At 30.0% G+C, this 72,089-nt stretch overlaps 3 protein-coding genes, 1 long non-coding RNA gene and 5 pseudogenes across 6 annotated transcripts; 5 read left to right on the forward strand and 4 right to left on the reverse strand.

Annotated features, from left to right (window-relative positions):
- The first annotated feature begins 7,975 nt into the window (after window positions 1-7,975).
- LOC140178433 (rust resistance kinase Lr10-like) lies at window positions 7,976-8,959 on the forward strand (annotated as a pseudogene).
- A 226-nt stretch (window positions 8,960-9,185) lies between these two features.
- LOC112741160 (rust resistance kinase Lr10-like) lies at window positions 9,186-11,614 on the reverse strand. The gene has a single exon (XM_072216067.1). It carries the CDS (start codon window positions 10,134-10,136, stop codon window positions 9,255-9,257), a length of 882 nt encoding a protein of 293 aa, XP_072072168.1. The 5' UTR covers window positions 10,137-11,614; the 3' UTR covers window positions 9,186-9,254.
- Window positions 11,044-12,037, forward strand: LOC140178800 (rust resistance kinase Lr10-like; annotated as a pseudogene).
- Window positions 12,038-12,281: 244 nt separating this feature from the next.
- Window positions 12,282-15,942, reverse strand: LOC140178243 (rust resistance kinase Lr10-like; annotated as a pseudogene).
- LOC140178434 (rust resistance kinase Lr10-like) lies at window positions 14,896-15,757 on the forward strand (annotated as a pseudogene).
- Window positions 15,943-16,019: 77 nt separating the features above from the next.
- On the reverse strand, window positions 16,020-26,068 carry LOC112741165 (rust resistance kinase Lr10-like; annotated as a pseudogene).
- A 6,930-nt stretch (window positions 26,069-32,998) lies between these two features.
- On the forward strand, window positions 32,999-38,381 carry LOC114925122 (uncharacterized). The gene is made up of 4 exons (XR_003813328.2): window positions 32,999-33,123; window positions 33,213-33,308; window positions 33,401-33,513; window positions 38,063-38,381. It is a non-coding gene; the product is annotated as an uncharacterized lncRNA (long non-coding RNA).
- Window positions 38,382-42,150: 3,769 nt separating this feature from the next.
- LOC112741158 (rust resistance kinase Lr10) lies at window positions 42,151-45,564 on the forward strand. Its single transcript, XM_025790022.3, has 2 exons — window positions 42,151-44,309; window positions 44,426-45,564. Exons 1-2 carry the CDS (start codon window positions 43,595-43,597, stop codon window positions 45,505-45,507), a joined length of 1,797 nt encoding a protein of 598 aa, XP_025645807.1. The 5' UTR covers window positions 42,151-43,594; the 3' UTR covers window positions 45,508-45,564.
- A 14,034-nt stretch (window positions 45,565-59,598) lies between these two features.
- Window positions 59,599-68,501, reverse strand: LOC140178244 (N6-mAMP deaminase-like). Of its 3 annotated transcripts, none has more exons than XM_072213654.1 (6): window positions 68,305-68,501; window positions 68,139-68,209; window positions 67,422-67,598; window positions 67,213-67,269; window positions 67,021-67,080; window positions 59,599-63,377 (listed from the first exon to the last, which is right to left on the reverse strand). In XM_072213654.1, exons 1-3 carry the CDS (start codon window positions 68,379-68,381, stop codon window positions 67,480-67,482), a joined length of 267 nt encoding a protein of 88 aa, XP_072069755.1. In that variant the 5' UTR covers window positions 68,382-68,501; the 3' UTR covers window positions 59,599-63,377; window positions 67,021-67,080; window positions 67,213-67,269; window positions 67,422-67,479. The 3 variants fall into 3 exon arrangements, with proteins under 3 accessions (XP_072069755.1, XP_072069753.1, XP_072069754.1); XM_072213652.1 differs by having other exon boundaries at window positions 67,213-67,252; window positions 67,434-67,598; window positions 68,305-68,496; XM_072213653.1 differs by lacking the exon at window positions 67,213-67,269 and having other exon boundaries at window positions 68,305-68,498.
- Window positions 68,502-72,089: the final 3,588 nt, after the last annotated feature.

Here is a 72,089-nt window from a genome sequence, read left to right on the forward strand (position 1 = left end):
TCTTTAAATTGAGAAAAATATTATTGAGTCAATCACTTTTCGACTAAATAAATTTTTAAATATTTAAACATTTAAATTTTTTCTCTTTTTAAATATTTTTTCTCTTAATTTTTCATCTATTATTATATAAAATTACTTTAATATTTATAATAACTAAAAAAATCTTTATATATTTTAATACATAATGAAAGTAAATTATTTTAAAATTTATTTATTTTCTCATGATATTATATTAATAACATACATATTACATAAATTCATTAAAATAATTATATTTTATATATTTTATTCATGAATATGTTTTAAATGCATATAACAAAGTTATTAGAATAATTTATATATATTATTTTATAGTATTTTTTTATGATATAAAGCATAAAAATATAATTGACTGTCACAATAATACTCAACAAAATATACTAATAAAATATAGATAATTTTTAAATTTTATCAAATCCAAAATGAAAAAAATTATAAGAACTAAGATAATTTTTTTATTTAACAAGCACTTATTAGTATTTTTTAATAAAAAAATATTAATTATGATTATATATTAATAAATATATAATATTATATTTAATTATATAATACTTTAATTTTCGGCTTTTCCTCTACTAAATTTCTAGATCCATTTCTGACTACTGCAAGGGTTAAGATTTTTTTTAATGATTTTAAATGTGTTTTAGAAATATTTGGTGTATCACTTCATAATTTTAGATGTGTTACAATTATTTTTTAATTTTTAAATTTAAATTTTAGATTTATGATTTTTGATGTGTTTCAAAAATATTTTCTGTATAAGTTAATAATTTTAAATGTGTTACAATTGAAAAAAAAATTACGGCCACTTTAAGAAAGAAGCGGAGAACGAGATAGAAGAATAGAAAAAAAGAAGAAAATCGTGTTATAGAGAGAAAAGGAACGTAAAAAAAGGAAACAATAACTAACTATGAAGTGGGTAAGAAGTGAGAGAAATTTTAATTTTTAAAATTTAAATTAATCTTAATTATAAATGTGTATCTAAAAATAGGAATATGTTTTAATTAAAAAATAATTAAATAATATTAAAAATTGACTAAAAACTAAATTTTATTGTACAAATAATATTTTCCCTTTTAAAAGCCATTAAGTAAATCCAAATCCAAACTCAATTTAATATAATAGAGTTTGATAATAGAGTTTGATAATCATGATTGAAAGAATCCAAAAAATCCACATTTCACAATTTTTTTTTCCTCGGGTACTAGTCACCACCCATCTTCAATAAAAAGAGATGTAAAAAAAATGGTACAAATGAATATAATTTACAAATATCACTTTATTGCGAGTGTGAAGTAACAAGATCTAATTAAATTTAACGAAATAAGAATAACTCACGAAATAAAATGAAGTAAGCAAATTGAAAAATAGAATAAGAGACTTGCGTTATGAATCGGATGAGATCACATATAAATATATATTGAAAATATTAAAATGGTTAAATGTATACTTAAAAATTAGCTACTAAATTAGTTAATATATATTTATGTAAATATATATTGTTTAATAATAAGAATGCGACTTTAATTATTCTTAAACTTAGAATTTGTTGATGTGAAATATGTTTCCTTATTTTACGTTAACTAAATCCTAAAATTAAATTTAAGGTTAGTGTGTGTTTGAATAATTTATTTGATGTTCAAAAATAATTTATAAATGATAATCATCTCAAAATTAAAGCAGTTTGTGTAGGGCTGCACATGGATCGGATAATATCCGCATATCCGCGGTAATTATCCGCATCCGATCCGAATTTTACGGATATTATCCGATCCGCAGAGCCATCGGATCGGATCGGATCAGATCCGCACTATGATCGGATCGGATTGCGGATTTAGCAGTGATATCCGCGGATTGGATCCGCAAATCTGCATATTCGCACATCACATATAAATAGCATAGTTTAAGAAAATAAACCCTAATGTGATATGAATTTTAGTGTGTTGTTTTATGAATTTTATGATATCTTGTTTTTTATTTTTTATGTTGTACTTCAACTTAAAATAATTAAACTTAAATATTGTGTTATTATTTTTTTTTGTTATTCAAGAGAACTTTTATAGATAATATTTTAGATTTAAATATGCTTAAACAGGTAAAAAATGATTTTTTTTTTTTGTAAAAATAGCCAAATAGAATTTGAAAATATTTTTTTTTTAATTATGCGGATATACCCGATATCCGATCCGATCCGATCAGCATATTTGCGGATCAGATCGGATCGGATCTGGCATAAAAAATTGCGAATATCGTATCCGATTCGATCCGATCCGTGTGCAGCCCTAAATTTGTGAAAGTATTATTGTACTAATAAATACAATTACTCTTGATAATGGGTTAGGCAGACATTAATTGCGGAGATCAGAGAGTAGCTACTTGTCTTTATGCCAAAGTTCAATGGAAGTTAGTACCACCAAATTAAATATCAATTCACCAGTTGCTGCTTATTTTTGCCCTCATGGCACAAACTGGTCAATTCTCAACCAACAATAACCAACCCTAAATTCAGAGTTCTATGCAACTAAACCCAATTATATATACGAAAGCAAGGAATAGTAATTAAACATGTAAGATTATAAGTTTTTTATTTTTTTGTTTCTCACGGTATCCCCTAATCCCGCAGGCGAAAGACTAATCCGCCGCGATACTGAGCTCCATTTAAGGGTTTGTTGCTGGTTAATGGATTGCTATATTTAAGGGTTTGCTGCATGCACAAGGTGGGATCGAACTCCCGACACTTGCTTAAGCGAATTAGTGAGCTAACCACTAGACCAACCCAACTTGGTTAAATTATAAGTAAGGTTCTGAAAATCGAACCAAACCGACTGGTTCGACCAGATTAACCAGAAACAGATCTTATGGCCGATCTAGTTGACCCCTAAAACTGCCTTGCAAAAAACCAGTTTAAAAACTGACCGAACCGATAGTTAACCAATAAATCAACTAAACCGACCGAGTTTTTCAAAAGACCGGTTCTCTTCTTCAACATCGTTTTGATGGGAAAAAAAAAGTAAAAATCCTACCCTCTCCCTTCTCTCTCACTCTCACTCTCACTCTCACGTTCCAATCAAAATCACCGCTGCTACCACACAAGGCCTCACGGTTTTGTCTTTGGCGATTGGAAGAGGTATCCACACCCTTATAAGGCATGCTTCGTTTCCCTCCCCAACCGATGTGGGACCTTACAATCCACCCCCTAAGGGAGCCCAGCGCCCTCGCTGGCACATCAATCCGGGCTCTGACTCTGATACCATAATGTAACAACCCAGACCACCCGCTAGCACGTTATTGTCCGCTTTGGCACACAAGGCCTCGCGATTTTTTCTTTGACGATAGGGATGATAGCCGAAACTCCCCACACTCACTCGTCAAAACGCGTCATGCTATGGAGAAGTATCCACACCCTTATAAGGCATGCTTCGTTCCCCTCCCCAACTGATGTGGGACCTTACATAAACAATATTTGACAATTATTTTAGTATTTAATTATTATTATTATTATTATTATTATTATTATTATTATTATTATTATTATTATTATTATTATTATTATTATTATTATTATTATTATTATTATTATGATGATGATCAATTGATATCAACATAAATGGTCACCATTAAGGTAACAACTTGCCACTAAAAAATTATCGCATAATGAATGAGAATTAAAATGGTATCAATATAATTAAAACAATTAAAAATATTCTCGGTTAATAATTAATTTAATAATGCATTAAATATTAATTTTATATAATTATAATAACAATATTTTTTTAAATTAGTATAATCATGTATTATTCATTAAAAGCTAATTGTAATATAATTGTAATATTTTAATATAATTATAATAAAGATATTTTTTAAAATAAATTTAAAAGAGATAATAGTACTTTTATTTTGGAGGAAAAATGAATTCACGAGGAATTGACACGTCACTTTTATTAGTTGATAATGTATTAAATATTGATTTTATATAATTATAATAAATATATTTTTCTAAATTAGTATGATCATGCATTATTCATTAAATGATAATTGTAATATAATTATAATATAATTATAATAAAGATATTTTTCTAAAATAAATTTAAAAAAGAGAATAGTAGTTTTATTTTGGAGAGAAAATAAATTCATGAGAAGTTGACACCTTACTTTCATTAGTAGAAAAAAATCCAGTTTTAGGGAAAAAAAACTCAATTTTAGAGGAGAAAACCCAGTTTTAGTATATTTAATAGATCTATTTTAGTAAACTACTTTATTCAATAAATCACATGTATATACTCAATGTAACTATAAATAACCTGATAATATTTAAACCCACTAATAAATTTTTATATGTTTTTTTTACTGTGAAGTAAGAACATATCAAAATCAACTCAAAATGAACAACAAATTATTAGAGAATTTTAATGCACAAAATTCTCCAATAAACAATAAATAATTTAAATCTATTAAAAAATAACTTAACACTCTCCTTTGATGCCTGCAAAATATATACCTGAAATAATATTATATCAATGTTAGTATGCAAAATTATATGATTAATGTAATTTTAAAATAGTTTATAAAAAAAACTACGTGTGAAGTAGGAATTTCTAAATGATAAATAGTTATAAAAATTCACTATTACTCATTATATATATATATATATATATATATATATATATATATATATATATATATATATATATATACTAATTGTACACGGTAATAATTAGTCAATATTTTTAATAGAGATACTACAATTAAGTGAAAATTGTATCATTATATTTTATTAATTTTATGATTAATTCAATAGAGATACTTGCTCAGTATATATTTTATCTACATTAATTATATCCAATATTTTTAAGAAAGAGTTAAAAGAGGAGAAACATAAATATATATAATATTATTGCTATGCAGGAAGCAGATATAAATTGGTACGTTCTTTTTTATTATGTTATACAACTTAAAATTATAATATCATGTTACTATTAATTTTAGATACTTACTATAATTATATCAAATTTAATTATGACTTTAAATAAATAAAATAGATAACCATCAATATTATTTTTTATTTTTTTTATATTCAATATTAACTGTAAATATAAAAAATACAACAACTAATGAATAAAAATATGAGTAAAAAATAAAACATCTACATTAATATTCAATTTGTTAACTAATTAATCTTGTGTCCATATAATATAATTTTATGGTAATATTATGAATCACAATTTTTTTATTCCACAAAAGAAACACTATATGTAATCTTTAGTAGTACAAAAATATTTATAAGAAGTAATTATTAATATTGATAATCGATCACAATTTATTATTGATATCCTAATCCTTTTTAAAATATATTTTACTTTTTTAAAATATAATGTATCTACCGTTTAGACCTTTTCTATTATTATTATTATTATTATTATTATTATTATTATTATTATTATTATTATTATTATTATTATTATTATCAAATTAAATGGGTCATCATTAACGTGTGTACTAACTATCTACTAATAAAATTATTGCACATGGATGAGAATTGGAACTATATCAATTAATATATAACGTGTGCACTAACTATCTACTATTAATGTATGTAGTATTACATTATAAAATATAAAAATTGAAATGATTATTATATAGCTTGGATGGATTGGACTAAATATAAAAATATAAAATAGAATTGTATTATTAAATTTTAGTAATTTTAATTAGTTAATAATATAAAATAAGATAGAAGTGACTATTCATAATTGAATAGTTTTGGTTGATTAGACTAAAAAAATCGAAAAATACCCTAAATAAAAAGCTAAATTAACTTTAATATTAAATTCATTAATACGATTTTAATTTTATATAATAGTTAGATAACAGATTAGTAAAAGTAAATAGAATGATGACTTTAATTATTATTCGATAAAATATTTATTTAGAATTAAAAAAAAGTAAAAGTATGGTATTGTTAAAAATAATACATTTTTATGTTTCAAAAATTACATTTAAATAAAATATTTGTAAAATATAAAATTTAGAATAACATAGCTTCATGAACATTAATCGTTAATCAATTATGAACTAACATAGAATTATAATACAATTTATTTATGAAAAAATAATCAACAATTAATATTAATAAATATAAAAACCATCCAAACACTTTGATTTAAAGTATGAGTAGTTAATTATTATTTATTATTAATAATATTTTGTTCATAACAAAAGGTAAAAATATAATTATTTAGATTTCAATTTTAAAATAATTAACATTATAATAAGTAATAAATGATTTATTTTATTATGCATATTATAAGTTAATGAATTAAACTAACTGATATAATTAATTATAATTAATTAATTGGTATAAATAATAAATTATATAACATTTAAAAAGACAATAAAATGAATAAGAAGAAAATAAAAAAATAGAACAGAAAGAAAACTACAATAAAATAAATTGAGTGTGATAATTTTTTTTTTTGTAAATTTCATATCACATCCATTTCAATAATAATAATAAATGAAAATACGTCAACTTGATATCTAAGAAAAAATGATGAGATAAAATCATAATACAGTTCTAAAGTAAAAACTTAAATTAGGCCATAATATCATTGCACAATACAAATTGAAAATAATTTCACACTACAATATACCATAAACAGGTAAATGACTTAAATTTAAATACAAAACATTTTTTATTTATACATACATGATAACACCAAGGTCTATAAATGTATCATGGATAACATATCATATATAGCTCTGAATGATGAACACTGGAGTTGGAGAGTGTGGTGGTTTGTGTCCACGATAGTTGCATTCTTGCAACGACGCCTCTTAGGCGGAAAAAAAATTGTTGTAAAAGCTATCCAATGAAAGAGTAATTGGTAAACAAAATATATTTTCTTCTAGCATATATGGTCTTTTATAGTGGTAAAATAAAAATGGAAGGAATAAAATTTTTTATCTTTATATTAGGGAATAGAATTTGATATTTATCCTAATAAAATTATTATTATTATTATAAATGGGTTATCATTAAGGTAACAACTTGCCATTAATAAAATTATTGGATAATGAATAAGAATTAGAATGGTATCAATATAATTAAAATGATTAAAAATATTTTTGATTGATAATTAGTTTAATAATGCATTAAATATTAATTTTATATAATTATAATAAAGATATTTTTCTAAATTAGTATAATTATGTATTATTTATTAAAATGATTAAAAATATTTTTTATTGATAATTGATAAGTAGTTTAATAATGCATTAAATATTGATTTTATATAATTATAATAAAGATATTTTTTTAAATTAGTATAATTATACATTATTCATTAAATGCATTCATTTTGGAGGAAAAATAGCTATAGGTTGATAAGGAATTGACACATCACTTTCATTAGTTGGGAAAAAACCTAATTTTAATATATTAAGTAGATTATAAAATAGTTTTATTATAGTTAAAATATTAACCCTAATTAAATTAAAGTGACTCAAGTTATAAATATAGTTAGTTATTATATTAAAATATTATCACATCATAAAGAATAAATTACATATTATTTTAGAGAAGATTTGGTAGAATTTATTTTTATTTATTGTTTCAACTATTTTTTTTTATTTTCATCAGTAATTAGTGACGATAATGATTGTTAATCTACTTGTTCAGGAATGCACAATTTCATATCAATTCCCTGAAGCTCCTTTGACTACTCATTGATGATGGCTGAAAAGACCAGAGTAAATGCATTCGGACTTAGAATTTTGATAGGAACAATAATTTTTGTTGTTCTTATCATTTATCAATGGAGAAGAAGACACATGTCATCATATGAGAATATCGAGATATTCTTACAAAAAAATAATAATAATCTGGTGCCAATAAAATATTCGTATAGAGAAATAAAAATGATGACAAAAATTTTTTAAAGAAAAATTAGGTAAATGTGATTTTGGTTCTGTATACAAAAGAAAGCTACGCAGTGGACTTTTTGTAGCAATAAAGATATTAGATACATCTAAATCTAGTGAACAAGATTTCTTTAGTGAAATAATGGCCATCGGAAGAATTCACCATATAAATGTGGTGAGATTGGTTGAATTTTGTGTCGAAGGATCAAAATGTGCTCTAGTGTATGATTTTATGCCTAATAGTTTCCTTGATAAATATATTCTCTCTGAAGAAGAAAATATTTTTTTTAAATTATGAAAAAATATATGAGATATCATTGGAAATCACTAGAGGTATTTCTTACCTTCATGAAGGGTGTGACATGCAAATTTTGCACTTCGACATTAAACCACATAACATTCTTTTAGATGAAAATTTTATCCCAAAAGTTTCTGACTTTGGATTATCAAAATTATATCCTAGAGATAATAGCATTGTCAGTTTGATGGATAGAAGAGGGACAATTGGATACACTGCACCCAAATTATTTTACAACAATATCGGAGGAGTCTCGTACAAGGCTGATATATATAGTTTTGGAATGTTGTTGATGGAAATGGCAAACAGAAGGAAGAATTTGAATCTACATGCAGAGAATTCAAGCAGCACATTCTTTCCAACCTAAATTTATAATCAATTCAGCAACAATGAATATATAGAATTGGACAATATCACAGAGAATGAGAGGTTATATATAAGAAGATGATAATTGTTGCACTATGGTGTATCCAGCTAAAATTCTGTAATCGTCCTTCAATGAAACAAGTTGTGGAGATGCTTGAAGGAGAATCTGAAGACCTAACAATGCCTCCAAAGCCTTCCTTGTATCCAGGTGGCGAAGAAGAACTTGATATAAAGCTAGACCAAACATCAACATCACATTATGACTCAGAATGTGCCAACAGTAATATATCAAAGATTGAGAAAAGCTTTAAGTATTCTAGTTGTAAAAGATTTTAGTATACAGTAACCTACTTCAATTGTTTATTAATTTATTACTCATTGTACTCCTTCTTCACTAAGTATTTGCATTTGTTTATTAAGTTTAAAATAATTTTAAACTTCACTAAGTGCAAATACTTAGTAAAGAAGGAGAATGATAAGTAATAACTTAATAAACAATTGAAGTAAGTTACTGTATACTAAAAGCTTTTACAATTAGAATACTAATTTTCTCAATCTCTGATATATTACTATTGGCACATTCTGAGTCATAATGTGATGTTGATGTTTGTTCTAGCTTTAAATCAAGTTCTTATTCGTCGCCTGGATACAAGGAAGGCTTTGGAGGCATTGTTAGGTCTTCTGCTTTTCCTTCAAGCATCTCCACAACTTGTTTTATTGAAGGACGATCACAGAGTTTTAGCTGGATACATCGTAGTACAACAATTATCATCTTCTTATATATGTTCTTCTCATTATCTGTGATATTGTCCAATTCTATATCTTCGTTGTTGCTGAATTGATTATAAATCCAGGTAGGAAAGAATGCGCTGCTTGAATTCTCTGCATGCGGATTCAAATTCTTCCTTCTATTTGCCATTTTCATTAACAACATTCTAAAACTATATACATCAGCCTTGTACGAGACTCCCCCGATGTTGTTGTAAAATAATTCGGGTGCAGTGTATCCAATTGTCCCTCTTCTATCGGTCAAACTGACAATACTATTATCTCTAGGATATAATTTTGCTAATCCAAAATCAGAAATTTTTGGAAAAAAATTTTCATCTAGAAGAATATTATGTGGTTTAATGTCAAAGTGCAAAATTTGCATATCACACCCTTCATGAAGATAAGAAATACCTCTAGCAATTCCCAATGATATCTCATATATTTTCTCATAACTTAAAAAAATGTTTTCTTCTTTAGAGAAAATATATGTTTCAAGGAAACCATTAAGCATGAAATCACACCCTAGAGCACGCTTTGATCCTTCGACACAAAATCCAACCAGTCTCACCACATTTATATGGTAAATTCTTTCAATGGTTGTTATTTCACTAATGAAATCTTGTCCATCAGATTTAGATGTATATAACATCTTTATTGCTACAAAAGATTCACTGCGTAACTTCCCTTTGTGTACAAAACCAAAACCACCTTTACCTAATTTTTTTTTATTTTTTGTCATCATTTTTTTTCTCTATACGAATATTTTTTTGGCACCAGATTATTATTACCTAGTAAGAATATCTCGATATTTTAATATGATGATATGTGTTTTCTTCGCCATTAATGAGTGATAAGAAAAACAAAGATTGTTGTACTATCAAAATCTTGAGTCTGACTGCGTTTACCGGGGTCTTTCCAGCCGTCATCAACGAGTAGCCAAAGAAGCTCCGAAAAATTGATCTTAAATTGTGCAATCCTGAACAGGTAGGTTAACAACATTTATCGTTACTAATTACTGATGAAATTGAAGAAAAGAAAATAGCTGAAACCAGATACAAGATTCAACATCTCACCTCCACTAACAAAAGGAACAATTCCGCTAGGTAACCAACATAGAATCTGCCAACTCCTGCCAACTCTTATTGGACTGGGCCCAAAATCCACTAACATAAAAAATATCATCCCAACTTAATCCTAACCTAAGTAGCTATGCCGCACCCTCTCCCTCTCCTCTCCCATCTTACACATAGTGCCCACAAATCCTAAACAACTGCGCCATCGCCTAACAGTGTGGACGAGCGTCCCCCGGTGACAAGACGTCGGAGACGACAACCAGACTCATTACCGAAGAGAGCTCTGCGCGCCGTCAATCTTCGTACAACCACACCGGCAGCCTCGACTTGAGCATCGATCCGCTACAAGACGCTAGCGACGACAAATTCAGATCAATTTCCCGAAGCTCCTTTGACTACTCATTGATGATGGCTGGAAAGACCACAGTAAATGCATTCAGACTCAGGGTTTTGATAGGAACAATTATCTTTGTTGTTCCTATCATTTGTCAATGGCGAAGAAGACACATGTCATCATATGAGAGTATCGAGATATTCTTACAAAATAATAATAATCTGGAGCCAATAAAATATACGTATAGAGAAATAAAAATGATGACAAAAAATTTTAAAGAAAAATTAGGTAAAGGTGGTTTTGGTTCTGTATACAAATGAAAGCTACACAGTGGATCTTTTGTAGCAGTAAAGATATTAGATACATCTAAATCTAAAGAACAGGATTTCTTTAGTGAAATAATGACCATCAGAAGAATTCACCATATAAATGTGGTGAGATTGGTTGCATTTTGTGTCGAAGGATCAAAACGTGCTCTAGTGTGTGATTTCAAGCCTAATGGTTCCCTTGATAAATATATTCTCTCTAAAGAAGAAAATATTTTTTTAAGTTATGAGAAAATATATGAGATATCATTTGGGAATCGCTAGAGGTATTTCTTACCTTCATGAAGGGTGTGACATGTAAATTTTGCACTTCGACATTAAACCACATAATATTCTTCTAGATGAAAATTTTATCCAAAAAGTTTCTGATTTTGGATTAGCAAAATTATATCCTAGAGATAATAGCATTGTTAGTTTGACGGATAGAAGAGGGACAATTAGATACACTGCACCCGAATTGTTTTACAACAATATCGGAGGAGTCTCGTACAAGGCTGATATATATAGTTTTGGAATGTTGTTGATGGAAATGGCAAACAGAAGGAAGAATTTGAATCTGCTCGCAGAGAATTCAAGCAGCACATTCTTTTCTACCTAGATTTATAATCAATTCAGCAATAGCGGAGATATAGAATTGGACAATATCACAGAGAATGAGAAGAACATATATAAAAAGATGATAATTGTTGCACTATGGTGTATCCAGCTAAAACCCTGTGATCGTCCTTTAATGAAACAAGTTGTGGAGATGCTTGAACGAGAAGCTGAAGACCTAACAATGCCTCCAAAGCCTTCCTTGTATCCAGGTGGCGAAGAAGAACTTGATTTAAAGCTAGACCAAACATCAACATCACATTATGACTCAGAATGTGCCAAAAGTAATATATCGAAGATTGGGAAAAGCTTTTAGTATTCTAGTTGTAAAAGCTTTTAGTATACAGTAACCTACTTCAGTTGTTTATTAATTTATTACTCATTATTGTCCTTCTTCACTAAGAATTTGCACTTCTTTATTAAGTTTAAAATAATTTTAAACTTCACTAAGTGCAAATACTTAGTAAAGAAGGAGAATGATGAGTAATAACTTAATAAACAATTGAAGTAAGTTACTATATACTAAAAGCTTTTACAATTTAGAACACTAATTTCCTCAATCTCTAATATATTACTGTTGGCACATTCTGAGTCATAATGTGATGTTGATGTTTGTTCTAGCTTTAAATCAAGTTCTTCTTCGTCGCCTAGATACAAGGAAGGCTTTGGAGGCATTGTTAGGTCTTCTGCTTTTCCTTCAAACATCTCCGCAACTTATTTCATTGAAGGACGATCACAGAGTTATAGCTGGATACACCATAGTACAACAATTATCATCTTCTTATATATGTTCTTCTCATTCTCTGTGATATTGTCCAATTCTATATCTTCGCTGTTGCTGAATTGATTAGAAATCCATGTAGGAAAGAATGCGCTGCTTGAATTTTCTGCATGCAGATTCAAATTCTTCCTTCTATTTACCATTTTCATTAACAACATTCCAAAACTATATACATCAGCCTTGTACGAGACTCCCCCGATATTGTTGTAAAATAATTCGGGTGCAGTGTATCCAATTGTCCCTCTTCTATCGGTCAAACTGACAATGCTATTATTTCTAGGATATAATTTTACTAATCCAAAATCAGAAATTTTTTAGTTAAAATTTTCATCTAAAAGAATATTATGTGGTTTAATGTCGAAGTGCAAAATTTGCATGTCACACCCTTCATGAAGGTAAGAAATACCTCTAGCAATTCCCAATGATATCTCATATATTTTCTCATAACTTAAAAAAAATGTCTTCTTTAGAGAAAATATATTTATCAAGGAAACCATTAGGCATGAAATCACACCCTAGAGCACGCTTTGATCTTTCAACACAAAATCCAACCAGTCTCACCACATTTATATGGTAAATTCTTTTAATGGTTGTTATTTCACTAATGAAATCTTGTCCATCAGATTTAGATGTATCTAACATCTTTATTGCTACAAAAGATTCACTGCGTAACTTTCCTTTGTATACAAAACCAAAACCACCTTTACCTAATTTTTCTTTAAAAATTTTTGTCATCATTTTTATTTCTCTATACGAATATTTTTTTGGCACCAGGTTATTATTATCTAGTAAGAATATCTCGATATTTTTTATTTGATAATATGTGTCTTCTTCGCCATTAATGAGCGATAAGAACAACAAAGATTGTTATCCTATCATAATCCTGAGTCCAACTGCATTTACCGTGGTCTTTCCAGCCATCATCAACGAGTAGCCAAAGGAGCTCCGGAAAAATTGTGCAATCCTAAACAGGTTGGTTAACAACCGTTATCGTCACTAATTACTGATGAAAGTGAAGAAAAGAAAATAGCTGAAACAACAGATACAAGATTCAACATCTCACCTCCACTAATAAAAGGAACAATTCCGCTAAGTAACCAACATAGAATCTTCCAACTCTTATTGGATTGGGCCCAAAATTCACTAACATAAAAAATATCATCCCAACTTAATCCTAACTTAAGCAGCTGCGCCGCAACCCCTCTCCCTCTCCTCTCCCATCTTACACATAGTGCCCACAAATTCTAAACAGCTGCGCCACCGCCCCCCTACTGGTGAGGACGAGCATCCCTTCGCGACAAGACGTCGGAGACGACAACCAGACTCATTACCGAAGAGAACTTTGTGCACCATCAACCTTCGCACAACCACACTGGTAGCCTCGACTTGAGCATCGATCCGCTATAAGACGCAAGCGACGACAACCCGAGTCACCGTGCAAGGAAGACGACGAAGCCATCGGCCGTGACTCCTCTCCGTTGAAGACAACGTTACCCATCCCGCGAACCATCTCAATTGGTCCGTCGCTGCGCTGCGCACCAACACGCCGGCACAGTCGAAACCAGCACCGCCTCCAAGACGCGTCGTGCAGGTTCTTCCCCCTCTGTTGCCATGTCTTCTCACGACTGTGTCTTTTTTGGAGGTATCTTTTTTGGAGGTATTTTTTTGGATGCGTCTATGTCATTTTGTGGTTATGGAGGTGTTTTTTTTGTATTGGATGTGTGCTAATGGAGGTGTCTTCGGTGATACGGCGACGACGCAAGTACCATAATGACCACAACACCTAATGAGGGGTGGGTTGCGATCGTGGGTCTAGGAGGAAGAGGATGCTGATCACAGTGACCTTGTGTCACTCAACACAATCCTTATTACTCAATTTTTTCATTAATGTCATTTTTTGAAACTCAAATTTATTAAAATAATTATAAAATAGTTTTATTATAGTTAAAATATTAACCCTAATTAAATTAAAGTAACTCAAGTTATAAATATAGTTAGTTATTAGCTTAAAATATTATCACATCATAAAGAGTAAATTACATATTATTTTAGGGAAGATTGGGTAGAATTTACCTTTATTTATTGTTTCAACTATTTTTTTTTCATTTTCATTAGTAATTAGTGACGATAATGACTGTTAATCTACCTGTTCAGAAATATACAATTTCAGATCAATTCCCCAAAGCTCCTTTGACTACTCATTGATGATGGCTGGAAAGACCACAGTAAATACATTCGGACTCAGGGTTTTGATAGGAACAATAATCTTTGTTGTTCTTATCATTTGTTAATGGCGAATAAGACACATATCATCATATGAGAATGTCGAGATATTCTTACAAAATAATAATAATCTGGTGCCAATAAAATATTCGTATAGAGAAATAAAAATGATGACAAAAAATTTTAAAGAAAAATTAGGTAAAGGTGGTTTTGGTTCTGTATACAAAGGAAAGCTACGCAGTGGACCTTTTGTAGGAGTAAAGATATTAGATACATCTAAATCTAGTGAACAAGATTTCTTTTGTGAAATAATGACCATTGGAAGAATTCACCATATAAATGTGGTGAGATTGGTTGGATTGTGTCGAAAGATCATAACGTGCTCTAGTGTGTGATTTCATGCCTAATAGTTCCCTTGATAAATATATTCTCACTAAAGAAGAAAATATTTTTTGAAGTTATGAGAAAATATATGAGATATCATTGGGAATTGCTAGAGGTATTTGTTACCTTCATGAAGGGTGTGACATGCAAATTTTGCACTTCGACATTAAACCACATAATATTCTTCAAGATGAAAATTTTATCCCAAAAATTTCTGATCTTGGATTAGCAAAATTATATCCTAGAGATAATAGCATTGTCAGTTTGACAGATAGAAGAGGGGCAATTGGATACACTTCACCCGAATTGTCTTACAAAAATATCGGAGGAGTCTCGTACAAGGTTGATATATATAGTTTTGGAATATTGTTGATGGAAATGGCAAACAAAAGGAAGAATTTGAATCTGCACGCAGAGAATTCAAGCAGCACATTCTTTCCTACCTAGATTTATAATCAATTCAGCAACAGTGGAGATATAGAATTGGACAATATCACAGAGAATGAGAAGAACATATATAAGATGATAATTGTTGCACTATGGTGTATCCAGCTAAAACCCTGTGAACGTCCTTCAATGAAACAAGTTGTGGAGATGCTTGAACGAGAAGCTGAAGACCTAACAATGCCTCCAAAGCCTTCCTTGTAACCAGGTGGCGAAGAACTTGATTTAAAGCTAGACCAAACATCAACATCACATTATGACTCAGAATGTGCCAACAGTAATATATCAAAGATTGAGAAAAGCTTTTAGTATTCTAGTTGTAAAAGCTTTTAGTTTATAGTAACCTACTTCAATTGTTTATTAATTTATTACTCATCATTCTCTTTCTTCACTAAGTATTTGCACTTGTTTATTAAGTTTAAAATAATTTTAAACTTCACTAAGTGCAAATACTTAATGAAGAAGGAGAATGATGAGTAATAAATTAATAAACAATTGAAGTAGGTTACTATAAACTAAAAGCTTTTACAACTAGAATACTAAAAGCTTTTCTGAATCTTTGATATATTACTGTTGGTACATTCTGAGTCATAATGTGATGTTGATGTTTGGTCTAGCTTTAAATCAAGTTCTTCTTTGCCACCTGGATACAAGGAAGGCTTTGGAGGCATTGTTAGGTCTTCAGCTTCTCGTTCAAGCATATCCACAACTTGTTTCATTGAAGGACGTTTCCTTTCTTTAAGAATCCAACACCTTGCAAATTCCTTTCCAAAGAGGCGAATCACCACTTTTGGCGACGGGCTGAGGAACACCAACTTCCTCTCTCATGTATTTACTACGTAACACTTTAACCCATAGCGCATTAGGAAGAGTCAATATTCCCCACCTGAGATTCATGAGAAAAGCTTCATTATTCTTACTCATCCTCCGTATGCCTAAACCCCCATTAACCTTTGGTTGGCAAACCTGCTCCCACTTAACAAGATGGGGCTTCTTCTTCTCATTCGTAGACCCCCAGATAAAAGATCTACTGTGAGCTTCAATCTCTTCACAAGTCAGTGTTGGTAGCTTAACCGTTTGCATTGTATACGTGGGGTTTTAGCTGGATACACCATAGTGTAACAATTATCATCTTATTATATATGTTCTTTTTATTCTCTGTGATATTGTTCAATTCTATATCTCCGCTGTTGCTGAATTGATTATAAATCTAGGTAGGAAAGAACGTGCTGCTTGAATTCTCTGCGTGCAGATTCAAATTCTTCCTTCTGTTTGCCATTTCCATCAACAACATTTCAAAACTATATATATCAGCCTTGTATGAGACTCCTCCGATATTTTTGTAAGACAATTCGGGTGCAGTATATCCAATTGTCCCTCTTCTATCTGTTAAAGTGACAATGCTATTATCTCTAGGATATAATTTTGCTAATCCAAAATTAGAAATTTTTCGGATAAAATTTTCATCTTGAGGAATATTATGTGGTTTAAAGTCGAAGTGCAAAATTTTCTTGTCACGCCCTTCATGAAGGTAACAAATATCTCTAGCAATTCCCAATGATATCTCATATATTTTCTCATAACTTAAGAAAATGTTTTCTTCTTTATAGAGAATATATTTATCAAGGGAACCATTAGGCATAAAATTACACCCTAGAGCACGCTTTGATCCTTCGACACAAAATCCAACCAGTCTCACCACATTTATATGGTAAATTCTTTCGATGGTTGTTATTTCACTAATGAAATCTTGTCCATCTGATTTAGATGTATCTAACATCTTTATTGCTACAAAAGATTCACTACGTAACTTCCCTTTGTATACAGAAACAAAACCACCTTTACCTAATTTTTCTTTAAAAGTTTTTGTCTTCATTTTTATTTCTCTATACGAATATTTTTTTGGCACCAGATTATTATTATTATTATCTAGTAAGAATATCTCGATATTTTTATATGATGACATGTGTCTTCTTCGCCATTGATGAGTGATAAGAACAACAAAGATTGTTGTCCTATCAAAATCCTGAGTCCGACTGCATTTACCGTAGTCTTTTCAGCCATCATCAACGAGTAGCTAAAGAAGTTTTGGAAAATTGATCTTACATTGTGCAATCCTGAACAGGTAGATTAACAATATTTATCGTCACTAATTACTGATGAAACAACAGATACAAGATTCAACATCTCACCTCCACTAATAAAAGGAATAATCCCGCTAGTTAACCAACATAGAATCTGCCAACTTCTGCCAACTCTTATTGGATTGAGCCCAAAACCCACTAACATAAAAAAAATCATCCCAACTTAATCCTAACCTAAGCAGCTGCGCCGTATCCCCCCTCTCCCTCTCCTTTCCCATCTCACTCACAGTGCCCACAAATTCTAGATAGCTGCGGTTCCGCCCCTTACCGGTGCCGACGAGCATCCCCCCGCGACAAGACGTCAGAGACGACAACCAGAACCATAACCAAAGAGAGCCCCCGCGCCATCAACCTTTGCACAACCACACCGGCAGCCTCGACCCGAGCATCGATCCGCTACAAGACGCTGGCGACGACAACCCGAGTGACCATGCAAGAAAGGCGACGAAGCCATCGGCCGTATCTCCTCTTCGTTGAAGACAACGTTACCCACCCCACGAACCATCCCAAGTGGTCCGTCGCTGCGCCACGCACCAACTCGCCGGCACAGCCGCAACCAGCATCGCCTCCAAGACGCGTCGTGCAGGTTCTTCTCCCTCTATTCTTGTGTCTTCTGACGACCGTGTCTTTTTTGGAGGCTTTTTTTAGATGCGTCTGTGTCTTTTTGTGGTTATGGAGGTGTCTTTTTTGTATTGGATGTGTCTGCTAATGGAGGTGTTTTGGTGATACCGCAACGGCGCAAGTACCGTAATGACTGCAGCACCTAAAGAGGTGTGGGTTGCGATCGTAGGTCTAGGAGGAAGAGGAGGCTGATCACAGTAACCTTATGGGCAGTTACTCAACACAATTCTTATTATTCAAATTTCTCATTAATGTCTTTTTCTCAAATTCAAATTTATTAAAATAATTTAAAATTTTTAAGGATAAAGTATATTTTTTGTCCTTAAAATTTGATAAAAGTTTCAAAAATACCTCTAAGTTTTATTTTGTTTCAATTTTGTCCCAAAAATTTTCGATTTGCATCAAATATATCCCTAATGGCTAATCTTTCAAAAAATTTAAAGACCAATTCAACAACAATTTCATAAGAATAACCCTTAACACAAGCAAATCAAGGATAATTTTCATGCATTATTGTTAGATTAGTCTTAAATTTTTTGAAAATTTAGCCGTCAAGGTATATTTGATGCAAATAAAAAATTTTTGGGATAAAATTAAAATAAAATAAAATTTAGGAATATTTTTAGAACTTTGGCCAAATTTTAGAGACAAAAAATATATTTTTACTCAAAAAAGTATTAATTTTAAATTGTCAAAAGTTAGCAGATTAACTCTCAGTACCCAATACTTTTCCTAAAAAACACACATTCTGAAGAAAAAGAAAAAAAAAGGTCAAATTAGTAATCAAAGTTCTAAAATATTTTTGTTTATGTATTTTATTATGATTACATTATTTACAATTAATTTTAACTTTTTAATTAGATATTACTTCATTCACATTTATCGCAGGTTAGAACAATTGTATAAATAAACAACTGATATTAATTATTTAAATTATCATAAAAAAAAACAAATTATTAAAACAGGATACAATGAACACAATCACACATTCTCTCGTACAAAAAGATAAAAAATTTGCGATCACAATTTAAATGTTAAGTCTTGCTGTTTAAAAATAATTCTAATATTAGTCTTATATCTAACTTAAGTAATATAACATTATTCAGATCCGATTTTATAAAGATTTTTTTAAATAATTTATTAAAAATAATTTTTGGAAATAATTTTTTTTATGAAAAACTATATTAAGTAAATTATTAAATTAAAATAAAATATTTTTAATAAAGACAAATTATAATAATTATATCTAATAAAATTATTTTTAAAATTTAACATAATTTTAATAGATATAAATATAAATTAATTTAAAAATTATCTCTTTAGATACTTCTAAAAATATTTATAACTTTTAAAAATTGTACAGAAAATATAATCCATTTTTATATACAAAACATAAGATTAAGTATTAATGCAGATATTTCTCTTTAAAATTTTACTTTCTATACCAAATCTAATTAATAGCATTTAAATTCCACATAAATGAGAACAAATATAATAATTTCTGTGTACCTTCAGTGAACCTCTGAACGAATTTTTGAATTCCTACAATAGAAAAAAAAAAGTTATTAATAATCAGAAACATGGGCTTTAGCCACAAAAAAAATAGTGACTAAAATCAAGAAAAATCGTAACGATGACACATTAATAACGAATTGATATCTATAGCTAATAAAGGTGACGTATTTTTATTTAACTACGATTTTTTATTTGTTAGCCACACTTTTATGAACCGTGAAGACAGGTAAATAACCACAGCTTTCACATCATTGCCCACGCTTCAATCCGTGACTAAAAAAAATAATGTAATCTATTTTGTATAATTTTACCACACTTTTTCCGTAGCTAATATTAGTAGGCCAGATTTTTTTTGCCATATTTTTCCGTGACTAATGTTGGTGGGTTATTTAGCTATGCTATTTCCGCAGTTAACCCAAATTATTTTATTCTATTTTTTTATCGCTAGCTTAAATTACCACATTAAAAATTGTGGCTAATCATGAAAGATAAATTTAAAAAAATAAATAAAATGTCATAATAAAGATGTTGTCTAACAGAAAATTATATCATGTAAAATTAAAAAAATATTATCTACATTTATATAAATAATATCCTTAATAATAAAAATATCAAATTAATATATAATGTTAAAAAGCAAATATCTTAAACTAAATAGATTTAAATTATTACAAAATCAAGTATCAAGATGCATCATTATAATGCATCATTATAAGATCTTGAACATTTCATTGGAGCACTTGCAACATCATCCAAATAAAATTTTGCTATTTCTTCATTCGTGGAAAAAATTGTCCCAATTTATTATTTAACAATAATAGTTTAATATAGTTAAAATTTAAAAGATGCAGGAATACATACCCAATATTCTTAGCAATGCTAAAAGTTGAGCGGTATCATCAACCTGAGATTAAAAAAAAAAGGAAAATATAATTATAGTCCAATAAATTAGTCCATATAAATCAACTGAAAAAAAAGTGTGTAAAAACCAAGCACAAATTATAGCCTCAAAACACACACTTGATAATTTGATATTAACTTATAGAATGACTAATGAGACAAAGTTTAGAGAAAATAGTAAGCAGAGAGTAAAATCAAGATATTTGCTGATAATCAATAATATACAAAGGTTCATCTAGAGGGAATAAGTTCTTGAGATGCTGCTACCTTTGAATCATCCAACTTATGCCATGTATCTGGTGCAGAGCGAACAAAGGAAAAGTAATGTCCTGAAGTAGACGAAAATCCAATATGCACAACAACTGCATATAGTACATATTTCAATGGCACCTATTACTAGAAAAAAGAGTTGTGCGTACGCATATTTGACTGAGTATTTTTCTTTTGTTTTTTTTCATAAAATCTTTCATTTTACATGCTTTTTTCCACTTCTACCAAACCATTCATGCTTTTAGGATCTGAAATCACTCACATAATATATCACGGCATCGAATGAAACAAAAGTGGAATTAAAATGATCAATTTAAGCATAAAAATGCATGTTTTCACATTTAGGTCAAAATTAGGGAGAAATCACAAAAGTATGCTATTTTGGTGATTAAACGTGAGTTTAAATGGAGTTTATATGATGAAATCCGTCCAATTTAATTTAAGCAAAAAATTATCATCAAATATGGATTCATCAATTCTCCCACACTTAAACAATAGTAATGTCCTCATGCTACACACAAACAAGGAGAATGATCAAAGGGTAACAACTTATTGAATGCAACTATCTATATGCATACAAGTATACTAAATACTATCTATATCTATCTATACTATGGTTTCCTATTGTTTTGGTGAAAACAAACAACTAAATTCCAAGCAAGTATATGGAGATATAGGGCTAGAAGCAAAGAAATAATTCAATGCAATCAAAATCTAAAGAATTGATTCAACTCATCAAAATGAAGTAACTTGCAAGAATACATGATAAGAGGTGTGGAAACATAGAATTGAGTGGTCGAACCCTTACTAGGTGTGTATACACTCTCAACGCTCGGTGTTTAGGGTTTAATAACTCAAGTCTCCTCTAATCATGTTTTCAATGATTTGCTTTTCATCTAACAATCAACAGATATATGATGCATGAATACAAGTATCATGAGGACTTATTAGGGTTGTAATGGGGTTAAGGTGAAGGTAGGATTAATATGGTTAAGTGGGCTAATAGATTGAATCTTTGATTAGCTCAAGTATCCCACCCAACCTAAGTCAACCTAATCACTAAAATGCAACCTAACTTTCCATTCTTCTCTTTTTATACACATTCATACATTTTTTTCATCCAAATCCACATATGCATTTCTTTTATTCATTTTTTTTCTTTTTCTTTGGGATAACTTTTGTCCCATCTTATTATTTTTTTCATTTCATTTTTTTTCTATTTCTTTTTTTTCTTTGGGATAACTTTTGTCCCATCTTATTATTTTTTTCATTTCATTTTATTTTTTTCTATATTTTTTTTTCTATGACAAATGCATATGGTTAAAGCAAATTGATACATGAATGTGCACCCATTTTCTAAAATTTTCAATGAATATCCAAAATAAAATTTTTCTCTACCAATACTTCCCAAAATTTCTCCCACACTTAAATGACACACACACTTCAACCTAAACTAATCAAAGATGCAATTCAAGGTAGTTCATGGTTTTTCGCTTAAGGTTGATGACGTGATAATAATTAGAACAAAAGGGGATTAAAAAGCTCAATATTGGCTCACAAAGGTAGATATACAGGTATGGCCATATGGGTAAGTAAGCTTTAATTCAAAAATGGCCTCAATCATGCTAAATGCATTCAAAACATCAAACATCGGAAATAAAGAATCAAGCAAATCTAAGATTGCAATCATAGAAGGAGCATAGCACACAAGAACAAAATAGTGGTTTAAATGTGTAACCACACAATATGGCTCAACAACTCACAAGGTTGTTTGTTCTATCTCTCTGCTATGTTCCACAAAAATTCAGTCAAGCAAGTTTAAAAAGGATTTTCCAAATCAATTCAATATATAGAACGCCCTAAAAACAAAATTCTTGAAAATCTTTGTTGTTTTTCACCAAAATTATTTCCTAAATGTATGTATGTATGTTGTGATGGATGCAATTTTATCAAAAAATTTTCAATATCCAAAAATTTCATAAAAAATCAATATGAATAATTAGGACAAAATTAAACTAAACACTATGCTATTCAATCATCCAATTACAATTTCTATCTATAAAATATATATCATGCAAAAATGTAAATATAAATATATATATTAACTAAAGTAAATATATAATAGTAAAAAATACTAACAAATATCTATAAAAAATATAATTAAAAGAATAAAAATAAAATGTAAAGTATTCGAAAAAAAATTTATGCTAAAAAATAGTGAATCCTCCCCACACTTAAGCAAAGAAAGGAAAAGTAATATCGTGAAGTAGACGAAAACCCAATATGCAGAACAACTGCATACAGTTCATATTTCAATGGCACCTATTACCAGGCAGGAAAAGGAGTCAGAACAAGGAATCAACAGTGGAAACAATAATATACTAAAATGCCGCAGAAAAAATATATAGGTGAGTTCTTCCGTGCCTAAAGATTGCGATTCTGAATTTACCAAAATGTTCAAATATCTACTAGAATATAGACAAGTGTTATCATATAGGTCCAACAAAAATAAAAATTTTTAACGAAGTTAACTATCTCCTAAAGGATTAGATAAATGGCTTTCGTAAAAGTTAAAGAGCATTAGTGTACTAGTCTACGAAAAGTCTGAAATGCTTTAATTTTTATTTAACTAGTGTTCTTCTCATTACTTTAAAAGACTATTTAAGGGTCATCTTATTAAATAATTAAAAATATTTGTTTATAACTTAAAAAATATAGATAATAAATTAACTATTTTTATTAATCTGACAATACATATAATATTAAATCTATTATTTTTAATATATCAGATTAAATTTTAATAATTAATAAATATTTATATAATCATATTATATTTTATCATTTTAATTAATAATAATATATAAGTTTATATATATATAGTGTAACACCGTATTTTTTCATATAATTAATTTCTAAAAATTTTGTGATGATTTATCTGTGATTGAATTTTAACATTAAAATTATAAAATATATAAAACTCAGCTAACATATACGAATCTGATAATATGGCAGATTCTTGCGTGTATATATAATATAGAGTCTAGAATTTTATAGGTTCACTAAAAAGTAGCGTCTAATAACTGATAGTATTTAGACCTACTAAAAATCTGACGTTCAATAATCATAATATTCATATTTGTTAAGGTGTAATGTTTTTATTTTTATCATATCTAAATTATAATATTTTTGTTTATTTTATTGAATATATATATATATATATATATATATATATATATATATATATATATATATATATATATATATATATATATATATATATATATATATATATATATCAGTGATCGAGTAATATAATTTTATTTAAATAACAAAATATAAATTTATTAATTTGTGTATTTAGTCTCATTTTTATAGTTAGACACTACATAAATTAGATTTGTAAAATCTTCTGTAGTTATATTAACAAAAATATGAAAATGAAAGGAAATTTGTAGTTCATTGCAGCCATAAAAAATGAAAATAAAATGTATTATTTTTACAAACTAGAAAAATGATATTAATGTACAAATTGATAATAGTTTTGTATTCTTATTTAAATTAATAAATAGAAAATTTTGATTAAATAAAAGAACCTTGAGTAACACTATAAATTTATTTTATATTATTAATATATTATGGTTAAATTTTTATTGTCTCCTGCTCATATTACTTTTATTAATCATTACACGCTAATTGAAGAACTTAAAATTAAAATTTAATTATATAATCACTAAATTATTATTATTGTTTATTTTTAATTAACAAGAGAATAAACCTAAAAAAAGTTAGAATAACTATTTTAGAGTGAAAAATACCAATTATATCAGTAATTAATAATTAATTATTTATTAAAATATATTGTGTAAAAACTAAATATAAAAATACTTAATATATTATATTCAAATGAAAAACAATAATTTTAGCTAACAGAAGCCTTTTCAATTTATATTTGTTTTGTAGTGCGAATTTACATAATAGTTAAGCAATATTTTAAAATATTTTAAACAAAAAATATATAACAATCTTGGAAAGTACCACACCTTCCAATCATCCACACTTGCTGACATTTCCAGTCTCTAATACTTTATTCGGTGATAATTAAACTCCGTTAAAATACTGTGTTTTTCGACAATTTCGGTACCAAATTTTTCGTCATTTAAGAACTCACCAAATATATAATAGAATGTAGGTGGCCGGGGAAACAACAAAACTTACATTATTGTTTTGATGAGAAATGGTGTAAGGCTGTAAGTCCAACTCCAGTAAGGCTGTAAGTCCAACAAAATATTCACGTAAAGTATAGACCGTGTACGAAATAAGAAAGAAAAGAAATGGACAATAAAATAAAGAAAGAAACTGATGATGACGATATATTCATATTGGAAAGGATGAAATCCGAGAAAGAAAAGACAAATTCCGCAGAGTGTTAGTAACACTGACACAATAATATGTAATGATTCAATTGATTTCTTTCAACATGACATGCATATTATTATTCTTATCCTAAAAGGACTTGATAACTTGATCACTTAATTAACTGATTTTGAAATCTATGTAAGAAGAAAGAGAGGAAAAGAAAAGAAGCATGGATAGATGTTAATGAATCAATGATGAAGAATGTAAGGTGTATAGTTTATACCTTGAAACTTCTTCCCAAAGTGGACCCTTGAGACTTGAATCTCCAAACACAGAATCCATATCCAACCTTATCTTTCTTGCCGGGGCCACCGGTTTCCACCACCAAAGTTCATCTTCTCACCCTCATCGCCACCACCCTCCACCGCCTCCAATAGCTATAGAGAGCTACAGAAGAAGATGATAGCTTTTTAATGTCGGCCTCCATGCCTTTCATCCGCATGTTGTCAGCTACGGCCATGGTGATGAAAGCACCAATTGATAGGGTGGAGTTCAGAAATGATAAGAAGAAGAAGAAATGTGGTATGTATTTATATTTAATTGAAGGAATTTAGAAGTAATCGGTAAGTGAAAGCAGAAAACAAGGGGAATATATAGTATACTCATCAAAGGGTTTTTATTATGCGCATGGAGATGCTTTCAGGGGTGAAAATATATTTTTTTATTTTTAGGTGGGATCGTGATATATAAAAGAAAATGCTTTAGTTTAATTAATTTGCTTTGGGTTGTATTTATTATCATTAGGGGGTTTATGGAATCTTCACTTTACTTTTCTTGCAGTAATGATATAAACCTTTTTGAAAAGAAAAAGCTTTTATTATATTTAGTAATTAATATTTTATAAATAAATAATTAATTAATTCTTTTTTTCATAGCTATAAAAAAAATATTTATTAGGAATTTTTGTTGATTTTTTCTTTTTAAAGGACAGAGGATTAGCTTTGGGTTCTCTTATGTGTGACATACGTAAGTGCTGGAAAAAGGAAAAGGAAAGCTAAGGCATAAATTATAACATGGATCGTTCAAAGAGAAAATAATAATGATAGCGAGATATGGTAGTAAAAAAATGGAAAAGATAATAAGAATACTAATATTTTTAAAAATTTAGAAGACATGTATTAGTGGGAACAGCCTGCAGATAGCGACGATGGAGATAATAAGATGGCCCATACCCCATTTGTAGGTAAGCTTTGCTTATTGGGCTTTCTTTTGCATTTACCTTCACAAGAAAGATTCCCATATTTTTGGTTAATATGAATATGATGGATGAATCACTTGTTAAACCTTTGAAGTTTGAACACGCTATGTATTTTACTTTTTATAATTTAATTTTCCTTATGCTTACTTTGGACCACACCATTCGTTATAATCAAGAAAAGAAAAATATTAAAAGACTAGTAAAATTTATTTTTTTAGTCAGTAATTAATCACTGGTGATACCGCTTCTTTACAAGTTACAAATATGAAGGACAAATTTATGATGGAGAAATAGTTAAGAATAATTAACTAAGGTAATTAAGAAAGAATTAAGAATTCAATAAAAAGCGAAACGCACGTAATCATAAAGTATAGTGTATGATTCAATAATAACTTAGTTCAAACGTGAGACAAAAAAAAGATTCCCAATAATTCAACTCCAAAAGAAACGTTTCAATCTGTAGGCGTCGCAGTCGCATTTATCTCCGATAAAGAAAAAACCGAAAAGAAAAGTGTGATCATCGATTATCCACTATTTTCTCTTTGGGTGCAAAATCTTTATTCAAATGCAACTTTACTTGTAAAGATGCTAATAGACTAATAGTAGAAGCCATTACAAACTTAATCTAGCAATAGCTTCGTTTCTAAATAAGCTTTTTATTCATGCTGAAAAAAAAATATTTTTTATTTCACATATTTTTAATATAATTTTTTTTATTACATATTTTATATTAATAACTAATTTAATTATTAATTTTGAGTGTATATATAACCATACTCATCAAATTCACTTTATAGGCATATATTGGCAGCAAGTGGCAAGGTACGTATATCCACGAGAGTCGAGATCGTATTGTGTTTTAAATATTAATTAAAAAAGTGAACGTTTCATTAGAAGATAGGAAGAATTTGTTAAACTTTAATTTATATAGTCTAATTGATAGATTTCTTCCTTGTTTAAGATATTTCTACTTTTGGACAAAATATGATTTCTTTGGAAACACAACTCATTCACGGATTCACCTTTACATCCAACCTTGCTTATATATCTAAATCTAAATATTTTAATTAGTATAATATTTATAAAATAATAATTTAATTAGTATAATATTTTAATTATTTTATTAATTATATATTATATAAATATAATTGTTCATTTTATATTGTATAATTATCTGTTATTTCGTATTTAAAAAAAATAAATTTTAACTCTTATATCATCTTAAAAGGCTATATTTTATTATAATTTTTTTAACGTTAAAGTTTTGGTAATGACTCATTATCAAAGGATAATTTTTAACAAATTTTTAAAAATTATTTATTATTCTATTTTAAATTTATAAATTTATAAAAATGTAGGTTTTCTGAAATTCGAACTAAAACACAAAATTAGAATTTTTGTTCTTATTTGTTTTAATTTTTTTTTATATTTTGTTTGAATCTAAATAAGAGATATTTTTTATTGACATTTATGTTTTAAAGTTAAACCCTAAACTTTATACCCTATACCTTAAATAAGAATAAATAAATAAATAATTTAAAAATAAAAAATATCAATAAACTGTATAACTACTAAATCGAATCAAGTTGATTCGATTTACTATGTATATTATTATTGTATAATAATAAATCAATTTAATTCTATTTACTATAAACCAAATTGATTCGATTTACATCAAAGTGTTTAAAATAGATGTGTAACAAAAATTAGTTTAAGACATCTACATAATTTTAAACCTTAAACTATTTTTTTCACGTAAATTATCCTAAAATGTTCATCCAACATTCATTAAGAGCCTAGTTTCAATAACCATTGAATATTTTTCAATAAAATCAGACTACCTCGCATACAATTTCAATGAAAAGAGACAAAAGAAAAAAAAGGAAAAAAGGTGATGCAAAACTTTTGTTCTTCAACCAAATGCACATTTCCGTGACATGATGATTCGCAATGGATCAAACTCTGGTAATCAAATTTTAATAATAATAATTGCACTAAGCATTTATACATAAGAAAAAATCTTGCAAATTTGTGAATTTGTTTATCACATGTTGTGGTGTATGTGATGGTGTCAGCAAGATCAAGCAAGAAGAATTAATGAACAAGTCTTGCTTAGCTTGGTGTCCAACATTTCAAATCTAAAGACAAAAAAAATAAAAAATAAAAATCGAAGTTATGTTTAGCTGGAATAAATGCATCACAGTTTACTACATGGCAACTACTCAAATAAAGATGGCAAAAACATCTTTTTATAAAAATATTTTGTTTAAAAGTGTGATTTATTTATTTAGCCACACTTTAAACAAAGACAACACTTTTATAAATATCAAAATCTAACCATTCAATCCATCATCCAATGATCAAAAAAAAATATTTTCACATGAAGATAATTATAAAATCTTCATTGTAGTATCCACCTTACTACATTATAAGGCTGAACATCATAGTTACTCAAGCTGTCAATTTAATTGTTTGGATTCATTTTTTTTTTTCTAATATAATTTATAGTATTTGATTTGGAGGAGTAGGTGTCGTGTAGTGGTACCCAATTAATAAAGACCTGATGAAAAAATTTATCATTAATGCATGGCCTAGTCTCCGTCATAATTCTCTATCTTCCAATTAATGCACTGGCATGATTTTATGTTGAACTTTAGTTAAATTTGACTAAACTGAGTGAGTCATCACATTTTTTTATTTTTAACAAATAAAGGATAATTACCCAAATGAAGCTCGCAAACAATTTCTTTAGATATTTGAACCTTTCCTTTCCTATTCAAATAAATGTCCTTTACTTTGTAAGATATATGGTGGGTCTTGTCTTTCTTCATTTGGTGGCGGCATCTTTTTATTATTATGGGATTGGCTTTTCCATTTTTGGAACTAGCTAGTGGAAGTCGACTAGAGTCGTAGAGATTTTTCTTTCAGTTGAAAAAGCGAGAATTGATTTGTGCCGGTGATCGCTATTAACCACACATTCGTTTGGTAACTCCTTGCATCAAAATATTATGTTAAGTACTTTAATTAATCAATTAAAATGTCTCATCATTTTAATTATTATCCTCTCATCAATTGCATATTCTATAACATGCAGATGCAAAAAACATCATAGTAATATATAAAAGGTTTTTGGATAAAGATTTTTATACGCAGCAGATTAGAAGTACTTGATCTGCTACTAAATTAATACTGCAATTTAATATATTATCAGTGATTTTAAAAAAATAATAATATAAAATTATCTTATTTAAATTAATATCTATAATTTTATACATATATTATTTATGATTATATATTTATTATATTTAATATTATTCAATTAGTCTAGTGTTAATTAAAAAATAATAATAATTAAAAAATATAAAATAATATAATCTTAAATCATTTTAACTTATTTTTTAATTATTTTTCAAATATTTTTTATATATTATTATCATAATTATTCTTTCGTCGTATGCTCTTATACATTAACGATTGTATATTATAATTTATTTACTTTGTTTGTTTAAATCATAACCACTCATGTCTAGAGTTTACTAGAATGGAATCCGTCAATTAAAGAGAATTTGTGGTCAGTTTTAATCAATTTTTTTCATGAAAATAAAAGTAATTAACTTTTTCAAATAACTCCTTTAATAATATTTATTAAATATTAGTTAGTTGAAAATTATACATGAATAAAAAGGTGTATACTATAATGTCTATATACACTTACTTAACATACAAAAAAGAGATAAATATTAATATTTAAATTAAAAAATATAAAAATAAATATTTTTTTAATGTTTAAAACTTACTATAAAAAGCAACTTCGACAATTTCGCCAAATCAGACTGTTCGAACACGTCTTATCGTTTGGGTTGTTGTCAAGGCCTGGATGAGCCACGTCGTGTGTTGAGTGAGAAGAAATTGGCATGCGATGGTACACCTGATCAGAATACCAAGCAGCAGGTTCAGGTGTGAATATTTTAATGAGAAAGTATAAGGAGTCAATAGAATATTTGTACAATATGTATAATAGAGGTTTAGAGATATTCAATTCAGTATTAGAGATATAGCTATTAGTGTTATCTTTTTCTATTAGCTGAAATTTTTAAAATGAGTAGTATCATGACATAGAATCAGAGTTTTAGATTCGAAAAGTCATTGATAAACCTCAAAATCAGCTTAAGTTTTTGGGATGAAATATTTATTATCTCTAGTAGGTGATATTCATTTTTTAACTCATATAGTCCATCATACACATTATATAAATATTCTATTAACTCCCTATCAGGATTCTATTTTAATTTGTAGGCCATTTAAAGGGAGAATACATGAAATACGAAATATGTGGTAAATTTTTCAATTTTTGGTCTGGAATTATTCTTTTTGATATCCAAATATTTTTTTTTATTAAATCATCGTTCTTTATGTTTGGTACCCAAATAAATAATGTTAATAAGATGAATTAAGAAAATGGAGTCATGGCCCAAAACAACTAAAAAAAATGAAAATGTAGTATCAAAATTAATTGAGATATTTAAATTTGAATTGTCTACGAAAAAAATACCTATTCAGGTAACACTTGAAAAGTGTAGTCAAAAGTAAAAAAAAATTATACCTTAGACTAAGGTTATGCTTTTCGGACTACGGAGACACTTTAGTGGAAGATGCCTATTTAACCGTTACCTATTTTTAAAGGGTATTTTTTTTGCACCAAGGACTATACTTTTGACGTTTAGAAATAGAATACGTTTTTCAAATGATGCTGTTCAGAATCAAAGGCTACGTTTATCAACTTCCATTTTTACCAGAATAGACCACGCTTTTCAATACTTCTGCATCACCTGTAAAACATAATCACATTGTATACTATAGCTACCATTTATAAATATAACTTTAGATTCCTCATTTTTTTTATACTATAACTACTATATATAACTACTATATATAAATGTAACCTTAAGTTCCTTTTATATATATATATATATATATATATATATATATATATATATATATATATATATATTCTAATAATTATTAATACAACATAATATTAATAATACCCCATTTGTAGGTCAGCTTTCCTTATTGGGCTTTCTTTTGCATTTACCTTCATAGATACATTGTTGACTTTCTTTGCCTTCACAAGAAAGATTCCCATATTTTTGGTAAAATATGAATATGATGGATGAATCACTTGTTAAACCTTTGATGAACCCGGTACGTTATTTGCTCTTTATAATTTAATTTCCCTTATGCTTACTTTGGACCAGACCATCAGTGGTGGAGCTTAGTTCAGACAAAGGGTGGTCATGGTCCTCCCAAACTTTTTATAAAAAATTTAGTAGTACTTTTTCAAAAGATAAAAAATAGTTCAATTGACTTAAATACGTTACTATGACTTAAAGTATCTAATAAGTTCAATAAACAACACTATCTCTATCTTTAGGTTCAAATATAAAAAATTAGATATCTTTTATTTATTTAATTTAATATTATTTTATATTTTACTATTTATTTAATTTAATTTTTTATATGATAAAAAATAATAGAATATTCAATAAGTATTAATATTATTGTATTTGTATAAATTGATAAAAAAAATTCAATAAATATTATAAATTTTAATATTTGTCCTTCTAACTTCTTCTTTATATATTTTACAGGATATATATTTAAATTTTTATATAAAATAATAATGAAAAATCAAAGAATTGATACATTTTTTAAGAGGAAGGCTAATATTTAAGAAGGAGAACATATAACTTATACAATATCAACACATGTAGATAGTTCTTCTACTTTAATGAATCACAAAAAAAGCGAGATATAACCTTCAAAAATTCAAAAAGTTATATCTGATGACTTTAACTTTAACTTTAACTTTTTAGAACGAGATCTTGAAAAAGGGCTTTAAATTTGGCAGTATCACCCAAACCAGAGAGATGAGGTTAGACGAGTTTATCTTAAATGAGGTCCATATAAAAAAATATTTTGACAATTATTTTCTATTTGGCCCCCCCAAAATTTTGTTTCAAGTTCCGCCACTGCAGACCATGCGTTATAATTAAGAAAAGAAAAATATTAAAAGACTAGTAAATTATTCATACGGTGGAGATATGTGAAAGCTTTTATTAAGTGGAAACAATGAAAAAAGTTATTAAATATATATAGGTAGGAGATGTCTTTTGTGCTCTTTGTTATTTGTCTCATTATTAATAACTTACATTTTTTTCCATTTTCACAGACAACTTTAATATCATTATAATATTTATTTATTTATATCATAATATGCAATTTACAAACCAAAATAAGTGTTTGGGTTGGCTTTATTTACAAGGAATTATTAGCATTTAGTATAAATGTAATAATTGCCCTAAGGGGATAAGAGTGTTAAGTTGAACTCAGCAGTTTTTGAAGGACTTGGTGAAGCAAATCATAAAGCGGTGATGGTAATGAATCAAAACTCTAAGCAAAGATTATTGCCCACTCCTAAAACCAATAATAAACCTTCACACTCGGTATGTTTGTATATTTTAAGGACCCTTTAATAATTAAACATGATATACATATAAATATAATTAACGGTGCGTGTTTGAACGCTTTACAGGGAAGAGATAGCGGCTCATCTGGTTGGAAGAAGTTCCTGTCATGTTCCCTTTAATAATTATTACCACAGCCATGTAGATATGTATACATATATACAGTAAGGTCCATCTATTGTCATCTTTCTCTCTTGAAATGTGTGTTTGATTCCCTCTTTGTTTTTCCATTTAATTTATGTATAATTTTGTCAAGGTCGAATTGGATTTTGCCACTGCCTTTACACCGAACATGAAATGAAATCAGCAAGGAGTGTCTTTATTTCTTTGTGGCACTGCCAAACAGTTCTACTCAACCGCACTAAAAAGGTATGATTCCAAAGCAAGCAAAAAATAATTGGATTATAGAATATTTGAAAAACTTGTAAGAAACCAATAGAATCCACTTTATTAATAATAAATTAAGGAAAAGTCTAGGGGTCAACAGTTTTGTTGAATTTTGGCCAACATGTAACTAGCGGAGAAATGTGAGTCATTGGATAAAATTTCACACCAATCTCACACCATTAAATCATCATTGATGGCTATTTGATGACTACCAATCACAAAAGTTGCTGATCCTCTAACATTGCTCATAAATTAAAATGATAATAATGGGCCATGGCTAGTATCAGCAAAGCATGGTGGCACTTGCAAGTTTAATTAATATTTTCATACGAGTCATACCCCATTGATAATTCAACCATAGAATTATTTCATTCAAAATCTTCTAGAGCTAGAATACTAATGCTAACCAATCTTCTATATAAAATTTATACTTTCATATACCCTATTTTATATATCAAGTTTCCAAAACAATCACCACTAAATCAAAAAATACTAAATCACTTGTTAATATAAAATATATATTAAAAATAAATTAATAATATATATTTATACATAAATATATAATAATTAATTTATTAACTTTTTTTTATGTTTATGATATTTTATTTTCCAAAACATGTTTTTTCCTAAGCTTTGTTTTTTAATTTACGAAACTAAAAAAGTATGGTAATTAGTTAATTGACACCCTCTTGATAATTTCACATAAAAAAAGTGAAAAATTATATTCTGTATACTCTTATGTACTCTTATATACTTTGGAGACGATGATAATAGTTATCATTATTCGCGGTGAAGTTCAAATATTTAAATTAGCTATTTTTTTAATTTGAAGTGAAATTCCTTGAAGTATGACGAATTCTATAAAAATTATAAAATTTGTCGAATATGACGAACTTACTCTAAACAAAAAAATTTATATTTAAAAAATTAAAATTAAAAAATAAATTTTTTTAAAAAAATAAGTTTTTTATTTTATTTCAGCAAAAAGTCTAAATTTTTTGAGTTAAATCTCAATTTGGCCCTGAAATTTGGCTCGAGACTCAAAATGACCCCTACAATTTCATTAGCCTCAATTAGAACCCCCAATTTTGCAATTGTGGCTCCGGCTTACCCCTGCTGTCATATCCGTCACCGGAAAGCTGATGTGGCACAATATCATGACACCGTGGACTCTGCCAACACGACGGCGTATGGCTTCACGCCCAAACCCTATTGAAACTACGTCGTTTCACTTGTTTTGGTGGTTAAAACTCTCCCACTTCTCAGTACGACGATCATATTCTTCTTCTTCTTCTTCTACTTCTTCTGCTTTGCTTCCTCGTTTTTCCTTATGCGTTGCTGTGAAATCCAAAGGAGTTCCTTCTAGCAATTCTGGAAATCTATGCAAACTTGGGGGTTTTGGCAAGAGTGAAGAAACCACAAGCACAAGTTCATACAGAGGATAGTTACAAAACCCATTGCTACCAATGCGCTATCATCTACTTCTTTAACTTTGGTTGCTGATTTTTCCTGTATTTTGTTAATAAACTGTTGTGGTTAATGTACACATGCAATGTAGGACTTAGGATTTGATGCTGTTTTTTTTTTTTTTTAGTTTGCTACAAAGTTAGTTTTGTTGATGAGTGACATATTGATTGTTTGTGGTGCTTTTGGGACGGTTTTCTATGAATGTCGTATGCATAAAAATTAGTCTGAATTTGTTTGAAATTTCTTTGCAGATGGATGATCATATAACTATAGTATTTCACCATGGAGGTACGTTTGTTACCAAGGAGGATGGTAATGTAGCATATGCTAGCGACAACACTGATGAGTTGGTTGGATTAAATGAGGACACAATGGATGTGTTTTCAATCAGGGACTACTACAAAGTGTTAGGATATGATAACATTGTGGAATGTTGGTGGCTGGCTCCTGGAAGACCTCTGAAGACTGGGTTAAGAGCTCTTTCACATGATTCTGAGTTGTTGGAGATGTGTTTTCATGCGAAGAATAACCAAGGAATTGTACATGTTTACTTTGAATATGGAGTATCCCAACCAGAATTTGATGATGAAGAGGAGTGTCCAGACTTGTGTGAGATTTCTCCCAACCCCATTTCCATTCCCACCCCAAACCCAGATACAAGCACCCCCCACAGCACCACCAAACAATCCACCATTGATTCAACACCCACAATCCCCAATTCTAATGCAGCCACAAAATCAAATGTTGAGACTACTTCAATTACCAAACCCCCACCCAATGCATCAGCTAATGCCCCAACAAAGTCAACAACCACGAATGAAGCCAAACCAACTACATCAAAGTCCAACTCATCCAAGCTCACCACTGCCAAGGCCACTACATCTAAGCCTAACTCATCTAAGTACACCACTGCTGCCCCTCTACATCCAAGCCCAACCAATCTAAGCCGACCACTACAAAGCCCACTATCTCCAAGCCCAACTTATGTAAACCCACCACTGTCAAGCAAACCTAACCAAAGTTCCAATCATCTAAGCCCGCAACTAAAAAAGTCACACCAAATAATAACAAGCCAAAAACTGCCAAAGCAACCACTGTGAAATCCACTTCTCCTGTGACCAGATCAGCTAGTAGATCAACACCTAAAGTTCAACAAAATGAACATAGCAATGAGGGCGACAGCAGCAGTAGCAGTAATTCATACGAGAGTGCTGAAGACTCTCTTTATAAGCCAGGGCCTATTGATAGCTCAACTGAAACTGAGACTGACAGTGGAGGATTTGAAGTGAGGAAGAAGAATCATAAGTTGAAACATGCACCTGGATCTGCTTGGAGCAAGGAAAAACGAAAGATGCTATTAGAAGAAGATATCCTAATGGTGAACTCTGATGATGAGGTTGACTTGGTAGAAGTGTTAGGCAATAAAACTGCTGCCCAAGGTGGAGAATATGATGCCTATGATCCATATTTTGCTGATTCGGATGGAAATAACTCCTGGCACTCTGAAGAGATGAAAACTCCCCCAAACAGTGAAGATGAGGACACAACAGATGATAGTGATGATGTGTTCCCACAATTCAATGAGGGAGCTAGATTCGGAGAGTGCAACCTTCAAGTAGGAATGAAGTTCAACACTAAACAAGACTTCATTGAAGCGGTTAGAGAATTCACTATACAAGAGGGGAGGCAGATCAAATGGAGAAGGAATGAGAGCTATAGAGCAAGAGCAATCTGTAAGTGAAAAAAACAAGGATGTAAGTGGGTGGCTTATGCAAGCAAAGATCGTGAGGAGACATGTTGGCAGATGAAGACATTTTATAATGATCATATATGTCCCAGAAAGAGCAACAGAGCTGCAAATAGAAAATGGCTTGCAGGAAAATTAGTCAAGAAGCTTAGGAAGTATCCAAACCTGAAACACGGAGAGGCAGCAACATATTTCAAGAGAAGATGTGACTTGGATTTGAACAAATCATCCTTGACTAGAGCCCTTACAGATGCACGAAATGTTGTATATGGTGATGCGGCTGCACAGTATTTAAGGTTGAGGGACTATGCAGAGACCCTTCTTAAGAGTAATCCTGAATCCACCATTAAGATCGGTGTTAGTCCCCAACTCGATTCAGATCCTATTTTTGAAAAAATATATGTTTGCCTTGACGGATGTAAGAAGGGATTCAAAGCTGGGTGTCGACCATTAATCGGCCTAGATGGAGCATTCTTAAAGACACAGTTTGGAGGACAAATCCTCTCTGCAGTTGGCCAGGATGCTAACAACCATGTCTACATCATTACTTGGGCCATAGTGGAGATAGAGAACAAAGAGAACTGGAGGTGGTTTTTAGAGCAAAGCCAATTATAACACTTTTGGAGGAGGTTAGAATGTTTGCAATGAGATCAATTGCAAAGAACAAAGTGAAATTAGCTAATTACATAGGCAAGTTACCCCTAATTCAGCATAGCAGACTACAAAAGATTAGGAAATAATCTGGAAAGTGGCTTCCTATTTGGAGTGGAGATGAAAACTATGAAAGATTTGAAATTCATGGGTGGCCGACTAACATGGCTGTTGATTTGGGAAAGAGCATCTGTACCTGCAGATTTTGGCAAATAACAGGTGCATCTTTCATTAACATATGTACTTTAAAATTTGATTAATATATATATTTGTTTATGTTGTTAAGCTAACTTTAACTACTTGGCCAAATTGTTACTAATATATGTATTTGTTTATGTCATTTTATAAATTTGATTAATATATATAGATTTATTTTAGTTGTTGAGCCCACTGTTACTTCGATAAATGTGATTAATATATATAGATTTGTTTACGATGGTAATAATTTATATTAGGAGTACATAAAAAGAACACTAGGAATACATTTTTTTCATATGAGATTTTTTTCATTGACTTTAAATACTTTAAAATTTTGATTAATATATGAGTTTATTTATGTAGGACTGATTCATTACACACTTCTTTAGTAGAACTGATTCATTAAAGCAATAAACAATAATTATTCCTTACACACTTCTTTAGTAGAACTGATTCATTATCTTGCAGGTTGCTCCACTTGTTCCAATTCAACTTACAAGGCCAAACAAGTTGCCCCCAAAGAGAAGATCTCAACACTCAACTGCTGCAAGTATGAATTCAATACAAGGAGCAAGTTCTGGGACAGCAGCAAGATTGGCAGGGGTCATGAGGTTTGTCCCTACGCCAGGCTTCATACCTCCAAGGAAGAAGTGATGAGAAGCTTTCTGTTTTGTTGTATTTAACTATGTTAAACTTGGGTTCATCTTGATGATTGTATTTTGGCATTAGTTTATTTACAACTCAGAAACAGTAAAACTGATATAAAATGTTTAAGTTTGGATTTCAATAGGTGGTTGTATTTTGAATGGTTTTAATATTTTGTATAATGATGATACTACATATTTTTCAATGCTGATGATTGTTATAACTGTCAGTGCTAGTATCACCATGTTACTATAACCATTTATCTTAAATTAGGTGTTTTAATTGCAACTTGATATGTGCACGTTGAAGACTGTGATAATATTCAATATCACCATGTTAGCCAAGTTGAAATTGAAACTTGCATATCAGTTATTATAATAATTTATGTTCAATTACATGCTATTTTTTACGGCAACTTCATACCACTACATTGCAAAAATTGATAATATTTAACATTATCATAATAGCCAACTTGAAAATAACACTGGCAAAAACTGATGTTTAACATATCTATTGCATTCAAGTCAATTTCAATTCTACAATCAGGAACAATTTCACATGGTTTATTTTCCTACAACTAAGCCATAACCAATGCACAAAACCACAATAAAAAACACAAGGAAACTTAAAACACAGTTCCATATTTTTAAAACCCTAACATCAGCTTCCAAATCCCTAATTGTCCATCTTAAATTCGTTTTCCAGTGGTCAACATATCTTGCAGAATCAACTCTCCCAACAATGGTTTCATCCTCTTCATCTGTCCATATGAAAAGCCCGCACCATTTCTTTCCTGCGGTCTGCAACGATACCAGGAAAAAAAATTTACATAAAATACAATTAATAAGGAGGTTCCAATAAGCTCCCAGGATTCAGCAACTCACATTGTAGTTTGGGCAACCAAAAAAAGGTCGCTCGCGATTGGCGTCAGTACCAGACCAACGAAGAACAGGGCGCATCCCGCATCCACACCATTGAGGAAGCTTCCCTGCTCTGATGCGATTGGTGGTCCTCGCCCAGGTTCCATGTGAACGTGACCTATTTGAGCTCCCTGAACCTTGACTGCTGCTCTCAATCATCCTTATGAAGACGATGATGAATTATCAGTTTAGGGATTTTGAGCATTGTTTAGGGATTTATTTCAATTGTAGGGGCCAAATTGAGACTTAAAATTCTATCTCCAGGTCATGTAACTGTTAGCAATCCCACTCAACACTTAATAGGCCACGTGTAGTCCACTGTGTCATGATATTGTGCCACATCAGCTTTTCGGTGACGAATATGACAGCACGGGTAAGCCGGAGCCACAATTGCAAAATTGGGAGTTCTAATTGAGGCTAATGAAATTGTAGGGGTCATTTTGAATCTCGAGCCAAATTTCAAGGGGCAAATTGAGATTTAACTCAAATTTTTTTCTTTGTATTTGTAAGCGTCTAATCTTATCTATTTGACTATCCCAACTCCCTCACACGGACAAAGGGCATCACTCACTGCCACTACCCTCAAGAAATAAGAATTGAAACCACTTGTGGGCCCAACTCCTTTTCCATTCATGATCATTGTACATATGTCACATGTTCATCATTATCATCCATTTTCATTCATTTATAGAGTGAACTACCAACTCAGTCCTGTCAATTTTTTAGAAATGACAACGCGACCCTTTACCCAAAAAAACGATCTACTTCAGTTTCTATCGTCTACTTCTATGACCCAACGTGGTCTATGTGAGTATTTTTCGGTTAACTCTGGACGAAAAATGTTGACGTGTCAGATTTAAAAATAGACAGGAGCCTAATTATCTCTAAATTCAAATTGGTTAGGAGTTTATTTGTCTATATTTTTTAAATGATATTTTTTAAAATTTTTTAGTCATTATATTAATATTTTTTTAATAAATTATTGAATATATGGTATAATAAATACAAATTAATTAATAAATTATTTAAATTTTAAAATATCATTTATTATGAAACTAAATAAATAATTTTTAAATATATAAATAATAAATATTGAAATACGATTAATACATTAATAATAATCCTATAATATAATATTAGTATTATAATCTAGATAATTTTCACAATAAAATAAAAAATAATAACACATTATTTGATATGTAGTAAATATATTTTTTGAGTAATAACAAAATTATATACCTCAAATTTTTTAATTTTTTTAAACACAAATCGGACGGTCTAATTTCTGTACCTATACAAATCGGACGGTCCAATTTCTGTACTTCTAACAAATCAGACGGTCTAATTTTTATTTCTCTAATTAAACGGTTCCACATTTGAGGAATAACACTCCAATAGTCCACATTTCAAAAAAAATACTATTATCATTTCAATATTAAAAACAAAAAAGTGTATTTACCAACGTACCTATTGATTCTGTTTTATTTACTAATAAATAGGTATAAGAATAATAAAAATTTTTTTTGTGACTGAAATAAACTAAACAAATAAAAACAAAACAAATAAAATAAGGAACTGTTTAAATAGAGGAACAGTCCTGTTTAAGATTACTCTTAAATTCCTCCCAAGGTGAAATAAAGATTGAATTAGTTAAGATGATAAATGATTTATATTTTAACAAATAATTCTACTAGGGAATCAAGAGGGAGTTTAACCAACTCCTGCCAACTTTTTAGTGGATTGGACCTCGAAACTCATCCTAATAAAAATAAGTTAATATACATGGATATTTTTTTTGTTAAGTATCAAAATATTTCTTTTTTTCATACCAGATGGATGTTCTTTTATATATTTTTTAAAATTTTTTTTGTATTGTAAATGTGAATATCTCTATTTCTTTAATCATTAATTAAGTTGGTTCTATATATTTTTTTATAATTACATTAATAATTAATTTTAAATTTATTAAATTCAAAATTTTAAAAATTTAAAATTGATTAAGTAAACCTAATTAAAATCTATAAAAAATTTTAAACCTATAGAGAGTATATAATACAGTTCTATTATTTGGCCAACTTATCAAGCCAGAATTTCCGTGCAATTTTAATTTGTAGATCGTATGACGATTTTTTTTTTTTTTAAATGAACTTCGTATGGCCTGCTGTTAGCTCATAAAAAATTACATCTATACCTTCTTTGTGGAATCCGGAAATTAATGATTAACTACTACTCTGAGACAAGCCTTATCTCTTTACCTTTTCTTTCTTTCTTCTCCACTTCTTTCTTTATTTATTAAAATAATGACTTTATTTATTACTTTGCTTTTCTTTTTTTTTTTCCTTTTGCTAAACTATTATAGTTTTCTGTGGATTAGAATATTGAATTAGTTAACTTCTTTTGCATATATATAAAGTTACGTGTTTTGCATGTTAATAATTATACCACCGATCGACTAGACACCGAAAAAAAAAAAAATTATACCACCGACTTCAGTTAATGCCTTGATAAGAAATTGTTAAGGTTCAAGCTTATTATTGGGTTCAAAAAGGTTAATTCATTAATTCATCAGTTTACTGGTTACATTATCGGTGCACACTCATAATATACAGAGTGAGAAGATACCTAACATACAGAATATATATATATATATATATATATATATATATAAAAAGAGCGAATGACTCACAAAGTAGAATTCTATAAACAAAAATATTTAATAACCTAAAAAATTAGCTAAATTTAATCGTAACTTATTTTATTTAATTTTTATTAATTGTTATAATAATTAATAAAAATTAAATAAAAAAAGTTCTAACTATTTTTGTTTTGTTTTGTGTCTTCGTCTTAGTATCACCCTACTATAAATATGCACCTATATTATTTACTATAAATATAGACAGCTTAAATGAATGGTAATAGACTATATATAATTTCTTATTTCTTGATAAGATTCAAAGTAATCAATAATGAACTAACAATTTTGATCTAAATCAATGATCTTAAATCTTAATATTAAAATTATAGCTATGACAATGATGTTTGTCATTGACAAAATGAACTACTGAATTCTTCTATTGCTAATAATCATTGCATGTTAGAAATTAACAATAGCACAGCTGACTCATCAAAGCATTTCTTTTTCTTTTATATATACATAAAAATAATATTTTATAAATTATGTAAAAATAACTGAACATATCCTAAAATTTTGAGTTTTTGACCTCCAATATATTCTTTTGAAAGAACAGTATGTGCAAACGAAATGAAGTAATGAGCCCTTTGTCTCAAAATAATAGCATGGCCACCGTAATGAAGTAATGAAGTAATGAACAGTATATAGCATGGCCACCGTCCACCGACCCAAAATTCCAAAAATAATAGCCTGAGCCACCGTCCACCGACCCAAAATTCCGACTTATGATTTGTATTTAAAATAATGTTGGGATCACAATCACATGAATCAATTAGAGTTTGAGTAAGTTCAACGGAACAAACAGTATGCATTGAACTCAAATAATTATTGGAAAAGAGCATCTATTTATATCCTCAAAACACAAACCCTAGGATACTCCCCCACCGCCGCAAGGATCTCACTCAGCGCCGCCGTCCGTTGCGCTCAGACACCAGCCTGCCTTCGTCCGGTCGTCCGCGGCTCCGCGATTCTTCATCATTCCCCAAAACACAACCCTAGGTTAGAGTAATCTCTCCCCACCGCCACAAAGAGTGAGATCAGCGCTGCCGTCGCATCTGCTCGAAGCCGCCGTCTCCGCTGAGCTCGTCTCCGCCACTGCTCGAAGGCGCCGTTCCCACTGCAACTCGTCTCGCGTGGTTCCTCCGTCGCTCAGCCGCTGTTCCACCGCGCCGTCTCTGTTCCACCGCGCTCCACCTTTCTCTTCTCCATTCCGCTGCGCTCCCCCCTCTGCTCCAAAATCCCTCTCCTTCATATTCTGCCACTTCTCCGCATTGTAAACCAGCTTGAACAGAGACGTGACATTCTTGCTCAGTATGACTAGTATGAACAGTATGACCACTTCGTAATCCCTCTCCTTCATACTCTGCAACCAGCTTCTGCGCGTGACATTCTTGCTCCTTCTAAGAAGTGGTCACGTGACATTCTTGCTCACTACTCCCTATTCTGACCAGTATGAACATGACTCTTGTTTTATTAAATTAGTTTACCATTAAACATTATTCCACACCGTTTTTCAAACTCAAATTCTTCTCCTTGACTTGGCCACTCCTTAAAACTTGGTCTCCAAGCTCCCTCTCTCTCTTTATATATCTATATATTATAAATACCATTTCAGTGTCTCTTACAATTTTCACTCACACTCATAATCCTAATATTATTATTCTCCCAACACAAAAAACCAAACACTTACTTTTCTCTCATTCCATAGTCAAAAGTAATTTATAAATAATAATAATTTTGAAAATGGCTAGAATATTATTGAGTATGATATTCCTACTTTGTATCATGGAGGGAGAGTGCCACAATAATAAATATGAGTGTGGAAGACACCGTTGTGGACCACAAGGTCCTCCAATTCGTTTTCCATTCCGTCTTAAAGACAAGGAGCCTCTAGAGTGTGGTGTACCTGGCTTTGATCTCACTTGTGATCATAAGCATAACACCCTCATTGAGTTTTCTTCTTCTGTTCCTCAACTTTCAATTAAACTCCTTGTCATGGAAATAGGTTATGAAACCAACTTTCTATACCTCTCTGACCCCGAAAATTGTCTTGCCAGCAAATTTCTTAAACTAATTAATACTTCTATTTCTCCTTTTCAATTCCAATTTTATAATGATGATGGTCCATTTTCTATATCTATCTTTAATTGCTCACCCGACGAGCAATATCACTTCTCGTGCCCTGTTTATGTTGCTTCTGACGAGAGCGAGACACTCCTCGGTTCCAACCTTGTATCTTGCACCAAGGTGTTTAACTTGTCCACAAAAATCACGGGCATAGACTCCCTCATGAAAAATCGATTGTTGTTAGAGTGGCCGAAACCGAATTGTACTGTCTGTGAGGCGAGTGGCAAGCAATGCATGCTAAAGAACAATGGTTCCAATGCTGCTTCTGTTGAATGCTATGGGAGTATAACTGGTCCCATGCTAACCAAGAAGATACTCTTTTACATTGCAGGTCAGACAAATTACATATTACTAGTTGAGCCAAGAGTATGCAATTTTTTTTTATCTTGTTCCAATCCTAGTATAGACTGGTCGAGACTAAGTAAATAAGTTATCTTCCTTGTATAGGTCCCGCATTTGGATCGTTGCTGCTGCTGCTATTGGCTTTTATGTTGTTTAAGAGCTATCGATACTTCAGAATGAAGGGAGATCAAGCAAGGAGTGCCAAGTTCTTGGAGGATTACAGAGCCCTCAAACCTACTAGATTCTCATACGCTGATATTAAGAGAATCACAAATGGTTTCAAAGACAAGTTAGGGGAAGGAGCCCACGGTGCAGTCTTCAAAGGCAAGCTCTCAAACATTATTGTCGCAGTGAAAGTACTCAACAATACCATAGAGGATGAAGGGAAAGATTTCATCAATGAGGTTGGAACCATTGGCAAAATTCACCATGTTAATGTGGTTCGCTTGCTTGGCTTTTGCGCTCAAGGATTCCATCGTGCTTTAGTCTATGATTTCTTCTCAAAAGGATCACTTGAGAACTTCATCACCACACCAGACAACAATGACATTTTCCTTGGATGGGACAGGTTGCACCAAATTGCTCTTGCTATAGCAAAAGGCATCGAGTATCTTCATCATGGTTGTGAGCAGCAAATCCTTCATTTTAACATCAATCCCCGTAACATCTTGCTTGATGACAGATTCACACCCAAGATTACTGATCTTGGATTAGCCAAGTTATGTTCCAAGGACAAAAGTGCAATGTCAATGACCGCAGTTAGGGGAACCTTGGGCTACATTTCTCCTGAAGTTGTATCAAGAAACTTTGGCACTGCCACCAACAAAGCAGACATTTACAGTTATGGAATGTTGCTACTTGAAATGGTGGGAGGGAGAAAGAATATGGTTACAGGAGAAGAGGGACGTTCTCACATCTTGTATCCTGAATGGGCGCATAATTTGATTGATGGGGGAGATGTACATGTGCATGTTGAAGATGAGCATGATATTAAAATTGCAAGGAAGATTGCAATTGTGGGACTTTGGTGCATTAAGTGGGATCCATCAAACCGTCCATCTGCCAAAACTCTTGTAAAAATGCTTGAATCAGATGGAGATAAGCTCACAGTTCCTTCTAATCCTTTAACTAATAACTCCAGTAATTCTAGGGGGTGTTTGTCATTGGAAGGAAAAAAGCACGTTTAGGCTTTTTGAAAGCTTCTAACTTTTGGTTTGGTATATAAAATAATTGTAATTTTTGTATATTATGTTTGTTATTATCTTTTTATAATATGATTTATTGATTCTATTAGATAAAATAATTTAAACAAAAAATTAACTGTAAATATTTAATTTTTTTATTATTTTTAATATTCTCTTTTATAATTATAATTTTCGTATACTATGTTTTAGTGTAATTTTTTTATAATATAGATTATAATTTCATTAAAAAGATAAATTAAATAAAAAATTAATCATAAATAATAATAAAATTATAAACGTTAAATTTTAAATTAATATTAAAAATAAGATTATTAAAAATATTAAAACAAGAGTATGATGTAAAAAAAATACTAAATTAATAAAAAAAATATTAAATTAATATTCTTATGTTAATATATATATATATATATTAAATTTATATTTTTTATTTTATTTAAAAATATATTTTATCTATTTTTATATATTATTTTTATTTTAGTAAGTAAATATTAATTTTATTATAAAATTAACTAATAAGATTTATTTAAATATTTAAATTAAAATGATAGGATAATATAAAAAGTTTATTTAAGTTGATATCTATTTTAGTAATTTTTTTTAAGAGTGATTTTGAATAATATAAGCTAAATAAAAATTATCAAAAATAAATCACTTTAACACAGAGTTACTTTTTATAAATTAAGTTTTTAAAATTAATCCAATGTAAACTCTCATCTGTAAACTGTAATACATATGATAGTCCTTTATAGATGAAAAAAAATTAATAAACAATCAATAGCTCTATGCTTTGTTATTTGTTTTAAGCATCTTTTGCGACTGTGTTTTCGTTGGGTGAGTTTTAGCCTGAGCCTCGACTAATGAGGCGCAGCATTAGCCTCGTCCTTTTGGGTTTACTGTCACGTGAAGAGTGTAACGCATGGCTCGCTTTATTTACATCTGTGAATAAGTGACGTAAGAGTTTACCGTCAAAGGAGAGTCTGCGTTTCTAGTGAAATGGTTACTGTTATCTATGTTTGGAGGACAATTCATAATTACCCAAATTATATATGCTAAAATTTGTTTTTCATGGGATAGGTTTTTGGAGGAATGAAATTTGGGCTTTTGATGTAAGCTTCAGAAAATAAGGACCACATATTATTGTTACTTAAAAAAAGTCTAACCATTATAAACAATGGTTCTAGACCAAAAAAAAAAAATAACTGTTATTTCAGGCCCTCAAAATTGAAAATAAAAATAAAATGCATTTCTATTATTATTATAAAGGATTATCAAGTGCGAAAATTTTAAATTATCTTGTTAAGTTAGAATGATTTTCACAAGAAAAAATTTATTAGCAGAATTATAATATCATAATCATAAAGTAAAACTAAATAACTAATACCAATTTACAAACATATTTTTTTTCAAATTTTTAATGAATAACTAAAGAAATATGCATTTTAGAATAAAGCTATAAGCCTATAACACCTAATATAATATATTAATTTGGACGGACAAAAACACTTTTACATTCTATTTTAGTGATTTCATATCATTTAATTATTTGTATGTATATTTTATGAGGATCTTTTATTTAAATGAATATAAAAAATAAATTTTAATTTTAACAATTTAATTATGACTATTAATCTAATTATAATTTGTTTATGTTTGTAATTGAATGGTTAATTTACAGTTTTTTTTTCAAATCATTATTTCACAAAATGAAAAGTCTTATTATTTGGACATTTTTTTGGTGATTAATATCTAGGCTTGTAGATCTAAATATGTCGTGGGCCTGTTATTTTTTGAAGGGCAATTTTTGTGAATGAACTTTGCCGTTGTTATATACCAAAAAATTGATTGTACTAGCTCTCCGCTCTGGTTCGCCGTGCTCCTCCGGCAGTGAGGTAGATCTCGGAGCGTGAAGTTTGGCTACTGGGTAGAGGTTTTCGATTCATCAACAAAACCATAGCCTGCGCTAGCGATGACGGACGCGTTTTCCTCCGAAGTTGCAGGAATCGAAGACGCGCAACCAGAGTGCAAGCCGAGTGAGCGGCGGTGGTGGTGCAAGCCGAGCGAGGCCGGAACAACCATCTATATCTCTCCGAAGAGCAGGGAGGAGCGGCGATGATTGACTTGGATCCAACGAACGATGGTATTCATCCTTTCATGGGTGTGGGTTTTTTAGTCTAAGTCTCAATGTTTGTTTTATTTATAACTTAACCAGCATTTAAGCAATGTTTTGGCCTGTCATTTAATTAGTTGTGTGGACCTTTTATCATCCTTGTCTTTTTGGTTTGTTTGTTCTCAGCTTCAAAAGCAATGCATGGAATGAATGGGCCAATCAACACAAAAAAGGGAAAGAAATGAAATTCATCTCACTTGAAAGACTACAACATCATATTTACTATTAGATAGGATCAAAATGAAATTTTAAAGAAGACCCACTAACAAAACAGCAACCTCTGCCAAAGAGAACAGGCTAATGCTACGCCTCATTGTGACAGGCTTCAATTAACCCATTGGGTCAATCCCAAAAGTAAAATCAGAGGATAGTATGTATGGGCCCGTAGGCCTCCTTGTTTATTTGTTACTACTTGTGTGGATCAAGCCATCTTATATCAAATAAAGGGCTATATGAAGCTTTGCCCAATTTTTGTCAATTTATATAATATTAACATACAAAATATTGGGCCTTGTGCACATTGAGTCAGAAGCCCAATCTAATAAGTCTCTGTTTTTTTGTGAGTATCTAAAATCTTGAATTCATGATCATTGGAATATCACAATATCTAAAGTTGAATAATTACACGTCCAAAAAAAAAAAGTTGAATAATTAGGATAATGCTAATTTGACGATTAAAATATGAACTTTCACAATCTCACATTTCTTAAACTCTCTTCTTTCTCTCTTTGTATTATGTAGATGCATAGTGTTGTTGATTGTTGTCTCACTTTTCTCTTATTTATTTATATATTTGGCCTGCCAAGAAAATGAGGGTACGTTATTTTAGGTCATAGCAAGCAATTATACACTTTAATTGGCATGTTAATTATATATATATATAGCATGTATGTCTTTCAACCATTCAACATGATGCTCAAAATAAATAACATATTGAGACATAGATATTATTGGAAATGAGTCAAGCCAATTCATGAGTTAGCTCAAATTCAACTTATTAATAATATAATAAACTGAGTTCGTAAACTGATGAATCGAGTTTAAGCTTGCAATTAAACTCATACTCGATTATATATATATATATATATATATATATGTAGTAATATATAATCTATATATATTAATATTTTAAATTATTTAAAATTTTATAGTTTTTTTTATATATAATTTTAACGTAGAATGTAAATAAAAAAATAAAATTGATAGATAAATAATATATAAAATTAATTTTTTATTATTTTGAATATATATGTTATAATTTATTGATATAGAATTATAAATTATATTCCTGTATTTGAGTTAATTCGTGAGTTCGAGTCAACTCGTGAATTTTCGATGAGTCAAGTTTGAGTTTAATTTTTAAACTCAATTGTTAATGAGTCCAGTCTTGAATCAAGCTGAATTTTTGTGAGCCAAATTTAAATTTAATCTAATTCGACTCACTTTCAATCTTAATAAGCACACAAAAATTTGATAAAACCGAACAAACTAGCTAGATACCAAAATCAATTCAATTGGCATTATCATTTTTATTTTTCGTACATGAAATAATCTTCCCCTTTTCCTTCAATTTCTTGACTATTAAAGTCATATTAGAAATAACAATCATATTAATGATGGAAATTGGTGAAATTAACTACTAGTTAACTAATGGATCGAGTCAACTACAACTAGAGGTGTGCATGGCCGGGTGAAAGCGAGTTTGATGTGACTCAGACTCGACTCAAAATATATATCGGGTCTATTTATTAGACCCGAATCCGACCCTAAACCCGATGAAACTTATACACTTTCGGGCCACGATTATACTGGGTAAAAACCGGGTGAAAACCGGACCCTTAACATTACATTACCCTGATACCTTCTTATAAGTTAGCATGTGAAAATATTCAAATTTCCAAGACTCCAACCATTATTTGACATGGTAAAATTTACTTAGAAAAATATAACAAGAACCAACTCTTCTCTAAAATTAAAGCATAACCATAATCAATACTAATATTGTCTAATAACACCAAATATTTAAATCAATACAAATAACAAAATATTATGCATTAATTAGTCTAAAATCTTATGCATTTTAAACATAAAACATTAACTTATAGTCTTATAATAACTAATAACACAAAATATTAAGGTTTACAATACTTAAATTCCACATAAGAATAGCCATCATCCGTCACTAATACACAAAATATTAATTGTGTATGATGACCGGGCCATCGAGTCGATTTTGGATGATCCAAGTCATGACCCGAATCCGACCTGAAATAATGACCGGGTCTATTTTTGAGACCCTTATCCAACTCTAGACCCGGTAAAATCACACCAAATTAGCCTCTAAAGTATTCGGGGTCGGGCCGGACCGGGTCATACATACCCCTAACTACAACCTTTTATACTTTTTGTAAAAAACAAAAAAAAAAACTATTTCTTTTAAGTTAACTTTTATTATTAATTAAGTCTCGTTGATTTAATCAAATTGAATTTGTCTAATGGTTAATTTACTTGTTTGTTTAAATAAATATCAATGATTCAAATTCTATCTTGTATATGCAGTAAATCATAGATTAGCAATAAATTTTTAAATAAAAGTATAAAACTCTTATCTACGACAAATTAATTCTTATAACCAACCAAATTAGGAGATATCATATAAAAGAAAAGTCCCGTTGATCTATCCGAGGCTAGCTTTGGAAGTGTTAATTGAATCACACTTTCAGTAAGGTGTTTACTATAGTGCTTTAAAAAATTGTTTAATTACTATAAAAAACAATTTAAATAAAAATTAAACAATAAATAAAAAACACCATAGAATTGGCCACTAATTAATTAGCCACAACATGATTTTTCGTATTATAAATTACTTAAACTCCAAGGGATAAAAATAAATAAAATTAGCCGTCCGTGAACGCGAAAAGAAGGGGAATAATGTTGGAAAAACACCCAACATGACACAAACACATGACACTGAGATACACGTTTATATGAAGATAGCAAAATTCTTATAAATTTTGATGTCGAAATCAAATTGCATATCCACGTTTTATTTTATTTTATTTTTTAATAATATTATCATTATCGAGTGGAATCCTTTGAAATTCGTTTGTGCTGCATAGCATATATATGGTTGTGATTCATATATAACGAATTAACGATATATAAGGGACGGTTATATTTATATATGTCATTAAGTCATTATATATGTAGGTAGCTTCGCTCTACTTTTAAAATGAAGGGGAAAATATGACATATGTGGCCTGCAATATATAATAAGTGTGCAATTAATATAAAAATTTAATTTGAATGTATTGTTGATGACTTGATGTAAAGTAGTTTAATTTATACATATATTATTATAAAAGAAATAGAATATTTGTAACAATAAATTTATATTAAATTTAAAAATATTATAAATTATGTTATTTTTTAACAATAATTAGTTATTGTTATAAAATAAGAATATTTTATAATAATAAAAAATTTGTTACAAATTATGTTGGCTTTTGTATCGAATTATTGTTTCGTTGTAAAATATTATAATATTTTGTAACAAAAGATTATATTATTACAAAAGTTTAAAATATTTTGTAACAAAATATTTATTTGTTTTAAAAGTTCTAAATATTTGTAACAAAAAATTAATTTGTCACAAAATATAATATTTTTGTAATAAGTTATTTATTTGTTACAAAATTTAAAGATTTTTTTCAACTAATAAAAAATTTCGTTTAAGATGTTAAATGTAAAATTCTGAATTTTTAAAAATTAAAATAATGAATTATTTATGATTTATTGTATTTATTTAAAATTTTATATTCAAAAATTTATTTTACTAAAAATATTTAAGTTAAATTGATGATACTTTGAGTTTACAATTATTTTGGACTCATATAAATTTTATTGGATATTTTTTTATTTAAAAATTAAAATTTTAGTAATTAAAAAATAATGAGGATTTGATAATCTAATTTAAAAAATTAGGATTTTTAGTTTAATGTTATGAACTAAAAAAATTAATTAGATTATCTCGAATTTTAAATTAATAAGTTGATAAATAAATAGTGTTATTAAAGTAGTTTTAGTACTTGTTTAGATACCATTAAGTTTATAGAAAAAAAAATTTATCGATAAAAAATATATTTTTTTAGCGTATTTAGTAAATTTTTAAGAATAAAAATAAAAATATTAAAAAAATAAAAAAAAATCCTTTTTTTAGAAGTTATAATTTATATTTTTTTTGAGAGATTTTTTTTAAAAATATATATTTTTCATATAATAAATAAATAAATAATATTTTTATATTATTATACCCAAATATAATTAACAAATAAAAAAATATTTATACATGAAATATCTAAATATAAAATTATTTTTATTTTTTTATAAGATTTTTTTTAAAAAATAATTAAAAAAATCTTTTATTAAATAGGAAAAAGGGACAAAAATACACTTGAAAGTTCACACGCTGGACACGATTACACTTCAATCATTTAATGAGTCACGCTTGTGAACTTTCAGGTGTATTTTTGTCCCTTCTTCCTAAACAAAATAAATACGAAAAATATTGTGTCCGTCAAAGTGTATAAATAGTATGCACGCGTAACTCAATCTTTCTTGTCTCTGGTCTCTCACTTCTCTCTCAGTTTCGCACTCACGGTCTCAGAAAGTCGGACTCAAGCTTGTCTTCTTGTTATGTGTTGCGCCTTTCTTGGACTCGTCTTCGCCAGCGACAAAAACATACGAAATCAGTATCTGATCTCTTCATTGGTGGTCGTTATAATCTTTGGTCGTCAGTTAATAAGTTTTTTTCACCGTCAATACGCTGAATACAAATATACAATGGTGAAAAACTTTAAAAATTTATTAGTTTTGCAAGACATGAAAAAAGAAAAATCAAAATTTATTTATAGATATATATGGTCTAACTATGTAGATGCATAGGTATAATTTGATGAAAATTAGTAAAAAATTACTTGTGAATACAGTAAATATACGTATTAGAGATAAATTAAACGAGTAAAGTATTTTAAAAAGTTTAAATGTTGGATGACTTAGATAATGATTGAAAGAAAAAAAAATGTAAGACACTTTTTATATGTATTAGAGATAAATTAAACGAGTAAAGTATTTTAAAAGTTTACACTTTACAAGATTCCCTCTTTATGTGTGAACTGTAGGGGAGTAAGATTGTGTAAGAGAAAAAAATTTGAAGAATAAAAATAAGGATGGTGACATACATGCATCTTAGAAGATGATATTATTGGAAATAAATAGCATCAGGAGAATTCAATCTATTATGCATGAGATAATTTTTTTATTATTATATGTATTATTCAATTAAATAATAAATATAATAATTTTTTTTTATTAAATTTAGATATTTATTATATTTTGATTTTAGACACATAATACCTTGGGATATTAGTTAAATACATATCCAATATGATTTAAATACTTATAAATTAATTATTAGTCAACAAATAATTCAACAAATCTTGGTAAAAAAATGTCTGATTTCTATGATTGTAATAGTTGAATCAAATAAAACCTTGTCTAATAAAATTAAATGAATAAAAAAATAAATTTTTCGAATAATTTATTAATTTATGACAATGATAATAAGTTAGAGTTTAACAATTAAATTATATTTTAAAAATTATAAAAGAAATTATACTTTATTTTTTTATTATTATTTTTTTTAGAAAAATTAACATAAAGGATCATTATCACATATTTATTATTGAAAAAGATCAATTAAACGAAAATTATTATAAAGGACCTCATAAAATTTATTTGAGAATAAGGACAAATTTTTTTTTTTAATAAGATGATCCATACTATCAAAAGAGTTGTAAGGAGGAGATTCTGGCCAAGAGCCCGTATTCACGTATATTGTGGCCAAGAGCCCGTATTCACATATATAATATAATTGATTTTAAACTAATTTACGTTTCGAGTCCTCAGTTTACTCGTGTGTTTAAACAAATATCAGGAATTTAAATTCTGCTTTATATATGCAATAATTTATTAGCCAATAACAAACCTTTAAATAAAATTTAAATCTATAATAGATTAGTCCTTGACTTATTAAATTTGAATGCCAACCTTATATTAATTTTCTGGACTGAAATCTGAGTATTTCCCTCGAACCATTGTAAGCCAATTCTTTGGGTTCGGGTTCACACTTTGATCATGATTTTTGGTGACCCATGCATTAGCATAAAACTCTTGAACAATTAAGATTCCGACTTGTTGAATGGGGTTGGTGAGAATTTTCCAACCTCTTTTTCGAATCTCATGTCGGATCTCCGGATACTCATTCCTTTTGAGCATGAAAGGGACATCAGGGATCACCTTCTTCTTGGCCACAACTTCATAGAAGTGGTCTTGATGGACCTTTGAGATGAATCTCCTCATCTCCTATGACTCAGAGGTGGAGCTTTTGCCTTCCCTTTCCTCTTTCTAGAGGTTTCTCCAGTCTTAGGTGCCATAAATGGTTATGGAAAAACAAAAAGCAACGCTTTTACCACACCAAACTTAGAAGGTTTGCTCGTCCTCGAGCAAAAGAAGAAAGAAGGGAAGAGAATAAGAAGAAAATGGAGGAGATAGAGAGGTGTGAGTGGTTCGGCCAAATGGGGGAAAGAAGTGTTTATGATGTGTGAAAATGAAGGAGGGATAAGGGGTTTATATAGGAATGGAGAGAGGAGGTAGGGTTTGTGTATTAGGGGTTGGGTTTGGGAGGGAAAGGTTTTGAGTTTGAATTGTGAGGAGGTGATTGGTGAAGAGGTGATTGGGAAGAGAAATGGAGGTGATTGGTGAGGGGTATTTGGGGAAGGGTGTTATGGGAAGGTGTGAAGAAGAGAGAGAGAGTTGAGGTAGGTGGGGATCCTGCGGGTCCACAGATCCTGAGGTGTCAAGGATTTCTCATCCCTGCACCCTTTTAGCGTGTAAACCCCCCCCCCCTTGAGTGCCAATCCTGGCGTTTAACGCTAGCTTTTCTTCCCTTTTTGGCGTTAAACGCCAACTTTTCTTCCCTTTCTGGCGTTAAACGCCAGTCTGGTGCCCTTTTCTGGCGTTAAACGCCCAGAATGGTGCCAGACTGGGCGTTTAATGCCCATTCTGCTACCCTTACTGGTGTTTAAACGCCAGTAAGCTCATCCTCCAGGGTGTGCTGTTTTCAATGCTGTTTTTGATTTTAGCTTTTGTTTTTGTGACTCCACATGATCATCATTCTAAAGAAAACATGAAATAACAATAGAAATTTAACATAGATAAGTAAAAATTGGGTTGCCTCCCAACAAGCGCTTCTTTAATGTCAATAGCTTGACAGTGGGCTCTCATGGAGCCTCACAGATACCCAGAGCATGATGATGGCCTCCCAACACCAAACTTAGAGTTTGAATGTGGGGGCTCTGTTTGACTCTGCATTGAGAGAAACTTGTCATGCTTCTTCTCTATGTGTACAGAAGGAGATTCTTTAGCTTTAAACACAAGGTAGTCCTCATTCGCTTTAAGGACCAACTCTCCTCTGTCAACATCAATCACAGCTTTTGCTGTGGCTAGGAAGGGTCTGCCAAGGATGATGGATTCATCCTTATTCTTCCCAGTGTTCAGGATTATGAAGTTAGCAGGGATGTAAAGGCCTTCAACCTTTACCAAGACATCCTCTACAAGTCCATAAGCCTGTTTCCTTGAATTGTCTGCCATCTCTAGTGAGATTCTTACAGCTTGCACATCAAGGATCCCTAGTTTCTCCATTACAGAGAGGGGCATGAGGTTTATACTTGACCCTAGGTCACACAGAGCCTTCTCAAAGGTCATGGTGCCTATGGTGCAGGGTATTAAGAATTTTCCAGGATCCGGTTTCTTCTGAGATAGTGTCTGCCTAATCAAGTCATTCAGTTCATTGGTGAGCAAGGGAGGTTCATCCTCCCGAGTCTCATTACCAAATAACTTGGCATTCAGCTTCATGATTGCTTCAAGGTACTTAGCAACTTGCTCTTCAGTAATATCTTCATCCTCTTCAGAGGAAGAATACTCATCAGAGCTCATGAATGGCAGAAGTAGGTTCAATAGAATCTCTATGGTCTCTGTATGAGCCTCAGATTCCCCTGGTTCCTCAAAGGGGAACTCCTTTTCGTTCAGAGGACATCCCATGAGGTTTTTCTCACTGGGAATCACGTCCTCCTTACTCTCTCCAGGTTCGGCCATGTTAGTCATGGTTATGGCCTTGCACTCTCTCTTGGGATTTTCTTCTGTATTGCTTGGGAGGGTGCTAGGAGGAGTTTTAGTAATTCTCTTACTCAACTGACCCACTTGTACCTCCAAATTTCTAATAGAGGATCTTATTTTATTCATGAAATTTAGTGTGGTCTTAGATAGATCAGAGACTATGGTAGCTAGGCCAGAACGACTCTGCTCAGAGTTCTCTATTTGTTGCTGAGAAGATGATGGAAAAGGTTTGCTATTGCTAAACCTATTTCTTCCACCATTATTGTTGTTGAAGCCTTGTTGAGGCTTCTGTTGGTCCCTCCATGAGAGATTTGGATGATTTCTCTATGAAGGATTATAGGTATTTTCATAGGGTTCTCCAATGTAATTCACCTCTTCCATTGCAGGGTTCTCAGGATCATAAGCTTCTTCTTTAGAAGATGCTTCTTTATTACTGCTGGATGCAGCTTGCATTCCAGTCAGACTCTGAGAAATTATATTGACTTGCTAAATCAATATTTTATTCTGAACCAGTATGACATTCAGAGTATCAATCTCCAGAACTCCTTTCTTCTGAGTTGTCCCATTATTCACAGGATTTCTTTCAGAAGTGTACATGAATTGGTTATTTACAACTATTTCAATGAGTTTCTGGGCTTCTTCAGGCGTCTTCTTCAGATGAAGAGATCCTCCAGCAGAGTTGTCCAATGACATCTTGGACAGTTCAGACAGACCATCATAGAATATGCATATGATGCTCCATTCTGAAAGCATGCCAGAAGGACACCTTCTAATCAATTATTTGTATCTTTTTCAAACTTCATAGAGGGATTTGCCTTTCTTCTATCTGAAGGTCTGGACTTCCACTCTAAGCTTACTCAATTTTTGAGGTGGAAAGAACTTTGCCAAGAAGGCATTGACTAGCTTTTTCCAAGAGTTCAGGCTTTCTTTAGGTTATGAGTCTAACCATGTCCTAGCTCTGTCTATTACAGCAAAAGGGAAGAGCATAAGTCTGTAGACCTCAGGGTCAACCCCATGGGTCTTAACAGTGTCACAGATTTGCAAGAATTCAGCTAAAAATTGATGAGGATCTTCCAATGGAAGTCTATGATACTTGCAAGTCTGCTGCATTAGAGAAACTAATTGAGGCTTAAGCTCAAAGTTGTTTGCTCCAATTGCAGGAATTGAGATGCTCCTTCTACAGAAGTCAGAAGAGGGTGCAATAAAGTTACCAAGCATCTTCCTTGCATTGTTGGCATTGTTGTTATTTTCGGCTGCCATGTCTTCTTCTTTTTCGAAAATTTGTGTTAGGTCCTCTCCAGAGAGTTGTGCTTTAGCTTCTCTTAGCTTCCTCTTCAAGGTCCTTTTAGGTTCAGGATTAACTTCAACAAGAATGCCTTTGTCCTTGTTCCTGCTCATATGAAAGAGAAGAGAACAAGAAAGTATGGAATCCTCTATGTCACAGTATAGAGATTCCTTGAGGTGTCAGAGGAAAACAGTAATAGAGGGATGAGGTAGGTAGATAAGAATTCGAACATATGAAAAAGGAGAGAGAGTCCGAATTGCTAATTGAGGAGGAGTGTTAGTCCTTAAATAGAATGTGAGGAGGGGGAAATTTTCGAAAACAAATAAAACTAAAAATTTTAAAATAATTAAAAAGAATTTTGAAAAAGTGGTTGATGGTTTTTCAAAAATTAAAAGTGAGAAAGTGGTTAGGTGATTTTGAAGAAGATTTTGAAATCAGTAATAAAAAAGATATGATTGAAAATTATTTTGAAAAAGATGTGGTTGAAAAGATATGATTGAGAAGATATGATTGAAAAATAATTTAAAAAGATTTGATTTTTTTTTAAATTAATGACTTGGCTAACAAGAAATTTAAAAGATATGATTCTAAAATTCAAATATTGAACCTTTCTTAACAAGGAAGTAACAAACTTGAAATTTTTTAATCAAATCATTAATTGGTAGCAAGGATTTTTGAAAATAGTAAGAGAAAAATGAAAAAAAGATTTGATTTTGAAAAAGATATGATTTGAAAAAGATATAATTTGAAAAAGATTTGAATTAAAAACTAACTTACCTCCCTTGTGTTGTCCTGGCGTTAAACGCCCAGAATGGTATCCATTCTGGCGTTTAACGCCCATTTGGCTACCTCTTTGGGCGTTAAACTCCCACCCAGGTACCCTGGCTGGCGTTTAAACACCAGAATTCCTTTTTCACTGGGCGCTTTGAACGCCTAGCTTTTTCTCTGTGATTCCTCTGCTGTATGTTCTGAATCTTCAATTCTCTGTATTATTGACTTGAAAAGACATAATTTTGAAAAAAAAAAATTTTTGAATTTTTAATGATGAGAGAGAACAACAACAAAATGATACTAATCAGGAAAAACTAAGATCAAATAAACAATGCATGCAAGAACACGTTGAATGTCTAGATGAACATTAACAACATATTTTTAAGAAAAGAAAGACATGCAGGACACCAAACTTAGAAATTTTCATATTAGAGACACTAACAAATTGAGAATGCACATGAGAAACAACAAAAAAAAAAAAAACACAAAACAAGAGAATTTAAAGATCAGACCCAAGAAAATCATCAAGAACAACTTGAAGATCAATGAAGAACATAATGCATATATTTTAGAAAAATGCAAGAAAATTACAAATATACAAGACACCAAACTTAAAATGTGAAACTAGACTCAAACAAGAAACACAAATTATTTTTTATTTTCATGGTTTTATTAATTTTTTTTTGTATATTTTTTGAAAAAAAAAATAAAAAACTTAAACATAAAATAAAATTACCTAATATAAGCAACAAGATGAACCGTCAGTTGTCCAAACTCGAACAATCCCCGGCAACGGCGCCAAAAACTTGGTGCACGAAATCACAATCACACTTTTGCAATTCCGCACAACTAACCAGCAAGTGCACTGGGTCGTCCACGTAATACCTTACGTGAGTAAGGGTCGATCCCACGGAGATTGTCGGCTTGAAGCAAGCTATGGTCATCTTGTAAATCTCAGTCAGGCGGATTCAAATGGTTATGAGTTTTGATAATTAAAAGACAAAGGAAACATAAAATAAAGATAAAAATACTTATGTAATTCATTGATAGGAGTTTCAGATAAGCTTATGAAGATGTTTTGTTCCTTCTGAACTTCTAGTTTCCTATTGCCTTCACCCAATCATGCGTTACCTCCTTCCATGGCAAGCTGTATGATCCTCTCGGATGAAAACAAATCCATCTGTGCTGTCACCGCAGGGCTAATCATCTGTCAGTTCTCGCTAGTGTCGGAATAGGACCATTGTCCTTTTGCGCACTGTCACTTGCGCCCCACATTCGCAGGTTTGAAGCTCGTCACAGTCATCCCTTTCTAGATCCTACTCGGAATACCACAGACAAGGTTTAGACTTTCTGGATCCCAGGAATGCTGCCAATGGTTCTAGCCTATACCACGAAGACTCTGATCTCACGGAATGAAAGACTCTGTTATCAGGAGAGGCAACCATGCATCGTGAACCAGGAGGCTAAGAGATACACACTCAAGCTATTGCAGATAGAACGGAAGTGTTTGTCAGGCACGCGTTCATAAGTGAGAATAATGATGAGTGTCACGGATCATCACATTCATCAGGTTGAAGTGCGAGTGAATATCTTAGAATAAGAAGTAGGCGTGAAGTGAATAGAAGAACAATAGTACTTGCATTAATTCATGAAAAACAGCAGAGCTCCACACCTTAATCTATGGGGTGTAGAAACTCCACCGTTGAAAATACATAAGAACAAGGTCTAGGAATGGCCGAATGACCAGCCTCCCCAAATATGAAATGAAGCTCTAAAAGATGATCCAAGGATATTTCCCATATTGATCAAAAGATGAAAATACAATAGTAAAAGGTTCTATTTATAATGAACTAGTAGCCTTGGGTTTACAGAAATAAGTAAATGATGCAGAAATTCACTTCCGGAGCCCACTTGGTGTGTGCTTGGGCTGAGCATTGAGGCTTTCACATGCATAGGCTATTCTTGAAGTTAAACGCCAGCTTTGGTGCCAGTTTGGGCATTTTACGCCAGAATTCCTTGGGCTGACTTTGAACGCCAGTTTGGGCCATCAAATCTCGGGCAAAGTATTGACTATTATATATTTCTGGAAAGCCCATGATGTCTACTTTCCAACGCAATTGAGAGCGCGCTGATTGGGCTTCTGTATCTCCAGAAAATCCACTTCAAGTATAGAGATGTCAAAATCCAACAGTATCTGCAGTCCTTTTTCAGTCTCTGAATCAGATTTTTTCTCAGGTCCCTCAATTTCAGCCAGAAAATACCTGAAATCACAGAAAAATACACAAACTCATAGTAAAATCCAAAAATGTGATTTTTATTTAAAAACTAATAATTATATACTAAAAACTAACTAAATCATACTAAAAACTACCTAAAAACAATGCTAAAAAGCGTATAAATTATCCGTTCATCAGTCTCTCATCTTATAAACTCCTCACTCTTACTTGCTTTCTTTGATGTGGGACTAACTTCATGCATTCCTCACATTTACAACATTAACAAAACTTGGCTTATATATATTGTCCAAGTTCATCCCCACTTCTCCACTATGAGTGCTATACCCTTCTTCTCCACTACAATCATTGCATTAAACTAAAGTGAGACACGTTTAGAAAGAAACACTGACTAGTTGAATTATTAGAGATAGTACACAAACCATATATAAGCCAAGAAGCGGAGATGATTTCGAAAGCATGCAGTTGGTTAGTGTTGATGATGTTTATGGTATTATGGAGCAAGAAAAACTTGTGCTTCTCCCAAGAAACTTGCATTTCACGGTGTGGCAAACTCAACAACATAAGCCATCCATTTCGATTGAAAGGTGAGCCAAAAAACTGCGGGATCAGCATGTACGAGCTAGAATGTGTGAAGGATGTTGCCATGTGAGAAGGGTGTTCCACTTTGTCAACACCCTTCTCACATTCTAGCTCGTACATACTGATCCCGCAGTTCTTTGGATCGCCTTTCAATCGAAATGGATGGCTTATGTTGCTGAATTTGCCACACCGTTAAATGCAAGTTTCTTGGGAGAAGCACAAGCTTTTCTTTCTCCCTAATACCATAAACATCATTAACACCAACCAACTGTATGCTTTCAAAATCATCTCCGCTTCTTGGCTTATCTATGGTTTGTGTATTATCTTTAATAATTCAACTAGTCAGTGTTTCCTTCTAAACGTCCCTCACTTTAGTTTGATACAATGGTTGTAGTGGAAAAGAATGGTATAACACTCATAGTAGAGAAGAAGGGATGAACTGAGACAATATATATAGGCCAAACTTTGTTAATGTTGCAAGTGTGAGGAGTGCATGAAGTTAGTCCCATATCAAAGAAAGCAAGGAAGAGCGAAGGGTTTATTAGATGAGAGACCCGTTAACTTATTGATTCCTCCCCAAAATCTTCCCGGTAGTTGAGAGCTCTCCACGGGCCATCGGCTCTGATACCACTTGTTGGGCCGTCGTGGGGAGCTCTCGACCATCGGAGAGATTTTGGAGAGGAATCAAGCGAGAGAATATAAGATGAGAAGATACCACATCTAACTTAAAACTTTAAGGTAATAAGTTGATGGATCTCTCACAAATTAGGAGAACATCATGAAACCATGCCATTTCATTGAATAAATGTGAGAAAAATTGATAAAATTTCCTTAATTAAGCACAAGATAAACCCTAAAAATGGGGTTTATCAAACTCCCCACACTTAAACCAGGCATGTCCTCATGCTAGAACCAAGAAAGAATTAAAGGGTATCAACATTTATTCAATGCAAACTAATTAAATGCAATCTATCTAAATGAATGCAACTACTTGGCCAAAATAAATCAACTTCCAAGAGAACATATATAAGCATAAGGGCTAAAGTAATAGCAATCAAATCAAATCCACAATTGAATTTGAGTTATTAAAGATTTTTACCAACTTGCAAGAAAAGTGATGATCATAGGTGAAAACATGTATTTGAGCAATCGAATCTTCACCGGATGTGTATCCGCTCTAGTCACTCAAGTGTATGGGGTTGATTCACTCAATTCTCCCCTAATCATGCTTTCCAAGATTTGTTTTTCATCTAACAATTGACAATTATTTCATGCATGCATACAAATATCATGAGGTCTTATTCATAAGGTTGTAATGGGGCTAGGGTCAAGGTAGGATCCATATGATCAAGTGGGCTTGAATTCGAATCTTTGATTAACCTAAGCTTCCTACCTAACCTATGACAACCTATACAATTTCAAAGCTAACCCTAACTACCCATAATCCTCACTTTTTCACATACTCATGCATTCTCTTTTTTATCACAACCCATATGCATTTATTCTTATTGAGCCTTACTTTGAGGCATTTTGTCCCCTTTTTATTGCTTTTCTTTTTCTTTCTTTTTCTATATTTTTTTTCTTTTCCACACTTATTTCTTTTTTTTCTTTTGTTTTTCTCATTTTTCTTTCTTTCAAACTAAACTATATATAAAAACATCAATGCATAAGGTCTAAACATTTAATTAATACATGAGTATGTATCCAATTCCCAATATTTTCATCAAAATACAAAAATACCCTTTAACCTCAACCAATGTCCCAAGTTTCTCTACACTTAAATGATATACACACTCACTAGCCTAAGCTAATCAAAGATCCAAATTAAGGACATTTATTGTTTTTCGCTTTAAGGCTTGTAATGTGCTAAATTAGAGAACAAAGTGGGTTAATCGTAGGCTCAAAGTTGGCTAACAAAGGTTGATAAAAGGTAGACTTATTTGGGTAAGTGAGCTAATGAAATGATGGCCTCAATAATATAAATGCATGTATACAGAAAATAATGGACATAAAGAATCAAACAAATCAAAGATTACAATCATAGGAAGAAAATAATGCACACAAGAAGGAAAATAAGTGGTTATAAGATGTAACCACGCAATTAGGCTCAAATATCACAAGCTTGTGTTCTTAGCTCAAAAACATGATCCACAATATATAGTTGAAGCAAGTTCTATGAAAAGTTTTCACTCAAATCAATTGGGATGTCAATGTCCTATAAAGAATGTTTTTCTTGGAAAATTCCATTATTTTAACTAAACTTATTATATATATATATATATATATATATATATATATATATATATATATATATATATATGCAAAATAAGAAAATGCAGCAAAGAATCCTAAAAGATCTAAACAAAATAAAATGCAAAAGTGTTGGGATTAGAAATTTGTCACCCAAAAACGCCGACTGGTCGGACGACCTCCCCGCACTTAAAAATTTGTACCGTCCTCGGTGCATGCTAAGATGAGCAAAGGGGTACGGCGACTTCCGAGTTGCTACCTTCAGCTGGTAGATCAACTGGTGCTGCGTGTTCTTTTTTTCACTTCCGTTTTTGCTTATGACAAACATCTTGAAAATAGAAAACAGGATAAGAAGACAAGTAAATGCAAAAGCAAGGAAGCATACAATGTTGGAATGAGATAATGATCACTAGAATGGGGTGAGTAGTGTGACATTGATGGAAAATAGGCGTGTGGGTCCTAAATCGCGCGCGGTTTAAAACACACGCACACTAGTATAAAAAGCTTTGTCACAATTATACAATAATTAATTAATAATATTTAAAAATATAAGTTAAAAATTTATCATTAAATTAATCGACTAAAAAATTAAATTAATAAGTAAATTCTGATAAAAAATAATTAATTTTACTCATCTTTGATTTTTTGGTTTTAAGAAAAATTAACAGCGAAGAAGAATGCTATATATAAGTTAATCTAATAAAATTGTAAATAACATTCTCTAACGATAAGTAATACTAAAGAGCTAATTTTTTTAGCCAAAATAAGAAAATTATTTTATTATTTATTTTAAATTTTAAATTTTAAATAATAAATTTTTAATTTTAAATCATAAATTTTAAAAATTAATTCTTTATACTTTCTAGTAATCATAATAGCATAATAATTGTTCAACAAAACAAGCAAGTACTTCTTTAATTTTCATTACAAGATGAAATTCATACAATTTTCAGGAGAAATTTTTGACATGAGCATATGTGTTGCCAATGAATTGCTTTTCTAGAAAAAGAAACGAGAGGATAAAAATATATTGCTTATTAATTTATATTATTTTATTCATGTAACTAAATATATTAATCTTACTTTAATTTCTTCTCTTAGAAGAAAAACAACTTTAACCAATTTGGTTGCATCCATTCAGTAGTTAGTTAATTTATATGGTTAAATAAGTGTTAAAAATTTGAATAATTTTATTTTGTATATGCATCAATTTATTAGATAAAGATAATTTTTTAAAATTGTAACGAATTAATCTTTAATCACTTACCAGATTAAAAAATATCATAAAAAATTAAATAAAAAAAAAAACTAAAACAACTTTAATTTTCTCTTTTATTCCTTGAGAAAGGGTGATATGAAGAAAATGATTAATTTCTCCTAAGCCTAATATAAACCTGTTTGCAAAATCATATCATATATGAAAATAATGACACGATTACCTTTAATTAGTCGTGGTAGGAAAATATTATCAATTGATTGATAATGTGTAACAAAAGAATCCTTATTTATTCATTATATAAAACAATAATTATATTTGACTCTAATATTTAATAAAGGCCAGGGTTGTTAAGGTTTTTCCGTTTATGATGAGTCCACGTCTAGTAGTGTCTTCCTTCTAGCTAGTGATATACAATATGGTGTGAATGCACATCATATATATATGCAGTGCGTATCACATATCTGTTCGATAATTTATTAATCCTCTAAATTAAATAACATGCATATAAGATTATATTATGTAATACTTGATTGATGTTTATGACATATTTATTTGACAGATAATAAAAATTTATACGATTAAGACTTCAACTAATGCTAAATGTCCATCACATGCATTCAGAGTGAGGAAAAAGTTATTGATTAATATTAGGGAGAATGTATAAGAGGTTTAACTAAGTTTTTATTAAATTAGGGGGCACCATGATATATCCTACTATATATATGCATAAGTCTTGCTATCTAAATAACTATAATAATCTTGTGACCATTTCACATACGGCTAGGCCATAGCTAGGTAAAACATATATATTTATATAAAAATGTTATTTACTATTAATATAGAAATCATGACGGCATATAACTGAAGGGATTATGTGATGTTGATGTCATTAATAACGGGTATATATATATATATATATATAATGTACGTAGTAGGCTAAAACAACTAGCTATAGGTCCAGAGAAAAAAAATTAAAACGACACAGAGACTAACAACACACTTTTTTTAGTGGCCGGTTGATGATGATAAAAAAATATAAAAATTTAATTAAAAATTTAATAAAATTATAAAAATTTATTATAGAATAATTAAATTTTTTAAAAAAGTTAACTTACTTTTGAAAAGCGTTGACAAAAAGTGATAGTGAAACATATATCTAAATCTAAATATTTTAATTAGTATAATATTTATAAAATAATAATTTAATTAGTATAATATTTTAATTATTTTATAAATTATATATTGTATAAGTATAATGGTCATTTCATATTGTATAATTAACTATCTGTTATTTGTATTTTTTTTAAAAAAATTAAATTTTACTCCTATGTCACCTTAAAATACTATACTTTATTATAATTTTTTTTAATATTAAAGTTTTGATAACAATTTTTTAGATGTTAATAAGTTTAAGGATGATTTTTAACAAATTTTTAAAAATAATTTATTATTCTGTTTTAAAAATATAAAATTTCTGAAATTCAAATTAAAACACAAATTACATAATTTTTGGTACTTTAAACATTAATGTTCCATAACTCAAATTACATCATCATTATATTTTTGCTGTTATCATTCAAATCCCTCTTATCATTATGTATCCAAAATACTTATGTTTCTATTTATAATAATTTTAATTATTCTTTAATTAATATATTATATATATTTTATAATTAAAATTAACAATTAAAATTATTGAAATACCCGTATACTTAATATAATCAAAATTATTCCTATACTAATAATAAGAACTATAATATGACCGTATGAGCTTTCAGTGATGAGTTTTATTTGGTTACTTATTTATTTATTTATATATTTGACCTGTACGTTATTTTAGGTCATAGGAAGCAACTATACACTTTAATTGGCATGTTAATTTTATATATATATATATATTAGAAAAATAAAAAAATAAAATTTATTTTATTTAATATTTATTAATTATTATTTATTTCTAACTAATTATTTTTTGTTATCAAATATAAATTTATCTAACTTGTGTTCTAAGAATATATATTAAGATAATAAATTAAATATTTTTAAAAAAATAAAAAAAAAATAAAAACATTTAAAAAAAATTAAATAAAAATATTTAAAATATTTTATTAATTAAGTCTCGTTGATCTAAGCTTGGATAATCTCTAAAAATAATCACAAATTACTAGAGCGAGGCCGAATTTAAAAGTGTTAATTGGATCACACCTAAGTCACCAAATATTATTGTATTAAAGAAATGGGTTTTAAAAGTGTATAATGTGATTTTTATTTAAAAAATATTTACAGGATAGTAAATGTAATTTTTGTTTAATTTTATTTTTAATATTTACTTTTAATTTTATTATTAATATTTCAATATATTTTAGTTATACCATTAAAATAATATTAATGGAGGTATCTTTTTAATTTTAGAGGTATCTTTTTTGGAGACTTTTTTAGTTTTTTTTATGCGTGTGTGTCTTTTTGTGGTTATAGAGGTGTTTTTTTGTATTGAATTTGTCTGCTAATGGAGGTGCATTCGGTGAAACTGCGACGGTCACAAGTACCATAATGACCACAAAGGAAAAAACGATACATACTACATCCCTATCTCATGGAGTAAAGAATATACGATGCACATCCTCTACAACCCTCAAAATCCTCAGAATAGGACATCCGTTGTAATTCTATAAGAAAGAGCGTTTTTTTGGTTTTTTCTCATCCTTTTTTCAGGCGAAAGAGTTATTGTATGTGAGGGAGATGGCACACGTACCATAATCTCCTATGCGAGGCGAGAGCATGTTCCAAAGCAAGATGGATACTAGCACCCTCCCTGAACAATGAATCATATATTATTATAAAGGAGGCCAAAATTAGAAGATCAATTATTTTAAAAAAAAAACTCACAAAAACAAAAAAGGAGGCCAAAAGAAAGTTTTGAGTAAAATAAACCGGACCACAATACCTTCATTTGATTCCCCTGTCTTGGATACTTTAGATCTTATATTCCCGAAGGGGAGTGCTAGGGGAACAATGAAAATTTTGAACAACATGAACAGCCACCAATCAAATGAAAATACACTACACCCTAATTTAATGCTACTAATTAAATTTACTCTTTTAACCCTATTAATTCACATTGTTTACACATTTTTCAAAAATCTTGTTGGTTACCTATACTTTTCCATTCTCGAAAAGCTTCTCTTCATGCTGGAAAGGCAGAATCAATCTCTCAAGAGAGATTTTCAAATGCCAGATAGTTCTTTTGTATATATTCATCAACTGCAGACTCCAGTTTCATCCAGACAGTTGGATCCGTCTCATCAAGTTCCATATCACAACGTTCATCAACTGCAAGACAAAGCACAGACAACTAAATTTCTTCTGAGAATATAATGATACTTCACTATCAAATAAGGAGAAGAAAGTTACACTTCAACGGTAAAAAGAAATACGTAGCAACTTGATTCAAATAGAAATAGCTGAAGAGAAAAAAAAATATTTTTCAAATTCCTCAATGTAAAAAAATGAAGTACCAGGATTGAAACGAAAATACTGTATCTCAGGAAGCATAGGCAGCAGTGTACTTAAAACTTCCTCAACCCGCTCAACAGAGCATGCACTCTCGATCAATACATGTGATAATATTCTAACTTGAGCTTCAAAGCCAATCACATATCTCCTATATTCAATATTACTAGACTATGTTAAAATTTTCTCTACTATGGATGCTCTTATTAACAAAATTGAGCTAAAAGGCTTACACACAATGCATCAAGAATCAAAATCAAGTAGGAACATAAAGAGGGACTTTATAGGTTGTGCGTGCTTGTCTTTTAGGAGCCAAAAAGATAAACAATAATAATAATAAAAGGTTATTAATATACATACACTTCATGATAATATGCTCCACTTGAGAGAAATTTATAACACCCTTTTCACCTAAGGCCTTTGTGAGTTCTCTGCAAAATAAATGAATATAGATAATAATTAAAAAAAAGAAAAGAATAAAAGGATAATGATGAAGATGAGAAGATAGAGATATGGATATACATACAGGAGTGTGGAGTCTCTAATGGATCCATTGAGATGAGCATGCAACTCCACCTTTGGCATTGACACCCACCACTCCATGTTCTTCTTTGTTAATTAGTGAATGGAGAGAATAATAATAAGTGAAAGTGCAGAAAGAGATGGAGTAATGTGTATATTGAAAGAGGGGGCTAACACTATATATATTTATAGAAAAGCATCACTACTAATTACTAACACTTAACACCCACTACTAATTAGCCTAATTACTAACACCCACTATGTATATCTGCTTAACAGCTAGATATTAACTAATGTGGATGGTGTCCAAGAAATTGAGTTATATCTTGTTGGACTAATTTTGCTCAGTGGTCAAGTCCAATAATTAGAATTAATTTTTTCACTTGGAAAACAGTTTTTTTTTTTTTCAAGAAACTTTTACCGAGTTATAATTTAAATGAATCCAATTTAGGGAGGTAACTTCTTTTTAATATTAATCAAATTATTTTATTAAATTATAAATTTTGAACTCTAATAGAATTAAAAGAATAATTTTATAATAAAAAATTAACTAACTAATAATTAATTTTTTATACCTATCAATTTAAATTTTAAAACAACTTAAAAAAAATTAACTTACAATTCTCGTATCAAAAGTTTGGTCATTGTGGCCCACTGAGAATATTTATTTTGGTTATATTTGTTGTTCTCTTGTCACATCACTCTTTGTTGTTATGATATTTTTTTTTTATTTTTATTTTTGGACATTTAAATGTTTTTATGTTGTTGTGTTGATGTATAATCACTTTACCACTCTTATATTTTTCCCTATGCATATTTTAATGTTTTGTAACAAATGTTTTTAACAATACATATAATTATTCTATATCAAAATAATATAACTTATTTAGCATAGGTTGTAACTTTTGAAGGTTAACAAGTAACTATTATTACTTTATTTTATTCTCCGAAGTAAATAAATGTTATTATTCCTTTGAAATTACACTAGCTAGAAGTAATTTTCTTTTGGGATTAAATTAAAGAAGCAGTAATAATGACCATATCTTCCGCAATTTAAAATTAAAATAACTATTTCATATTTAATTTATTAGACATTTAGATATGTGGCTCACATTTTTTAATTTTTTTTATTAAATATGAAGTCCTATACTTTTTATTAATTGAATAAAAACTCTCTATTTATTATATTTTTAACTAATAATAGTTTAAATTTAAAATATTCTAAAGAGTGCTACGCTCCATTTTTTTTTCCGATAAATTATTTACCATTTTCACAGACACAAAAAATTAATATAATTTCGTTACATCATTTTATAAACCAATTTTCAGGTAAACTAATTTTTGTTATTATTAACTCTTCAGTTTGGTTCCCATTAATAACATACATAGCAACTTCATGGAAGTTTAAGCTAAAAGACTTTTCAAGCTGACTCACCTCGACAGTCGACACTACATTCAATTATTGAAAGGAAGTATATGATTTACCACCTTTATTCTAGAAAAGTAATAAAGTTCCATAGGAACCTGTTAACGCGTGTTTGGTAATATATAGTGCGTGTTTTAATTAAGATTCAATAAATTTTGGTCATATATAAATGTTCATATTGCAAGAAATTCTTTTCCTTTATATTAGCAGTTTTGGAGCTGGCGTATATATATATACTTCTTTACAAAGCATACTAATTTTGGTCGACTTAATTTAGTTGCATTGCTACTTTGTTAATAATTATACCACCGACTTCAGTTGATGTCTTTATAAGAAATTGTTTTTGATAATTTAAGGTTACGTTCAAGTTTATCATTGGGTTCAAAAAGGTTAAAAGTTAACATACAGAGGGAGAAGAATCAGAAGATACCTAGCTATTTAGCTAACCTACACAATGTATATACAAAATTTTATTTATATATTAAAATTAATTATTAATATATTTGTATATAAATATATATTTTATATTAATAATTAATTTTAGTATATATGTAATATGCATCATTGATGTAAATAATAAAAAAAAAAGGAAAAAAATACTCGCAAAGTATGATTTTGTTTTCTCCTCGGTAATTATATAAAAAAGATAAATATTTTTTAGAATAGTTACCTGCAAATAAATAAAAAAATAAAAATTAATAAATTATAATTTAAATAGCATAATTTTTTCATAAAGGTGGTGAATTTGAATTTTTTTATTTTTGGTAAAAATAAATAAATAAATTAAAAGATAAAAGAATAAAATTTAGCAAGGGGATGGAGTCGGCATCATTCCTGCTAATGGAACCAAAATGAACATGCACAAATTAAAGCTTAGTCATGGTATCTTTTGATTTGGTCAAATTTATACTGCACCGTATCATTTTTTTTAATTCTTATTTTTTTTTAGTTGTGACTTTCCATCATTTTAGTAATTTAAAAATACATTCGTTTTTTATTAATTAAAAATATAAAAACATCTTGATATTTTTAATTACGACACAATTAAATTTTTCTGTCTATAAAAACAATTTAATTTTTAAAAAAATTTAGATATTGTATATTTTAAAAAATAATTTTTTTATATTTTTAATTAATTAAAAATTTATTTGTCAAATCAAAAATCAAAAATTTATTTATCATTTATTTATTTAGTAACCTTGTAAAACAAAAGTAGAAAAATATTAAATTTGGAGCTAGAGAGAGAGAGAGCAACACGGAAGTGGAGGAATGAATAGAGAAGAAAATAGGAAAGGACATAGTGGGCCCCACTCATCCTTATTCTCTTTCTTTTTTCCTTTTAAACCAATTCATATTGCCTTTTTCCTTCTTTATTTTATTTCTTATTTTAGAAATATCCAAAAATTATTGCACCGGACACATTATACTTTCGTGAAACTTGTTTATAGTAGACTTAGGTTATCTTGGTGATGTGCCGCTGCCTTCCCTGAATGATGAAGCCTGTTGTAGCTTCACAGCGCCAATTACTCTAGAAGAAGTTAAGTCGGCTGTTTTCAGTATGCATTCTTTTAAGGCGCCGGGTCCTGATGGGTTTCAGACTTTCTTCTTTAAAGAATACTGGAAGATTGTTGGTTTTTATGTTTGGACTATGGTTCGTCATGCGTTCTCTGGTTTGGATATGGATCCAAGGATGATGGAAACTCTTGTGGTTCTTATTCCGAAGGTAGAAAACCCGGTTTCCATGAAGGATTTCCGACCAATTAGTCTCTGTAATGTGGTTTACAAAGTTATAACGAAGGTCCTGGTCAATAGACTTCGTCCCCATCTCAAAGAGATTATTGGGCCCCTTCAAGGAGGGTTTATCCCGGGGAGAGGAACCCCTGACAACATCATTGTAGCACAAGAGGTTCTCCATTTTATGAAGAAGACAAAGTCAAAGAAAGGCACCCTGGCCTTTAAGATTGATTTGGAGAAAGCGTACGATAGAGTGGATTGGGAATTTCTGAAACAAACCCTGGTGAGTTTTGGCTTTCCTCCTCCGACAGTCAATCTGATTATGCGTTGTGTCACTGCTTCCTCACTGTCTATCCTCTGGAATGGGGATAGATTAAATAGCTTTACTCCGAGCAGGGGTCTTAGGCAAGGAGATCCTATATCACCGTATCTATTTGTGTTGTGTATGGAGAGATTGTCCTATTCTATTAATCAGCAAGTTGATAAGGGCTTGTGGAAGCCAGTTGCGGTTTCTAGAGGGGGTCCAAGAATTTCTCATTTGATGTTTTCCGATGATTTGCTTCTTTTCTGTAAAGCTGAAAAACAACAAGTTCAAACTGTAATGGTAGCTTTGGAAAATTTCTGCAGAG

The sequence above is a fragment of the Arachis hypogaea genome, chromosome 14 (genome assembly GCF_003086295.3).
Source record: "Arachis hypogaea cultivar Tifrunner chromosome 14, arahy.Tifrunner.gnm2.J5K5, whole genome shotgun sequence".
Taxonomy (NCBI): Eukaryota; Viridiplantae; Streptophyta; class Magnoliopsida; order Fabales; family Fabaceae; genus Arachis; species Arachis hypogaea.

Coding starts and splice junctions, on each gene's coding strand:
- LOC112741160 (XM_072216067.1), bottom strand. CDS start 10,136: ATGATGACAAAAAATAAAAAAAAATTAGGTAAAGGTGGTTTTGGTTTT.
- LOC112741158 (XM_025790022.3), top strand. CDS start 43,595: ATGGCTAGAATATTATTGAGTATGATATTCCTACTTTGTATCATGGAG. Junction 44,310..44,425: donor GATACTCTTTTACATTGCAG/GTCAGACAAATT, acceptor TTCCTTGTATAG/GTCCCGCATTTGGATCGTTG.
- LOC140178244 (XM_072213654.1), bottom strand. CDS start 68,381: ATGGAGTGGTGGGTGTCAATGCCAAAGGTGGAGTTGCATGCTCATCTC. Junction 68,210..68,304: donor ATTAGAGACTCCACACTCCT/GTATGTATATCC, acceptor TTTATTTTGCAG/AGAACTCACAAAGGCCTTAG. Junction 67,599..68,138: donor GGAGCATATTATCATGAAGT/GTATGTATATTA, acceptor TTTGTCTTGCAG/TTGATGAACGTTGTGATATG.